Genomic DNA, 71672 nt, shown 5'->3' on the forward strand with positions numbered 1-71672 from the left:
AAATGTTGCATTCGGCGTTGAAGTATATTTATTCAGTTAATAATTTATTTAGTTAATTATTCGTATGTTTAATTATCCACCTATTCATTCGTTAGTGTATTTATGTATTGATAGCCTATATTTGATTAGGCTTTTATGTAAACCCGAATGACCACTGAGGCAAGCCGCAATTACAATGATGTTGAGCAACGGTGAATGGAAATGTCCTAGCCTACTTGAGGCAACTAGGCTACATTAGGCTATATTGTACATCATCATATATCCTCATATTGCCATATGATTGTCATGTAGTAGGCATGCGAGGAATTTGGGCCTAAAAATGCATGTCATCCCAATGCTCACATGCCACGTTGGTAGAATTAGCTGTGCGCAAAACAGCGCATGGAGGTGATGCGTCTCCAAATTGTAAGAACACAAGGGAGCAAGTTAGATTATTAATTTGCCGAATCGTCATGTGTGTAGCTATAATTAAGCTTTATAGAATCACATGAAACCTATCCATGGACCCCATATATTTACAAGACCTCGATACAGGCACTGATATAGCTGGATTATAGTAGGCCATGAAGCACGGTGCCTTGGATATGCCGGGACTTGGCACAGATGTTCTAATATGTGCTTGGCTATCCCGCAACATCCATTAGAACACGCAGCTTCTATAGGCCTACAGAATGTTTTGAGAAAGTATGAAATGCACGATATACACAAATTGGCTGCTGCAAAGAACCCTCAGATCTGTCGTACAGTTTAATTGGGGATAATTGACTTAAGTAGTCACTATAGGCCTACATGTTTGCATTGCTATGGATGTCATTCTAAATTGACCCATTTGTACGTTGATAAGTTAGGCCTTTTATTCATGGGCCACCCTGTGAAGCATTAGGCTACGTGCCATATAGATCCAAACCCCATTACCCATGCAACAACACTATAGGCATGATTATCAGTTTGGATATCAGCAGCCAACTAATCAGGCCTACCGCACTAAACGAATGCCAATATAGCCTGCATGATAGATAATTATTTATAATCTAATTGGGATCACTCAGTCGTGCACATGAGAAATCATCGTTCCGAAAAGAACCCTTTGGCGCGTCACTGCCTCATTGACCAATACCTCCACCTCGCACTCTAAAATTTCTCTTTCTCTTTCTGCCTTTTGCACTCGGCTCCATGACATCACTGACCATTTATAGGCAATTGTGGGCGTTAATTGGGGTGTGATCAGAACGCGCGTTCACGTGCGCCAAGTTAATTGTTGATTGTGATTTATAAAGGGCAGCTGGCGTTGGCGTGGCGTAAGTCAACATGGGCTGTGATACGCAGCGTTTTATAAATCAGATTTTTTGTGCGTATATTTTCGTACTTACTTAGCTAAGCAAACTTAATTACGTGGATTCTACGCAACGTTTATAAATGAGGCCCCTGGAGTACTGCATCTGTCAAATCCAGAACAGAACAGCTCCAACTTCCTCCTAACTAATCCTCTGCAGATCCAACACTGTCACTCAGTCCTATTAAAGAGGTAATGAAAACATCCTGAAGCAGCAGCAGGCTAAAAGAAGACAAGGGGACATGAGAGGGAGCACATTTCTGGAACAGAACGCAGCCCTGTCGACAGTGAGAGATGCCTGCTGGGCCCTGTAGTTACTCACACCTCTGTCATCACATAGAATAGAATACAACTTTATTGTTCAGCCAAGGCTGACAAATAGGCTAGTCTTGTAAATTCACACTCAGAGCTTCAAAAACACTTGCACCTCAAAAACATCTCCCGACTCCGGCCATCACTCTCCAACCTCGCCGCCGAGACCCTCGTCCATGCATTCATCACCAGCCGTCTGGACTACTGCAATGGAGTCCTGTTCGGGATACCCTGCAAAACCCTGGACAGACTCCAAGCCCTGACAGCACATCACCCCCACTCTCATCCACCTTCACTGGATCCCTGTGAAATCTCCTACAAACTCCTCCTCCTCACCTACAAATCCCTCCACTCCCCCGGCCCCTCAGTACCTATCGGACCTCCTCCACCAACACACATCCCGAAGCCTGCAGTCCCCAAACATGGGTCTGCTCTCCACCGGCCGACGCACCTTCGGGGACAGAGCCTTCAGTGTGGCTGCCCCCACCCTCTGGAACTCCCTCCCCTCCGAGATGCGTAACGCCCCAACCCTGGACTCATACAAATCAGCCCTCAAAACCCACCTGTTTGCCCAGGCCTTGGGCCCATAGTTAGCCAGTTAACTCCTCAGTTAGCCTACCCTGTGTTGTTAGTCCTGTCTGTTGTTTTGTCTGATTTGTCTTCTCTGTTCTTGTAAAGCGTCCTTGGGCGTCTAGAAAGGCGCTATATAAATCATATTTATTATTATTATTATCATTTATTATTATTATTATTACAGAGCTTGGCTCTACTAATTAGCACTACTATTACAAGCTACACATATACAGTATGGAGTATCAATCGACATAAAATATAAGGTATTGAGTAAAGCATATACATTGTGTGTGTGTGTGTGTGTGTGTGTGTGTGTGTGTGTGTGTGTATAAAGAAGCCGTCAGCTGTGGCATTGACAGCATAGACCAGACAGGAAGCAGATCAGGGATGATGAACAGAGGAGGAAGATTAAGAGCTTTTCCACTGTGGCTCCAGGTGCAGTACGGGTTCAGGTGCAGTACGGGTTCAGGTGCAGTACGGGTTCAGGTGCAGTACGGGTTCAGGTGCAGTAGGAGTTCAGGTGCAGTACAGGTTCAGGTGCAGTACGGGTTCAGGTGCAGTAGGAGTTCAGGTGCAGAAGAAGTTCAGGTGCAGTACGGGTTCAGGTGCAGTAGGAGTTCAGGTGCAGTACAGGTTCAGGTGCAGTTCAGGTGCAGTAGGGGTTCAGGTGCAGTACGGGTTCAGGTGCAGTAGGGGTTCAGGTGCAGTAGGGGTTCAGGTGCAGTAGGAGTTCGGGTGCAGTATGAGTTCGGGTGCAGTACGGGTTCAGGTGCAGTAGGAGTTCAGGTGCAGTACGGGTTCAGGTGCAGTAGGGGTTCAGGTGCAGTACGGGTTCAGGTGCAGTACGGGTTCAGGTGCAGTACGGGTTCAGGTGCAGTAGGGGTTCAGGTGCAGTAGGGGTTCAGGTGCAGTACGGGTTCAGGTGCAGTAGGAGTTCAGGTGCAGTAGGGGTTCAGGTGCAGTACGGGTTCAGGTGCAGTAGGAGTTCAGGAGGCTGGTTTCCCAACACAGAGGGTCAAAGGAGAAGAGTCACTGAAACAGTTGAAAAGGGCGAGAGAATTCATTTCCACTGTTTCCTGTTGCCGATAAATAGTGACTGAAGTTCTACTCTGTTATTTCTCTTCTCCTTGTTCTAAACAAGTGAAAAAGGGTGCTCTAAAAAGTCACTGGTTAAAGTAGAACGACCCTCTGAGAACAGATTCCAGATAGCTCTGCAAGGGGTTGCTGGAACCCTAAATTGATGGACAGGGAACGTTTTAAACCAGTTTGTTTATCGCTCCCGGCTAATGGTGTTCATGTGAAGATCACAGGACACTAGGGCTGCGTTCCGAATCGCATACTTCTACTTCTTACTACCAGTACCTACTACAGCTGCCCTTAGAAAGTACGTACTTTGCACGCAGTAGGCATCCAATTGGGACATACTACCTTATCATAACATTGCGCCTTGAAATTTGCCCACAGCCGTCGCTGTCCATAACGCGACATTCGTCTACAGCTGTCACGACTCGCACATGTGACGCACATTTCTGCTGCGCACAGGATTGTGGGTCAGAATAGCCAGAAAAGCCTGCTGGCTTGCATACTGCAAAATACAACCAGATGTAGTAGGACATCCTGGTATTTTTGCCATACTGCATGTGGCATACTATGTATTGGGACATACTACATCCTGTTTTGGTATATAGTAGGGTAGTATGCGATTCGGAATGCAGTCTAGATGCAGTGAAGGTTCTGTCTGAAGAGCACTCAGCACCTGACCCAGCCACATCCACTAACTGTGGAATAGAGAGAATGTGTTTTTAGATGCTTCAGAAACTCAGTGAAAGGTTGCAGTGTGTGTGTGTGTGAGAGAGAGAGAGAGAGAGAGAGAAAGAGAGAGAGAGAGTGTCATATCTCAGGTGACAGCGGGTGTTTGCCACATACCGAAAGGATGTGAGGCCTGGACTATGAAACACACTCAGGTTCAAACTCAGGCTCCTGTACTTTGTCAGTCTGACACCATGTTAAACACTTCGCAGAGTAGAACAGCAGTGGGGGCCTGGACTGCTGACCTCATGTACCCAACGCTCTCGTACAAAGACAAGCTGTCCCTCGGACCAAATAGGAACTACTTCGAATGGTGTCCTTCGGGTCAGCGGGTTCAAAAAATGTAATCAGTTAAAGTCCCTCATCCTCTCCCCCTGGCAATGCTGTGTATGAGCTGGATGCTGAACACAGAATACTATTTATCCCAATCTGTGCAACACTAATACTTTTATACTTCAGGAAGTCATTGTAATCCATCATCCATTCACATCCCCCTGAGTCACAGTGAAACGGAGCTTTCTGTCTGCAGATCCACACGCCTTGGCCCTGCTCATATTAACTCACACGTTAACACACTGGGCCTCCGCAAATCCGCTCTTGGGGAGAGAGAGAGAGAGAGAGAATTCCGGAACTTCGGAACAGAGTTCTGACAGAGTGAGACGAACGATCTCCCTCAACAGGAAATGTGGAAAAAGCGCCGTCTCATTCAGGAAGATGAATGTGTCTAGTCGAGGGTCTCACTATTAAAGCCCTTTAGCTGCTACAGAGACACTGACTGCAATCATATTAAGCCACAATCACCAAATGCAATTTTGCTGTCCAGCTCTATGTTCTTATTCAGACAGTAGGATCTGTGAGTCTCAGCAAGACCACAAACGAGTTATAGTGAATGGAGTTAGATTTACAGTATAATATACTGTTATGACAGTACTGAGGATGGGGGGGCGAGTTTCTGGCTGCTCTTCCTCCTGTTTCAATTCAACATACAGTATCTAAGTAAAACTAACTGACATTTCATTAATCACACAGCCATAAAACGGTGGTGATGCCTATGTTCCTCCTAAGTCTCACAGTGTGTGTATATAGTATTCTATTGTGCTGTGTGCTTCAATCCACATAATTAGAACCTGGTGTGAATCAGACTAAGAACCACTCTATCTGCGTGCTTCACACTTGGTACAGGCCGTCCTGGTGTAGCGATGTCACAGTGGAAAGTAAAGGGGAACTCCCTCTGAGAGGTTGAAGCGGAGGGAGAGGAGAGGACTTGGTTTGGTAGTGGGATGCTGGTCGGACGGGGCAGATAACCAGCTACACAGGGACAGAGAGAGAGGCCACAGGGACACAGACTTTTTTTGGACGGAGAATAGCCCCCAGCCCCCAGGACTGCAGTGTGCTCCAGGAGGAGCAGTCTTGGGATTAAAACATCAGAATTGAGACTGAGAGGGCGGAGAGAGGGAGCGAGTGAGCTGGAAGGGTAAGAGAGCGGGAGAGAGAGAAAGGGGGGGGGGGGGGGCAGGGAGTGAAGACGAGGCCCCTGGTTGGGAGTGACAGACGGCATCTCAGCCTGGTCCACTCACCGCGTTCCTGTCTCTTCACCCTGGTCAGCAGGTAAGTCCTGGAGCTGGTCACTACCGCAGTAGATGACATCACACATTCTGTTTGTTCGATCGCCTCCACGCTATGTAATAATGTAATGTTAGGTGTGATGTTTATGTTTTGATTAGCTATATCTCAGGAAGAGCTGATATAAATATCTCAATGGTTCCATACCGTGGGATCTTTCTCATGCTTTGCCACATCCTGCCTAAACCAATGAGACGTAACAGGACTCGCACAGAGCAGTTTATTTGTTCGGCACTGTCCGATGGGTTTCAGCCCCCACGGAGCGGCTCAAGAGCAGCATAATATAATATTATCACAGCCTCTGATGTACAAAGACCAACAGTGTTAGAACATCACAGGCTCTGATGTGAGCGAGAGATGTGGGTACAGATAATCATCTCACCCCAGAGACCTGATGAGATTAGACTGGTGATGATCATTCTTTAAGATCAAACGCCGGATCAAACCGCCTCGCTTTATGTCTGGGTAGAACTTTGGCAAAAACACACACACTAGCAGCACACAGTTCAGAGTCAGTGGCATGATGTAATCCTTCATCATATTCTTGTTTGTCAGTTTGATGTACTGTGTATTACATAAAGTGTACTGTAAGTGTGATATCTGTCCCTGTTGGAGTCACAGGAAGGTATAACCCCCAGTCTTCAAATTCTTCCCATTTTGTTTTGTGCTTTTTCATAATTCTCTTCTCCAGTAGCAACCATAAATCATGGTGTGTTAGTGTGTGTTCAGTTCATTCTCCTGTGTGTTTCTAGACGTACAGTAAACCACACTGTGAAGGAATCTGCAACAGTAGTTTATGAATGACTGGGCTGTAATGGACTGGGTAAAGAATCATTTATCTCTGTATCCTCAGACGCAAGTTGCAGTTAATATCAGATTCCCACTAAATTACATTTTCTTAACACATGCTCTCACTAATGGGGATTAACTTGGTCTGGTGGACTGAGTAATAGATGGAGATATGGAAGCCAATATGCCAATTTGTTCCCATTTACTTTCATTATGGAGATGTGTGCTGTGCTATGGCCTCCTGATTGCTTGTTACTTGTGATAAATCACATTATTCATATTATCCCCTCAGCTGAGCACGTTATATGCATTAACTTCATTGGTCTCCATTGTTAATCAACCGTGGTTCTATATGTAGGGTTGACTAGTGAAAGATGAATCCAATCAGCAGGCATTTAGACATTTTATTTTGCCGTCCACTTTTTAACATGCAATTGCATGGTGATAAGGTGCATCCTTGCTAAAGACTTAAAGAATGAGTATTATTTGTCTGAAAATTAAAAGCACTGTTTTGTTGATTCTGAGAGACCCATGTGTCAGTGCTAGTAAAAACTGAAAAAAGATAATTATTTTTTTAATTTTCAAATTCACACAAAACTTGCTCATTCTCGTATGTCAGTGATTGTGTTTTGTTTCATTCTTTATTTTGTTCTTTAACAATATGGATTAACAGTGGAATAATTATGAAAATAGATGAGTTGCATACTAGACACAGGGGCGTCGTAGGGGGCGGGGGGGGGGTTGGGATGGCACTGACAGTGGCCCTCATAAACTCTTCAATATAAAGTGAGTATAATCCTAACTTTCTTTCCAGGACCGCTTGGACACCACAATTTCTAAATTCACTAGTGAACATGTGCACACACACACACACACACACACACACATGCACACATACTGTACACACACGCACACACACACACGCATACATACACACACACGCACACATACACACACACACGCACACATACACACACACACACACACACACACACACTGTAACATCATTTTTTGATTCCCATGTCTGAGAAAAGTCATGAGTGCATATGAGGCAAATAAACACTAGAAATGAATGGAGCACCTAAGATGCCCCCCTCAGTGATGTTAATCGAGGCTCTGCCAACAGAAACAAACACGTTGATGACAGTAGACTGGGAGAAGACAGGAGGATATGCAGTGACCAGGCCTGTGTGACAGAGGATGAACTACCGTTCATAATAGATCATACCCATTCTCATGGCTCCAGGCCCTAGTATTAACCCTTAAAAAGGACTGAACGTGACACATTCCAGTTATCTTTAGGTAAAATTAACGTGAATATGTCCATAAGTGTTGTTATTCCGTCATTTAAGTACTATAAATCTCCTTTTTATATACCCAAATTTGCCCCTCTCCAAGCTCACCTTGTTTTGTGGGCGTGTCAAAGAGGGTGTGTCACTCAGAAATGATTGACTGGCCGCGGCCCCAACTTCCAATCATTTGTTGTTTGTAACCATAGTTACCTCGACACCAGGAAGTGTACAGGCATTTACAAAGTCCTTAATATAAGAAACATAAGATGTCACACTATGAGTTTGGAGAGACAGAGGTCCGTGCACCAAGACTCCGTGAGCACACAGTGTACAAGGGTTATAGCCTACTCCGGAGTCTGGAGACGTAACAGGTCATGCAGTCAATAGATCTCGTTTTGAATGTTATTGTAATGCTCTTTGTTTATAATAGAATATCGCTACTGGAGCTGTTTAATTCAAAAATGCGCCATGCTTCCTGCAGTTGGGTCGGATGGAGGTGCTGGATCAACATTCGGAGCAGATGCCACTGCAGTGATGATTAGGCTTAGGACCTACTGTACACAACTTACTGAATGTTTTGCAGAACTTAGAATTCTTTGGTGCTGTAAATTACGAAAGGAAAATAATAACTTGACTTAATATCTTCACCTCCACCCACCCCGAAATGTAGTCAGAATTTTATCACAATAGCCTCTATATGCACAGCACAACGCTGCAATACAAGACCTTAGGACAAACGATTCAGTACACAGCAGGTGTGTTTGATCAAGTGAAGATCTCATTGTGAGAATCGGCTATGCTTTCTAGAATAAATACATGACAAAAACTGCACGGGTACTGGAGGCCTACGTCTTTATTTTCCAAGGTAATTGTTGTGCATACAACATGACATGAAATGAAGAACGGCTACTTTCTCATAAAACCTGGGTGTTGTAACATATTTATAATAATATCATTAGGTGACATTGACTGCAACCTGCCCTCCAGGACCTGCACACCTCCAATTTGTATGCCAACCACAAAAAGCCTACAGTTACAAAACCTACAAAATATATTACAATTAGAGGTGGTCATCTTTGAGACTGCAATTAATCAATTATTCTCAAGATTAGGAGAAAAGGTTCAGAGCTGCCTTACCGTGTTGGATAGATGGTAAAATGGTGTAAATACAGCAGGTGCATGAGCCAGACAGATTTCTGTTGGGGGCGGGTGTAGGGGAGTGGGGGCGTGTTTTTCACACTTTAGTGTGACGTCAAGAAAGGGGAAAACGTCATGAACGGGGGCCAAATTGGACTAAATATTTTAAGCTTCCAGTTTCTCCAAAACTACAAAACGGATATATTTAATGTTTTTATTGTGTTTCTTCAATGTCCTCTCGTGCAAATCGCACATACAAACTCAAAAAAGCGAAAATGGCTGTTATACCTTTAATATGCACACATGCACACCGTCACATCATTTATCTGGAGCTACAGTATCAGTCTTGCAGACGTCTGGTACAGTATATTGCTGTAGTATAACTTTTCCCTCCCAGTATCCTGTCTTTTATTTTTATTTGGATCACATCGTGAAGGACTCCAATACTATTCAAATAGGGAATCATTCAGAGGACAATTTTAGTTTAAGAGCTTATTACTATCATCAATATAACCATAGTCATCACTGTTGTGATGTGAACTGCAGGTCTACAGTATACAGGTTTCAGTGGGGAGACACCTTGAAGTGGCTACTATACAAACAACAACAACACTGTGCCTTCAACGGAAAGGTCCTCACAGAATTATGTGTTTTGTTGTTAACAGAAATTCCTTTCCTGTTGCATAACTGATCTTACACCCTTGTTTATTGTTGCCATTTGTTTCAGAGTGAAGGTCACCCAGGGAGCACCATGGAGCCCAATGTTTCTGTGACATCACTATGCGTCAACACAACATGTCCCATGGTGCACCTGTTTGCCACCGCCGGCGGCAGCAACAGCTCGTCCGTGGACCGGGAGCTCTACCCCTACATGGCCAAGCTGGCCCATCTGGACGAGGGCCTCTACAATGACTTCTACGGCCTGTGGATCACCCTGACCGTGGTCAACACGCTCATCTTCCTGGTGGGCCTGGTCCTCAACACGCTGGCCCTGTACGTATTCTGCTGCCGCACCAAGCCCAAGAGCACGTCGGTCATCTACACCATCAACCTGGCGGTCACCGACCTGCTGGTCAACCTCTCGATGCCCACACGCATCCTGCTCTACTACAGCGGGGGGAAGTGCCTGAACTGCTCGTACGTGCACATCTTCAGCTACTTCGTCAACATGTACTGCAGCATCCTCTTCCTCACCAGCATCTGCGTGGACCGCTACCTGGCCGTGGTGCGGGGTGAGGCGTCACGCCGCTGGAGGAGCCCCATGGTCGCCAAGGGCGTGTGCGCCTCCATCTGGCTGTTCGCCGTCGTGGTCACCTACTCCTTCCTGATGTCCGCCTTCTGGCACACGGGCTGCTGCCTGCACCGGCTCCTCCTCCTCACCGTCTTGGAGTTCTTCCTGCCGCTGGTGGTCATCGTGGCGTTCACGGCGCGGGTCATGTGCGCCCTGGCCGACGGCCGGCTGATGCCACAGAGCCGCGAGCGACGCATGCGGGCGGTGCAGCTGCTCTGCACCGTGCTGGTGATCTTCACCGTATGCTTCACACCGTTCCACGTGCGGCAGGTGGCAGTGTACTTCTACCCGGACATGCCGCACCACGTCATCATCTACCACCTGACGGTCACTCTCAGCAGCCTCAACAGCTGCATGGACCCCATCGTCTACTGCTTCGTCACTAGCAACTTCCAGGCGGCGGTGCGGGGCTTCTGCGGGCGCGGCGGTGGTGGCGGCGGCGCCGAGGAGAGCAGCGCGGACGTCATCAGCATGCAGAAGAGCTCCAAGGCATCGGCGGGCACCGTGACCGCCATCGCCCACAGTGTGATAATGATCAACCTGGCGTCGCCGCAGCTGGCCAGGAGCCACGTGCCGTAGCGGGACGCCGTTCACCGACCGAGACCCTCAGGGGCCGACGGCGCCCGGTTTAGGCTTTAGCTCGGCGGGCCTGGTAGACTTGCTGCACACAGGGGGACCAGGGTGGGAACCGGACTATGTGAGAGAGATGACTGCCACACGCTGGACACACACACACATATGGTTTTCATTTGAATTCTAAAGCTGCAGCCCACTGAGAAAACATTTGAGTGGGATACTGACAGCAGCACATTGTTAAGTAGCATACTGTTTAGGCCAATGTTTCACATAGTCAAGAAAGACATGACTCCTAGTGTAATCCCAAATACCTTATTCTTAAATGCCTGCAAGTCAAGAAGAGCATACCTACTCTCAGTAGTATGAAGCCACTGTGGACTGACAGTTGATGAGCCCTATGTAGCCTGCTAGGCTACCCCTTTTAGCAACTACGAGTGCAGGTGCGATGACTATCACAGGACTGTGATGAGAACAATTTAATTTGAGAAAACTGTGATAAGAAACCTAATAGTTAAGGGGTCGTCTGGAATTTTGGACATAGGGCGTCATTTAGAATTTAGCCGTTATGTTGTTGACAGACCCATCGCTAGGGCTCAGTCTTAAAGGAGGCGTATGAACTGCATGAGGGGGCACAATTATTATTAAATATTTATGATAATACAATATGCTATTGTATTCGTGCAGCACTGACACTGAGCTCTCTCGTTCTCCTAGTAAAGTTGAAGGCGGCGTTTCTGAGTGTTGAATCTTCTTATCAAAATGTCCTTCCATTCATCATTGAACTTGTGAGTAAGATCATTTTCAAAGGCGTGCTTAATCAGCTGAGCCTTGTGTTTGTGCAACATACTATGCTGATGCTCAGAGAAAATGTTTGTAAGTGTTGAAAAGGAGCACGTTGCGGTGGATGTCCTCAAAGTTTGGGCAAGGGTAGGCCTATAAGCCGTGATGACAGTCGGTATGGCCTGGAGTGCACAGCTCAGCTCAACTCCCAGCTGAAGTCACATGTGACCGCTACAGTGGCGTGAGTTCCTCTTTCAGTACGACGGCCACCTCTGGCCAGAGATAGGCTGCTGCTCACATAACAGAATGCAATGGAGAGAGCTCATTGAAGCCTTATGTCCCATAGGGGATGAAGAGGAGAAAGTCACATGACAAAACCACATGACTGATTCTGTTAACAAAAACATACCATTGTTTCTCTATTTTAATGTCTTATTTTATAAGGCATATACAGTTAGTATTACATTGTAAAAATACTTTAATTAACAGTCTACAAAAATTAATACATTTTCAAACTATGGGTGCCAGTGAGGGGCCACTAGCACTTTTGGGGGTGGGGGAAGGCCCCCTAAGGCACATCCATACACAGTCATGTGGTTGTTGATTGATTGAGATAATTTTCAGCTGCTTCCATGCTGCCTCTCGTTTGGGCATTCATGTCTTGCTAATTCAATGCAACAGTACATCCACTACCAAACTCACTTAAACACTCCACAGTGCACCCAAAATTAAATCAAATATGAGGACAGTCTGGTACAGGTTAATTTGAGTGTTTTTCTTGACTTCATTTTTTAAGTGTGGTCAGTCTGGCCTTGTCTTTGGCTGTGGCGGTGGAGTACCAGGTGGTGATGGAGGAGGTGAGAATGGACTCGATGATGGAGGTGTAGAAGAGTACCATCGTTGTCTTTGGCAGGTTGAACATTTTTTCAGCTGCCTCAGGAAGTACATCCTCTGCTGTGCCTTCTAGGTGAGGGAGCTGATGTTTAGCTCCCACTTGAGGTCCCAGGAGATGGGGGCGCCCAGGAAGCGGAGGGAGTCCACAGAGTCGACTGGGGAGTCGTCCACAAACTTCAGGAGCTTGACATACTGGTGACTGGAGGTGCAGCTGTTCGTGTGCAGGCTGAAGAATAGAGGGGAAAGAACGCAGCCTTGGGGGGAACTGGTGCTGATGGCCCTGAAGTCAGAGATATGTTTTCCTAGCTTCACATTCTGCTTCCTGTCAGACAGGAAGTCGGTGATCCACCTGCGGGTGGCGTCAGGCACATGCAGCTGGGAGAGCTTGTCCTACAGCCGGGCTGGGAGGATGGTGTTGAAGGCAGAGCTGAAATCCACTAACAGGATCCTGGGGTAGGTACCTGCAGAGTCCAGGTGCTGAAGAAGGAAATGTAGGGCTATGTATCGTCCACAGACCTGTTGGGTCTGTAGGTGAACTGCAGGGGGTCCAAGGCACTCAAAAGCCTTCATTACTACAGTGGTCAGGGGGACAGGTCTGTACTAGTCATTCAGGCCAGTGATTCTGGGGACGGGGATGATGGATGATGGGGATGATGGTGGAGGTCTTGAAGCAGTGTTGGGCAAGTTACTTAATAAAGGTGATCAAGTAAAGTTACAGATTATCCATCCATCCATCCATCTTCATCCGCTTATCCGGGGTTGGGTCGCGGAGGCAGCAGTTCCAGCAGGGGGCCACAGACATCCCTTTCCCTAGCAGCATCAACCAGCTCTGCCTGGGGAATCTTCTCACTGGCTCACAGGCCAGTGCGGAGAGGTAGTCCCGCCACCTAGTCCTGGGTCTACCCCGCGGCCTCCTCCCAGCCGGACACGCCTGGAACACCTCCCTAGGGAGGCACCCAGGAGGCATCCTCACTAGTCTCCCCCGGATGACTGAACTTCTCACCCGATCTCTCAGGGAGACTCCAGCCACCCTCCGGAGAAAACTCATTCCGGCCGCTTGTATCCGTGATCTCGTTCTTTCTGTTATGACCCATTCTTCATGACCATAGGTGAGGGTGGGGACGAAGATAGACCGGTGGATCGAGAGCTTTGCCTTTTGGCTCAGCTCTCTTTTCGTCACAACAGTGCGATAACAGTGTAACAACAGTTACAGATTACTATCTCTAAATTGTAATTAGATAACTTTACTGATTTCTCTCTGAAAAGTAGTTGGATTACTAATTACTTTACTTTTGTTGAGTTACTTTTTAAAACCAGATCATTCCTTACCCGAATCATAGAAGTGCTGATCCAGGATCAGTTTTGCATCTTGGATCATAAGACACAAGAAAAAGCTGATCCTATACCAGCACTCTTGGCACATCTCGACCCTGATGAGTCTGTTCCGGCTGCTTTGCGTGGGTTCTGTCTCCTGAACAGCCCAGATGATGAGAGGCTGTGTTGCAGTGCGGGGGAGGGGGGACAGTTGTGGAGATGTCCGAGTGGAGAGAGTCCCATTGTCTTTCAAATCGACAGTATCACTCGTTCAGGTCTTAGGTAATGTGAAGTATCACTCCGCCTTCCACAGAGAAAACAGGTAAAGAGTTTTACCGTTTATCGTTTTACTTAAAAAATGATTGTAAGCACTCAAATTTACCCCAAATAGACTGCCCTCATATTTTATTTGCTTTGGGGGCACGTTGGAGTGTTTAAGTGAGTTTTGTAGTTGATGCTAGCCTGTAGGCCTATTATTGTATTGCGTTAGCATTACAAGACATGAATGCCCTAGGTCCTAACGAGGGGCAGCACGGAAGCAGCGGAAAATTATCTCAATCATTCAACAACGTTATGGCCATTGGCGATTTTATAGGGGGGGCAGGGGGGGCAAGTGCCCCCCCTGATTGGACAGCCCAACTCTGCTCAGATTCTTTTTTTTTTTTTTACTAATTAACACAATTATTAAATACATAATTGTGGTTTGTACCAGTTTGTGTTAGATCATCATTAATTTTAAAAGTGTATTTATTACTTAAACTAGGCTACCTTTAAAAATATATATTCATAATCCACTAATGGCACAACTCGTCCGTCGAAAAAAATGAGATCTAACTGTACTGCTCAGTGCTCAACAAGCTACAACTAGCCAACCTGCTCACAATGGCAAAAAGAGCTATAAAAACAATATACCACTTCTTCATAAAAAATGGCAATGCTAATGAAGAAGCTACCACTCGAAATGACAGCGCAGCAGGTGCAATCGAATGCAGAAGTGCTCCAGAGGCTATCGGAGCTAGCACTAACACTAGCACCAGCACCAGCACCAGCACCAGCACCAGCACCAGCACCAGCACCAGCACCAGCACTAGCACCAGCACCAGCACTAGCACTAGCACTAGCAACATCACCTTGGGCGAGGAAGCTAGCACCAGCAGGCAGTGTCAGTGTGATGTTGTGATGTTGGGTATGGCCTAGTGCTCGGTCATAAAGTCATATTGACATGCTCGTGGTGTCTAGATGAAGTTTGATGCGTTGTACATATTAAAGTGTCATACGGATTTCTCATTAGCATACTGTTCACAACTGGTATTCTTTGTAAATAGATGGGACGAGACGGCAGAACAGTTTTTTTTTTTTCTCACGTCAAAATGTTGCCCCCCCTTCTCTCAGAGGGTAAAATCGCCTATGGTTATGGCCAAATTGTAGCCTAAATTAGGCCCTATGTCCAAAATTCCAGACTAACCCTTTACTAGTGGTGTTGGCGTAGTGGACTGTCCTGTGAACGGAACCCTCTCACTCACTGAATATTAGCTTTATGCCTATTTGTTTAATGCCAGATCACATAGTCGGACTGCCTGAGACACATTTTTAGATAGGCCCCCAATTTTAGTTTAAAAAAGTCTGTAGAATGTAAAATCTGTAGCCTATGCGCCTTATGTTTTTTTTGTTTCTTTGTCATACTGTATTAATTTGTTTGCCTGAGACTGTTGAATAGGCTACTGATTTTACAATCGATGTGTTTTTTTTTTATTAAACCAACTGTCCAAATCATAGCAGCTAGAATAAAAAAAATATTTAAAACATTTCATTACTTTTTATGCTACAGATATAGCCTACAGATAAGGGGACGTATGCGTGTGTGTATCCCTTATATGCGTAGTTGATTGATAGGTCTAGCTTTAGCTGTACCAAACATTAAAATGTCACGATGTTATTGAACAGTCGCCCCTCCCTCGATAGGCTGGTGGTTTGATCGGATTGGTGAGTCATCTCTGGGTTTTGATGATGTCAGCTGGCTGGCCAGTTGCCCCATCGCTCTGTAGTTACTGGCAATGAGACTGAGACTGAGCCAAGAGCAGGGGGAGCAGGGGGCGCATCCATCCCACAACGAGGGGGAAGACTGATGAATGAGTGACCGGTCAGCCGTGTTCCCTTGACGCTTCACTACATCGGTGAAAAAACATCAGGTATGTAACGTTAGCTAGCTAGCATGATTTGATCTCGTTTACAACAAGTATCGTTAGGGTGATACCATCCGAGACCCCCCCGAACTGAGTCAACTGCTGGTTTGCCCAGCTTCTCAACCAGACAGCACTGGCTAGTTCGCTGCTAGATAGCATAGCTAGCATCAAGGTGTTCTAGATACTATAGTGAGCTGGCTAACGTTAGTCAGTATTGCAGTATTTACTTTAAATTACAGCCTAGCAAAGTAGTACAGTTCTAACATCTAAATTGCTGGATGTTTTATCTGACCAACTTGACTAGACAGTAGGCAGACACCTGTCAACCGCATCTAGACACCGCTGTCTGTACAGAGATGATTGAGTGGCCAAGGGTATTATTATTATGGTAATATTAGTTAGATATCTAGGCTATAGTCTGTAGCCTTGTGGTGGTAAAGACATTGTGGGCAGCAGTACCACGCACTGCTACGTTTTAAACGTGCCCCTACAGGCCCAGTCTGTCCCCCTTGCTCATCGTAGGGACATTCCTCTTCTGAGGAGGGAGAGGGTGGAGCTAGGGCAGGGGCTGCAGGGTACTTTTCCATCCTCAAAGAGAAATAGAAATATTTAGCCATGTCAAATGTGTTCTTGATGTCTGACATCTTCTAGACTGGGCTACATGTTACTACATACTAGTAAGTTAGTATGTAAGCTAACTATCTTTACCTGAATCAACTTTATCATCGGGGGTGCGTTTTTTTTTTCTTAAGTTGAGAAGAGCTGGTTGTTTCCTTAGATCTGTGGGCCACCCGGGGGTTGTTCTTAGTGGCTACTGCCTACCTGCCAGACGAGGTGAGTGCTTGACCAGACCTCCAGCTGCTTGTAGTCTCATTATCATATTTTTAATTGGTAGCCTACACTATATATATATATATATATATATATATATATATATATAAACCTTATATTGATAGTTAACTTGATGGCATGTTAATCATTCTTCAGGAGTACTGTACAGTTTAATTGGTAGCCTACACTATATATATATAAACCTTATATTGATAGTTAACTTGATGGCATGTTAATCATTCTTCAGGAGTACTCTGTCATCGTAAGGTAATTGCAGCTGATGCAACTTTATAGCACATTGACTATATGTCCGAATACGAAGGTTAGCACACACTGACAGGCATCCTTCAACTTGTGCCCACTATCAAACAAAGATGTAACCTGTCTTTTATTCCACTGTTCTGCTGACAAAGTCATACCATGTCAGATTAAAGTCAGCAATCAAGTTGAACTGCTGACCCAGAGAACGGTAAAGGTCGGGAATCATGATAAGGGAACAGACATGCAACACATAGCCTTTGGCAGTACTGTACTGTTTCCCCATGGACATCAGTTATGTACCGAATTAAATCTTTCTCTTTTTCTCTCAGGTTACTGATTGACTCCTTGGGGATGGACAGAGGTGGGTCGTCCACGTGCTCCGGCCTCCTCGCACTCCTCCACCTCTTCTCCATAGACGCTATGACTTTGAGTTTACTTCAAATGCACTTTACATGGATTGTAATTCAGCACAATAGACAGGAGAGAGAGTTCTCTCGCTGAGCCATATGTCAACATTTAATACCGTTTTAACGGAATACCAACCAAAGGAGACGTGTGGATTCCTGGGATTGGATGTGTAGTGGAGCTTTTGTGGGGGTCACTCGTCTGGAGGTCATCTAATTGAGAGCAAAGGGAAGTTTCGGGTGAATTAAAGCGGAAGTTTCCAGTGTCAGCGGTCTAGTCTGGCCTGGTGTAGTCCGGTTTCCCCTGCATGCTTGTTGTCCAGCTGGAGACCATGGTCCCTGAGCTGGAACCTCTGGGCGGGGGGCGGAAGGTGGCGAAGGCCCCCCCCATCTCAGGGAAGACCCCCAGCAACAACACCAAGCCCCCCGGGAGCGAGGGGGACGGGGACAGCTGCGACAAGGCCGGGACCGGGACCCGGGTCCCGCTGCGGCGTTGGGTCATGCACGGAGCCGTCATGTTCGGACGAGAGTTCTGCTACGCCATGGAGACGGCGCTGGTCACACCGGTCCTGCTGCAGATAGGTGGGTAACGAGCCGACGACACTAACAACCTGTGACTGGTGAGCGACGTGTTGACAACAGCAACAACCTGTTCCGCCACAGAACAACACAAACAAGCCGTTTTACTGTGATAAGAGTGTGACAAGTTATCAATATTACTGTGAATAAGTAGAGTACTGTTAATAACACACAACCTGTTCTGCTGCGGACAGGTAGCCACACACACCACCTGTTCCACTGCAGTTTAATAACGAGCAAATTCTGGAGGTACCAACTCAAGATCTGTTTTATTTGCCATGAATATGGTACACACATACTAGGAATTTGATTTGGGTTAAGGTTAACTCCCGAATTAACGAGTTCAGGAATGATATGTCAGATATGGGTTTATTAGCTGAATAATAGCAATAAGTTAATATCATTGGATACTTGTGTATCTTAAGATGACAGTAAGGTTGTTTGCCTGTCAGTTAAGACCTGGGATTGGATCGGAGGGAGAGTATGTTAACTATCTGCACAGGCAGCATGACGGGCAGTTGCCAAGTTTGCCACCAAAGCAGAAAAGAACAAAGGCTTGTACTACGTTTGGTAGGAATGGCTGGAATGTATGAGTCGGCACATTTCACTCAGCTATCTATCCTACTGGGAAGAATACTTCAGTAAAAACGATGCCCCAAACTTTCCATTCCATATTGTATTTGAGCGTTTATTAGATAAACAGTAGAACATGTATCAAGTTTATCTCTCAGTTCCACAATCTGAGTATCGCAGATACTGGAAACTCGGGATGACGGACAGAAGTATTCTCTTTCAGCAAAGGGAAACTGATCATTTTGAGGAAACCTGATCTTGTGCCTGTTGCAACAGAGTTTCACAGGCTACTTTTCAGCAGTGGAGAACAAGGTAGTAAAAGAAGTAATCCATCTCCATGCTCCAGTCACGCTTGGTCAAGTTTCCCATCATTCCCCAGAGCCATCGCTAGTCAGTTATAACATGAGCCCATTATGGATGTTTAACTCTCACACAAACCCACACACCACAAACACACACAACCTTGTCCTGACCTCTCTCTTGATGCCAGCCTGTTTGTCTCATGATTAATGTGAAACATAAAGAAGGCTATCTCTAATGCCAGACTGCGCTCTCTTACTTCTCTGGGGAATTAAACCAGATGCCATTGTGGCAGCCTTGCTCAGTGTGTTCCATTCCATAAATGTCTCTAGTTATCCATTTAGCCTTTTCTGCTTGACTTCACTCTGCGGCCTGTCACTCATTTTCAGGCAGAGGACCGAATTTGGAGAGGAGTGTGGAATTTTTTAACAGATCATTTCACAAGCCTCTGGGGCAAGACTCGTTTCCACGGCCCCGCTGTTGATTCTGTGAAGCTTTCCTGACATGGGCTACTCTCTGTGTCCCAATTTCCTCTCCCCGAGGGGGCACTCATCCATGCTATTTCACGGATGTCAAAGCAGATGATAGGTGTATGGCCCCATTCTTACACCACTAGTATTCCTTTAGATCTTTGTTTGGGTTGCATACCCACCTCAGCAAGATAGGGGTTGAGAAAGGGAGCACAGGTGTGGAAGAAAACTTAGTCTTCACTCTTTGTGGCTTCAAGTAGAAAACTGTCTTTATTTTACATACAGCTTGGAGACAGAGAACACATAGAGTCAATGCAAAATGTCTCTGAGATCTTCTCCGTCAGATTACATTTACACAGCAGCGCAGACTGTGTCACAGCTGTGCAGCAGTTATCAAAAGGCAGATACGGGTGCGTACAGTTCAAGGCCACACATTTCTCAGGACGTGATGTGAATGGTCACAGATAGAAAACGAATAAAAAGAACAAAAAGATGACGGATGAACTTGATTTCAGCGAGCATGATATACACGTTCAATCTTTCAACATCTCCACGGCTGTGTCAGGAGCAGCGGGCCAGATCTTGCATGTGAACTCCAGGCCCGTGTTTCTGGAGACCTGTAGAGACACGCTAACCAACAGTAGACCTCTTCCTCTGGGAAGAAGCTGCCACAGGGGAACCAGGCTAGAGGCACACCAAATAATGACTGTTTTGAACCCTCCGGCTGTGCTGATATATCGCACGGGTCACTGTGTGTGGCCAGAGATATGAGATTGAAACCATATCATGAATAATTGAATTAATGGTCTTAGAATTGTTTCTGTACACACAGACCTCCCATATTGACAGAGGGCGTTGTGGATTTTGGTTCTCCCAGCTCTTATCATGCCACACACACCATGTACACACACTCACTGTGTATACACTGACCGCACTTCACTTTGTAGGCCTATATTTTTTAAAATCTTTTTTGTACTAGTATTTTGTACTTGCTCCTTGCACTGTCCTGCCTTTGCATTCTTGTCTTGTCACTTCACCTCAATGTTATGCAACACGCCTGAAAGCAAATTCCTAGTATGTTGAAAAACCACAATGGCAATAAAACAAATTCTGATTCTTCTGCTATGGCTTAGTTTCATCAAATCCAGGTCACTGGAGGTCATAGATGAGGGGAAAGAGGGTCTTGCTGCTCCAATGAGATTTTATCACTTGCGCTATGACAGTATCACATCCGTTCCTGTATGTTAGGCCTTTTTATTAAGTAATTTATTAGAATCACACTAGCATTCTGCAGCAGCTTTGCTTCGCACAATCATCTGGGAACTATCCATTGGAAACTGCTTGGAAAAGGGCAGGCACTTTCAAAAACACTTGGCAGGTGATTGGATGAACCATCTGTCTATCAGCGTCTATCACACGCTAACTTCAACCGGTCCTCACTGTCGTCTCACCTAAATCCGCCCAGCGTGGCTGTTTGTATTTCCTCTTAGAACGCTGATGGTGTAGATCGTTTTCCAATCTGGCACAAATGGATCTCTATGGAGAGTATCCAGACTGATTTGCGAGATTTGTGAGCTTGCGAGATCAGGTCTCCCGAGGCTAAGCATTATGGCGTGTGTTTTATAATTATTGTGTGTGTGTGTGTGTGTGTGTGTGTGTGTGTGTGTGTGTCCTCCAGGTCTTCCTGAGCAGTACTACAGTCTGACGTGGTTCCTGAGCCCCATCCTCGGTCTGATCTTCACGCCTCTGATTGGCTCGTCCAGCGACCGCTGCACACTCAGCTGGGGGCGGAGACGACCCTTCATCCTGGCGCTCTGTGTGGGCGTGCTGCTGGGCGTGGCTCTCTTTCTGAACGGATCCCAGATAGGTCAGTCCGTGGCCCCTGGTGATCGAGAGATTTTTCAATCCATGGCAATAAATGTAATGAGTTGGGTAATGTCTGCTCTGAACTCGCAATTTAACTAGAAATGGTGCTCGGAGAGACTGTATGTTGAGATATGGCCGTTTCAGTTCCCCCTATTGACAATGAATGGGGAGAATTTTTTGTCCAAAATGACTGGAGGTCAAAACAAGTTTTGTTTTCATTCATGGATCCGTGTAATGGGTCCTAAGGTGGCCCATGATACACCCCTCCACCAAGTTTAATAAAAATCGGTTTGGTAGTTTTTGCGTAATCGTAGTCCAAATCGTAGCCCCGTAATTTGAATCTGCTCCAAAATTGAAGGGGTTCTTAGTTGACCCTGCTACACCCCTCCCTCATAGGTTTCATGAAAATCGGTCAGCTAGTTTTTGCGTAATCCTGGTTCAAAAGAATGAATGGAGGTGAATGGCCGGCCTTGTTTGGGGGGTCCGTGGACCCTCCCCCTGCTTCGGATCCGCTACACTGCTCACACTTTACAATAAGGGTCACAAAAAACATTAGTTAAAGGACAATGCTCGTTTTTGACAGCCTGGACCTTATTTACGACATATTATAAGACGTTTGACTCACCGAGATCACTTTGGTGTAGTTCGGAGGCCTGTAGAAGAAATGTAAAATCCAGCGCGAGCCAGTATATCCATGTAATGGCAGTGATCGGGGCAACGGGAATGCAGCTTCTAAAAATCTATTTTCTGCCGCGAAACGGTTGTTTTCATCAATCTGTCTTGATGAATCGCTAGTTGTGCTTTCATAGAGCATAACTGTTGTGGTTTTCACATGCCATGATCTTTAGAAACGTCTTTCAAAACGAAATAGCTTCCTCACTTGCTCCAGCACTAATGCGCACAGCGCGCAATCGTTGCTCCCGCACGCTGTGCGCATGCGTGCTGGAGCAAGTAAGGAAGCTATTTCGTGTCTAAAGACGTTTTCTAAAGATCATATTACAGAGGCATGGGAAATACCACAACAGGCCTATGCTCTCTATGTAACCACAACTAGCGATTCATCCAGACAGATTGATGAAAACAACCGTTTCGCGGCAGAAAATAGATTTTTAGAAGCTGCATTCCCGTTGCCCCGATCACCGCCATTACATGGATATATCTCGGTGAGTCAAACGTCTTATAATATGTCGTAAATAAGGTCCAGGTTGTCAAAAACGAGCATTGTCCCTTAACTGTTAACTAATGCTTATTTAGGGTTAGGTTAGGTTACTAATGTTAATTAATACCTTAGTTAAGGTTAGGGTTAGGTGAGTTAACCTTAGTTAACATAAATAACATTTGTAAATGGTTAATAGAGACATTAGTTAACTGTTACTTAATGCTTAATAATGCATTAACTAATGCTTATTAATGTACCCTTATTGTAAAGTGTTACCGCTACACTCTTCCACCGAGTTTCATGAAAATTGGTCCAGTAGTTTTGGCATAATACTGCTAACTAACAAAAAAACGCACGCACGCACACACACGGAAAACATTACCTCTCACCCTGCGCTGTCGCTGGGGCCGAGGTAAAAAGGCATGTATATGCTATAACATATAAGTTCGGAAACATTATTTCGGTCGATTATTTCTCCCCTTTAATAATACCAATTGGTATTGTATTTTTTATCTTTGGAAAGCCTGATTAGTCACCTTTAAGGTACAACTTATCGTTGTATTCCTGGCATGAGCAACACAGCTAAAGGTGTGGGTAGCGCCCCCAAAAAATTTGCCAAAATCCCCTGCAATATTCTTCTGTTGGTATTCACTCTTGTTTTGAGTTGCTTGGTGGATTGGATGACTGCACTCTCCCACAGTAATGAGGAAAAAACAACACATATTGGCCATTTTTACACTCAGCAGTGTGTGGAAGATCCATACACAGTCAACAGACGAATATTGCAGGGGATTTTGGCACATTTTTTTGGGTCACTAAGTTGTACGTCATTGTAAAGGTGACAAATCAGGCTTTCCAATGATATAACATACAATACCAATTGGTATTAAAGGGGAGAAACAATCGACCGAAATAACATTTCCGAACTATTTTGGAGGAATTTACATCTTGTATAAAATAAAAAACTATATTGACCTTTGTCCAGGATGGTGTGTCATTAGTCAGCAGGATTATATAAAAACTGGCAGACTTGGATCTGAATCACAGGGCGGATCAACAAATTATTTTTCACTTTCTTTACTATATATACATGGTATATTATGCACTACAGTGCCATCTGGTGCTTATTTTAGATATTGCGTCCTTATTGAAAGTAGAAAAGCCCTCTCCACTTACACATTCAGCTGTACATGCTGACGACATGCTTCATGGGAGGAGGTCTGCGCTCCCCGAGTGCCCTTCTAGTTTCACATCTCCACGGCAACACACCGTATGCAGTACATCTATTGGTTAACCTGCGTTGTTGTCCTGTCCCCTGTCTCTCATGGTGATGTCACAGGCCTAGCCATTGGAGACGTGCCAAACAGCCAGCCAATTGGGATCGTGCTGACGGTGCTGGGCGTGGTCGTGTTGGACTTCAGCGCGGACGCGTCCGAGGGACCAATCAGAGCTTACCTGCTGGACGTGGCGGACACAGAGGAGCAGGATATGGCCCTCAACATCCACGCCTTCTCCGCAGGTACACGGAAATACCAACTTTGTTGGGTCCATTGGGTCAAATCCTGTCAGATACCTGGGGTGCTGGATATGAGGGATGAGAGCATACAGCTGTTTGTGTTGTGTGAGTTGATCATGACTAGCAACAAAGGAAGGTTCAGTCTGCTAAGTTAAATTCAGTCTGCTAAATTAAATTCAGTCTGCTAAGTTAAATTCAGTCTGCTAAGTTAAATTCAGTCTGCTTCAATCTCACGGTTTGTGGGTTTGGGCACTCAAAGCTATAGAAGAACGCTCCATGTTGCTGATTGGCTCTCAGCACATGCGCTCGCTCTGAAGGAGGTGCGGCCACGCCTCCAAGGTTTCTTTTGTTTTTGTTTTTCAACGCTCTGCTGTCGACACCAAATAATAAGGATTATAACTGCTGTGGCAGAGCGGTTTTCACAGACGAGCTCAATCACATATTCCTCTCAGTTTATCATAGCAATATTAAAATGTTTGAAATCTTAAAATCTTAGATATGCAGCTTTAACAGAGTTATAGAGAACCATAATTCATGTAGTGCCGTGTTAACCGGTGTGGTCTTGTGGGTTGCCAGGTTTGGGCGGTGCGGTGGGCTACATGTTGGGGGGTCTGGACTGGACCAACACCGCCTTAGGCCGGGCCTTCCAATCCCAGGAGCAGGTGCTCTTCCTCTTCGCCGCTGTCATCTTCATCGTGTCGGTGGGGCTGCACATGTTCAGCATCAAGGAGGAGCGCTACAACCCCCGGCAGGACGCCCAGGGGGACAAATCAAACAGCCTCACCTCCCTCCCCCCCAACGGCCTGCCCCCTGGCCTCGGCCCCGACCTCAAGCTGGACATCATAGGGGAGGAGGATGTCTCCGCCCCCTCCGACGACAGCCAATCGGAGGAGCGGGAGGCGGAGATGGACTTCCTGAACGTGGAGCGCGTGCGGAGCAAGAGCGACTCGGTGCTGGCGATGCCGGACGCCACCATCGAGCTGGACGCCGACCTGGACCCCGACGCCCACTTCCTGTCCGAGATCGAGCCCTCCATCTTCCAGGACTTCCCGGCGTCGCGCCGGCGCTCTGGCACCCCCCCCGGAACCCTCCCGCCTCGCTGGGACAGCCAGGACTGGCAGGACGGGCGCCACCAGGACCAGACAGACGGCGCGCTGCCCCCCCTGCTGGACACAAGCAGAGAGGACACACCGCTACACACTCAGGTTAGTCACACGCACACACACACACACATTATAGCCTTTAACGGTCGCTTCTCGTCACGCTTCCTGCATTGTAACTGTCACGTCCCCCTGTAGGACCACCAGACCCAGAAGGGCGTCAACGGGGCGGTCGGGGGCGTGTCGGGCAGCGCCAGCCGCGTCAGCGCCCGCGGCGGCGACCCCGGCGCTACCCGCGTGGGCCCCGCCCGCCCCTCCAACACCGGCGCCGCCGCCCTCCGCCACCCGCACACCTTCTACCGCCAGCCCTCCTTCACCTTCTCCTACTACGGCCGCGTGGCCATCGGCCAGCGCTACCGCCAGCGCCAGCGCCACCCCCAGGGCTCCGCCTCCGGCGGCACCGCCGCCCCGGGGCCAATCACATCGTCGCGCAGCCTCAACGACCTGTGCCAGCTGCGCGGCGGCCAGGAGTGGCGGCGGTTGCAGCAGAGCGCCGCCAGCCTGTCGTCGGCCGGCTCGGGGACGGAGGGGGAGGAGGGGCGTGGCGGCGGCGCCACGGTGCGGCTGCTCTGGCTGTCCATGCTGAAGATGCCGCGCCAGCTGTGGCGTCTGTGCGTCTGCCACCTGCTCACCTGGTTCTCCATCATCGCCGAGGCCGTGTTCTACACCGACTTCATGGGGCAGGTCATCTACGGGGGGGACCCCACGGTGAGGAACCCCCGCACGCACGCCTGGCTGCGGTCACGGGCACCACTGTCACGTCGTGTAACAACAGTTCTGTTCTGTCCAACCTGATCTAAGGGGTGTGTGTGTGTGTGTGTGTGTGTGTGTGTGTGTGTGTGTGTGTGTGTGTGTGTGTGTGTGTGTGTGTGTGTGTGTGTGTATAGGCTGCAGCTAACTCCACAGATCTGCAGAACTATCATAAAGGAGTCCAGATGGGCTGCTGGGGGCTGGTGGTCTACGCTGCGACCGCCGCCGTCTGCTCTGGTAAGACCCCGCTGCCCTCCTACACACACACACACACACACACAGTCTCCACATACTAACACACTACATCTACACACACACCACATTCCACACTACCAGTTCCCTTACTGTATAACTCATACAATAGTCTACACACCACAGCACCTCAGGAGAGAGAGAGGGGGGAGGGAGGGAGAGAGAGAGGGAGAGAGAGAGAGAGAGGGAGAGAGAGAGGGAGAGAGAGAGAGTGAGAGAGAGAGACTCAGCCTAGCTCATCTCCATGTGTGCCGGTCTCTCCCCACAGCCCTGCTCCAGAAGATCCTGGACAACTACGACTTCAGCATCAGGATCATCTACACCCTGGGAACGCTGGCCTTCTCCATCGGCACCGCCGTCATGGCCGTATTCCCCAACGTCTACGTGGCCATGGTGATGATCAGCACCATGGGAGTGATCTCCATGTCCATCTCCTACTGCCCCTACGCCCTGCTGGGGCAGTACCACGAGAACAAAGAGGTAGGGGTCACTGCACGCTGCGCACTGCACCCTCACACACTTCTGAGGGCAGCACCCTGAGATATATCACGCACCACTACGCACTACACACTCCTGCGTATACTATGACTCTATCTAACACCGTATTTTATTTATTATAGCTAAAGCATGTACATAACTCACCCATGCCCCCCCCCCGTCATTATTATTTATTCATTTATTTATTCATATCCATACTGTATATATCATGTACATAATCCATTCAGACCTTGATCTATTCCATCCCAGCTTCATTTTATACTTATGTTTACTTACTAACACTAAGTGTTTTGTGTTCATTTTTAAAATTTTAATTTTTGTAAATTGTAAATTTGTAACTTGTAAATTTGGAAGTATTAGAGTTTATCTGTAGCATAATCGTGGACCCAGCAGCAACATACAACGTACACCGTACATTACATGTGACCAATAAAAGGAATCTTGAATCTTGAATCCTACTACACACTTCACCCTAACACCTTGCTTTCTCCCTGACCCCCCCCCCCTCCTCCTGACCCCCCAAGTACATCCACCACAGCCCCGAAAACTCTCGGCGGGGGTTCGGCATCGACTGCGCCATCCTGTCGTGCCAGGTGTACATCTCCCAGATCCTGGTGGCGTCGGCGCTGGGCGCCGTGGTGGAGGCAGTGGGCAGCGTGCGCGTCATACCCATGGTGGCCTCCGGGGGCTCCTTCCTCGGCTTCCTCACCGCCTTGTTCCTGGTCGTCTACCCCGCCCAGGAGGAGGAGGAGGAAGAGGAGGGCGGGGAGAAGGCCCAGCGATTGGTGGGCTCTGAGACCGGGGCGGGGCCTAGCGCTGGTGTTAAGCAGCCTGTAGGGGTGAATCTGATACACAGGAACAGCTCCGTTAAGACAGAGTACCACTCCACTGTCTAAAGCTACCGGAGGAGAGGCGGAGACTGGGATGAACACACACACACACACACACACACACGAACCAGCTATGGCTGGAATCCACTTCCGTTAAATGTGACTGACACTTCACCACTACTGTAGATAGAACTACAATAAAGACACACGTTAGATAGAACTACAATAAAGACACACACGTTAGATAGAACTACAATAAAGACACACACGTTAGATAGAACTACAATAAAGACACACACGTCAGATAAAGCTACATCAAAGACACACATGTGAATGTATACATTCCCACAGACAAGACTGTTGAGACTGAAACCAACTAAAGCCGTTTGGTTTATTATGTGCTCGTACAGGTTGGTTGAAGCGACAAATCATTTTGTTTACATTCAGAGCGTAGAGCTTCTCGGGGCGTACGCGCTTTGCATCCTGGGATATCTCGGGGCGTACGCGCTTTGCATCCTGGGATAGCTGGAGTTGGGGAGTCGCTCTGAGGAACGTCTCTCAGGGTTGACCCAGGTTGCAAAACGTTTGCTCTCTCTCTCTCAGCTGTGCCAGTGACCTCACTTATATACTGTATTCTATGCTGCCACTAAAGAGGATCCAGTACTATGTCCTTGTATAGGCCTTGACACACACACACACACACACACACACACACACACACACACACCGTCTCTGTACTACCTAGCTGTGGACATGCATGTCATGCCAACACTCAGGGTTGATCACGGTAATGCTGTTTCAGAGAACAGGATGATGATGCTGATGATGGTACGTGTGGCCAAGCCCTGTCCATCTGATCTACTGCATGCAGGGCACCCGGCCGTCCTCCGGGTGGCGCCGTCGACCCGCTCTGCAGGCAGTAACTCAGGACGCCCCCTCCCCCCCCCCCCCCCCCACCCCCACCAAGCCATGAGATGGGTTTGATGAAGCCACCGCAGTATTCGTGGGCCAGTGTGGACAGCGCTCCAAAAATGAGCGGCAATATTGTTTTATGATGTCACGTTCTGACAGCGCAACGCAAAGTTTATTTAAGGGCCCCAGAGGTTTGTGCATCACAAAAATGCTGGAACTACGGTTTGTTTGAGTGTGTGTGGCTTATTATTTATTTCTAATCCTATGGTTATACCCATGATCTATTGGAGATCTGTTAACTAGATGTTCTAGTAGTGCCTTGGAGAGTTGATCAGAATCCACCGTGTTCAGGTACCAGTACCACGCCTGGTGGTAAAGTCAAGTGTCTTTTTTTGGTTAAAAAAACAACAACAAAAACTGTTTTGCTTTGACAGTGTCTGACTAGACGTTTTGGTTTTTTTGGAAAATAGACATGATGTCTTGATTGTGAATCATTTTAGTTGGACACTGTATGCAGATATCTGAAGGTTTGTCCGTATATATATTATTATTGATATTAGAAATTTGGTTTTAAAGTCAATCAATGATTTTGTTACTGTTTTTTGATATTGCCTTTTTGCTGCTGAAGAAATGTACAGACGTTTTGTACCCTGTAAACAAGGTATTTTTGTACTCCAGTTACAAAGAAATGAATGCACCTTTGAAATGCTTTGACTACAGTCGTATATTACCTCATTGCACTTGGGGATCATAGTTTAGAATCCTTGCTATATAATGAGTATACCCAGAGTAATAGCCTACTGTATGTGCATATTATGACAGAGAAGTCTGTTGTGCGTGGTACCATATTATTTTCACTAGATGGCGCTATTACAAAAGATAATACAGCAGCCCTCATCGTCCGCTTCGTCTTCGAATGAGAAACCGGTCCATGCCATGCAGGGACAAAATGACATTAGCCTAGTCTAATCCAAGTTTGAATTCAAAATAAACCACATGATTTGTAGCCTACAGGTTGTTCACCTTCCGATGTCCTCACGTTTTTCCTTTTCTTTCACAGTTCTGTAGAGGTGTGAACACGGGCAAACTTGCATAGATTCATGCCAAATTGAATTTCTCTGTTCACGCGTAATTGCCCAATAAAATTATGTTTGTTGTGGAAAAGAAATACTTGATTTGCAGCAACTTTCCTTGGCTGTGCCCGTTTCTTCCCCAATGCGCATGTTTGCTGGTTGTTCTCTGCAAACAGGAACTGGTCTCTGTCAGTCACTTAACATTTCCATAGCACCAGGAAAGGATCTGACAAGGATGCGCAGACCGGCCGATGCGTGTGAGCCATGGATGTATTGGGTGTGAGCTCATAGCTGAGCTGATTGTTGGTTGGATCTGTGACTTGCCGCTGACGTCTTCTATTGGACTGCATTACGATCTACAGGTTGGTGAGAATGTCTCGAAAGAAGTTATAGTCATAGTCAAACTTATGTAGAAAAGATGCCTATCTTTATTCAGTATGGATGAGATAGGCTACGTTCGATTATTGTCCGCAGCCCATAATTATGCAGAAATTGGATTTCTGTGCCTATAGTGTCGGCAGAGGGTAGCGGTGCCACTTGTGATTGTCATGTCTTGGAGTTTGCTCCTTTAGTCTTGGAGTTTGCTCCTAAAGTGCCCCTTTAAATCCTTAAAGGGGCACTTTACTCAAAATCTATGTTTGAATGTTTTCCATCAATCCACTGTGCTGTAAATGAATCGACTATGACTTGTCTTGTCATGTCTACGTGGTTCAAACCCCTAGCCTGGTTTCAGCCCCTGAATCTGAATTTTCGAAATGCGATTTAGGAATAATGAAGTGAATCGAGTGTCAGGCTATCAAACCCCTGTATGGAAATGCAGTTTCTCATAGATCCGAATCCCTTATCAAAAAGTCCTATGATTCCAATTAAAAATCCTATAAGATTTTGGAGCCATTATCCAATTGGATCAATTCCTGTGGGATATAAATCCTATAGGAAAAATCATGTAGGGTATTTGACCAGCGCTAGGCTACTTATCTATGCAAATAGACCGTTCGTAGATTTTAACGACAACCTTTTATGCTGTCTTACTGTAGCTACTGTGCTGTCCAGCGGGTGATACGAAAATAATACAATTCTGTTCTATTATAATTCTTGTCATATAGGCTATCATCTCTTCAAGCTTGTAGGCTGTCAATGGTAGGGGACACATACCAAGCTATGAATGGGGGGGGGGGGGCTACTGACTATTGGCGTAGGTCTGCTGTTATAGAGCCTATGTAAGCCTGTGTCTTGGGGGGGGGGGGGGGGTAACTAACTGACACCTGTCAGTGAGGTGACTGTTGGTCCTCGGGAAAACTTCACAGGTCTCCAGTGAAGATGTCTCCTGAGGACAATATCTATACTCCTGAGGACAATATCTATACTCCTGCGGACAATATCTATACTTGTCCTGACTGGAACTTCGGATGATATATCTCTACATATGCTCTGTCATGGATGTCTGCTCTGTAATCATAACTGTCCCTGATCGGGATTTCATATCGTCCACGTGTCTTTCTGCTGCTATAATGAGGTGATGTATGTGGATCATGTGACCTGGGCCAGCTGACAGCCGCCTCTTCAACCAGCTGACTCGACTGGAAAACAACTATTTGACTTGTGAACGCAAAATAAACGCAGGTCAGGTGGATCCTCTCTGGTCAGTCAACATTTATAAATTCAGATTCCAGTAGGCTACACAACTCTGAAGATATCCCCTCCTTCCAACAACTCAACTCAGCAGCAGCGCTTTCTCTCACTCTGATCTATTGAAGAGTACTAACTGTCTTCTTCAGCACACATTAATCTAATTTTGCCCAGCCGAGCGACCCTCGAGCAAGGAAATTAGATTAAAGTTGAGATCCGTTTATGTTTTTCCTCCAGAGGTCAACGTCATGGTAGCAGCAGTAGTGTAGTCGACGGTATATGGAATATGCCAACTTTTTTTTTCAGTGGACCCAGAGTATACTCATTACTTAACCACAATTTATGAGTGTGCTCTTTGAGAACAGGGCAGTTCCCACTTTCTGTGTCCTGAGCGGTAGAGGAGGAGGAGAGGAGTGCGGATGTGACCCCTTCCCCACCCCTAACCCTAACCTCCTGGGGTTGGGGCTAAGAGAACTTGGCAACTGTCTGAAATAAAAGCACACACCCAAAGAATGCCAGATCCCAGAGGATAGCTGTTTATTGGCAAGAGAAGGAGAGTGATACAGGCTCAGTGAAGAGTCTCAGCTTTCTGTGACGGAATGTGATCGGAATGTGACATAGGTCATATGTCAATTAGGAAGACATGATTTTTTCAGGCCTCCCTGGGAAGATAAATATTATCTTTGCGTTGGTACCAGGTATCGCCAAACACAGAATGTCCTTGTTTGAGATCAATCATGGGTTCTGTTGGTGAGAAGCCAGATTACAGGGTTTCAGTCTCTGCAGGGTCAGGTGAAGTCATGACGTTGTTCTTTAACGGCTCTGTTATGATCTCGCTGGCAGAGGATGCATGTCTTTGATGTGGCTTCTATCCTGCTGGTCAGAGGAACTGTCAACCTGGCCTCCAGGCTTCTTAACTGTGTGTTTGTTTGGTTGTTGTTGTTGTTGTTGATGGTGTTTTGGACTAATTTAAGGTGAGATCATAGACATGCCCTATGGCTGGTCAGACATCTGCTGCCATTATGCTTAAAACAGAGAGACTAATGATCTTGACTTGGATGAACACAGTCTTGCTCATGGAAGCTCCGCCCTCTCTCTCTCTCTCTCTCTCTCTCTCTCTCTCTCTCTCTCTCTCTCCTCTCTCTCTCTCTCTTGCAGACGTGAATCCTTCCCTGTTATGCTACTGTACATTGTGTTCCTAAGGACCAGAGGAACATCCCATTACTGTGCTGCAGGTTCTCATGGTGGAACATCTCCCTCCGGTCTTGCTGGAAGCCTGTGTGGTGGTGGGGGCCTCTAGTGAGAAACTCAAAGAGGTTTACCAGGTTAGAAACATCAGCTCTCGCCAGACTAGAACTATATTTTAGTATTTATAGGGACAGCCTAGGGAAGAATTAGTGGTTCAGTGGTTCTCACACACACACACACACACACACACCAAATTCGACCAGGTACCGGCCCTGGTGTTATTAGGTTCCTGTACAACAAACATTCACACATACATTCACACACAATGTGCAGTACAATGAGATATACAGTAGGGTATGCAGGTTTTCGCCGTTTCAATTGCAATGAATAAGACACGAGCAAAGGTGGGAAAGGTTGTCTGTGTACAGTACTTTAAAACTGGCACATTAACACCAATGTTGCTCAGTGTGCTCGCCCCCCTGTAAATCAACGCTAAGTAAAGTAATCATCTTGTGTCGATGCGTTCAGCAGGGCAATGGGCTGGCGGACCTCCCTCTGTTAGACTCGGAGGTGCTTCACGTGCACGTGCCCCCCTTCGTGAGCAGAGCGCGCCCCGGGGAGTCCCAGGGTCATGGGCCCTTCGGCCCCATGCAGAGACGGCGCTCCTTCATCAAGAAGAAGAGGGAGAGGCCTGCCCCGCCCCCTGCTGACCCCGGAGGAGACGGAGAGGGAGGGGGAGGAGGAGAGGACGGGGCCAACGAGGACGTTAGTGTCCCAAAAGACATCGACCTCATGGCCCTGCCTCAGCTGTGTTTCCCAGGTAAGGGGCATGGGATAGGAGGGCTGGGGGGGAGGGGCTAGAGGCTGGGGGGGAGGGGCTAGAGGGTAGGGGCTAGAGGCTGGGGGGGGGAGGGGCTAGAGGGTAGGGGCTAGAGGCTGGGGGGGAGGGGCTAGAGGCTGGGGGGGAGGAGCTAGAGGGTAGGGGCTAGAGGCTGGGGGGGAGGGGCTAGAGGGTAGGGGCTAGAGGCTGGGGGGGAGGGGCTGGAGGGTAGGGGCTAGAGGCTGGGGGGTAGGGGCTAGAGGCTGGGGGGTAGGGGCTAAAGGCTGGAGGGTAGGGGCTAGAGGCTGGGGGGTAGGGGCTGGAGGGGAGGGGCTAGAGGCTGGGGGGTAGGGGCTGGAGGGGAGGGGCTAGAGGGTAGGGGCTAGAGGCTGGAGGGTAGGGGCTAGAGGCTGGGGGGTAGGGGCTAAAGGCTGGAGGGTAGGGGCTAGAGGCTGGAGGGTAGGGGCTGGAGGCTGGGAGGGAGGGGCTAGAGGCTGGGGGCTAGGGGTAGGGAACTTGGGGCTGGACTTTGAAGGCTGAGGGCTTGAGGTTGCAGGTTGGGGTTTGGAGGCTGGAGGCCAGGGCCTTAGAGAAGGGGCTGTGAGGCTGTAAATAGCCGAGACGTTTTGGAGACTTAGAGTTTTCTGCTCGTTTCTTTTATCAGGGGGGCTTCAACTGAGCAATGAGCAGAGAGAAGAGCGATTCCACTTCCTGGTCTTCACCGACGTGTTTGGCAACAAGACCCACGGTGTAGTGGCCCAGTTTTACAGATCCTTCCAGGTCTGTGTGTGTGCGTTTGTGGTGTGTGTGTGCATGTGAGTGTTTGCGTGTGCGTGTGTATGTGCGTGTGAATCGGATATTACAAAATGCAACACACCTTTACCTCTAGGATCTCTCTATCTGATGCTGTTATCTACCAAAGACTCCATCTCGTGACGTCCTGTCTGTTCTTGTAGGAAGGGACAGGCTTCTACCAGAACGGACACTGGTCATGGTATCCGAAGCCTCCGAAGATCTACGCGCCCTACGCCATCTGTGTGATCTCCAAACACCCGTACTACACCGCTCTGAGGGACTGCCTGTCATGGTGAGCCTCGGCTGAAGAGCATACTCTTCACCATCAGGTCTCTCCTGGCCTCTCGTACGCTGTCTAGTGAACGTTGAGATGTTCTCTCTGTCACACAGAGCCTCTTCGATACGTTCTCTCTATCTGTCCGTCGTACGACGTGCCAATGTGCCAAGACGCGGCATTGTGACAACTCTGGCTGTTTTCAACCAAATCGAATCAAATCAAACTTTATTTGTATAGTGCATTTCATACACAGAGGCAACACAATGCGCTTTATAGAGAGCAATGGGGGGGTGGGCATAGGTCCCACCCCTACATACTCCAGAGGGAAGCAAAAAAACAGTTTCACCCGGGGTCCAGAAAAGTGAGCTGTAAAAATTCTTCCCTGACCTCTCTCAACGAGACGATGGAGCTCCTGGGAAATGTTTGTCTGTTGTCTGTAAGAACATACAGAGCAGTGAACCAGCGTTTCTTGAGTCCAGGAAATGGGCGGATTCCTTCTCTACCCAAAGAGCGGCTCCGTCTAGCGTTAGAAACCAGCGCTCGGAAGGACCGCCTCCACAGCCCGTCCTCACGGCGTTCCCCTCACGGCGTTCCCCTCACGGCGTTCTCCTCACGGCGTTCCCCTCACGCCGTTCCCCTCACGGCGTTCTCCTCACGGCGTTCTCCTCACGGCGTTCCCCTCAAGCCGTTCCCCTCACGCCGTTCCCCTCACGCCGTTCCCCTCCCTGTGTGCCCCCCTGCAGTCTGCTGGTGCAGCTGAGGATCTGCAGGATGTCGGAGCTGGAGGAGCGGGCGAAGGAGTTCGCCGCCAAGCTGGCGCTGGTGCCCATCCCTCCACCGGGACAGCTGCAAGTGGTGAGGGACGTGCTCATTGGTTTAGACAGAATGGTGAGGGACGTGCTCATTGGTTTAGACAGAGTGATGAGGGACGTGCTCATTGGTCAAGACAGGGAAGAAAAAAAAACAATGTCGCAAATAAGAAAGTTGCACACTCAAATGTTCTCGAGCCTTTGCCCCAAAACAGTCTATTAAAATCACAGCGGAGAAAATTTGAATGTGCGACTTCCTTATATGTTGTTATTCCGTTAGTCTGCACCCCTGAAATTGTAGGGCGTGCTTCACTCTGTATATAAACCCAACAATGTCACCTACTTTTTGTAAAGTCCATTAGACTTTAATGAAAACATATTGTAGAAGTTACAAAAAGTGGTAGAAGGAACAAGCAGCTGCTGTCGACAATGGTGATTGATTACACATAAAATAGACCAGATTTCTGTAGCTGATGTTGATTGTGTGTTTTCTCTGTATCTTTAATCCGGATATGCAGCCTACTCTTCTACAGTTGAGTGGTGGTCCTGTATGTCCGGTCCCGTTTCCTGTCCTGTTTCCTGTCCTGTTTCCTGTCCTGTTTCCTGCCCACTTATTGCTGATGTTGATGATGCTGTGTTTCCTGGTGGCAGATGTTCAGTCTACACCCCCTGACCATCGTCCTGCCCTCCAGGGAGGACAAGGAGCACCCAGCTGTAGACCTGGACCTCCACCTCCCCTTCCTCTGCTTCAGGTCCGCTCAGCTGCTCCAGGTGAGGAGAACAGACCCGGCGGCGCCAGAGGAAACCAGTCATCTTTGGAGGCCGCAGGCTTGACCATCCTCACGGCGTGCGCGTAGGCTTGACCATCCTCACGGCGTGCGCGTAGGCTTGACCATCCTCACGGCGTGCGCGTAGGCTTGACCATCCTCACGGCGTGCGCGCAGGCTTGACCATCCTCACGGCGTGCGCGTAGGCTTGACCATCCTCACGGCGTGCGCGTAGGCTTGACCATCCTCACGGCGTGCGCGTAGGCTTGACCATCCTCACGGCGTGCGCGTAGGCTTGTGGAGATGACACGTGCACTAGTGGCCATGATGAGTACAGTACATTCAACCCCCTGAAGATCATCATGACTATAGCTAGGGTGATATAGAGTGTTTGTGTGTGTGTGTGTGTGTGTGTGTGTGTATGTGTACGTACATTCGCGAGCGCGTGCACATTCATGCATTTGTGTGTGTGTTTGTGTGTGTATGTGTGTGCATGTGTGTATGTGTGTGCATGTGTGTGTGTGTGTGTGTGTGCGTGTGTGTGTGTGTGTGTGTGCGTGTGCTCCTCCAGATCATCACCAGCATCCTCATGGAGCAGAAGGTGGTGTTCTTCTCCTCCGACTGGTCTCGGTTGACCCTGGTGGCCGAGTGTCTCATGCTCTACGTCCACCCCCTCAGCTGGCAGCACCCCTACGTCCCCGTCCTCTCCAGACAGATGTTGGACTTCGTCATGGCGCCCACTGCCTTCCTCATGGGCTGCCACCTCAGCCACTACGAGGAGGTGGCTTCCGTGAGTTGAACCCCAGGAGGATATACTGTACTTGGTACAGTAGGTAGCCTCGGTAGACATATGAAGTTAGTTCAGTTCAGCGTCGGTAGCTGTACAGTGGAAAATGAGAACTTAGTGGATGAGGCGGTGTTCAGATAAAGCGTAATCGTTTGGACGTTCATGGTACTTGTAGTTTTCTCTTTCCTGTGAGGCAGGCACAGACAGTGAGTGTATTCTACTGGCCCTCTGGACAAATAAAGTTGAAACTTGAACATTAATTTGAATCAAGTGAGATGATTGAGTAGTGTGACAGAGAGCTACTGTAACAGGAATGTTCTAGTCCTCTCTCTCTCTCGCTCGCTCGCTCATTTGCTCTGTCACTCTCTCTCACCTTCCCTCTCTCCCCTGTCCTCTATGATCATGTCCCAGGAGACAGCAGACCTGGTCCTGATCAACATAGACGATGGGACCGTGTCGTCCTCCTGCTCAGAGACAGTGGACCTGCCGGACGTCCCTCTGGCCGCGACAGAGTGTTTCACACAGAGGTAGGGCACTCCCAATAGCTCACCGAGCTAAAGCCTGGCAAGCCTTGCGTTGCTGTACCCCACCAGTCCTGTTTCATGTGCTCACCTGCTAGATTCTTGTGTAAGAAAGTGGCACTGAAAATAGTGTGGACAAAATAGTTTTGACATGTTTGAACATGGTTTGTATGATATTGTTCACTGTATGTGTCTCGTTTCACTTCACATCAGTCTGGCAGCTCTGATAGTAATCGGAGTCGACGGCATCTGTATCTAACTGGGGTTTGAAATGTTTTTTGGCTTGTCTTGCTTGATTGTAGATTGAGTCCAGGTGTGCTCAATCAAAGAAATACCAGGGTCAGTTTGGCAGGTTGTAGTCCTATAGGGTCGGACATTTTGGGCAGAGTTGCCAACACCGCTGTTACCATGGGCTGTGTCTCAAACAGCTAAAATACCGCCTATTAAGGCAGCATTCGGGGGCAGGGAGACATCAAGTCATGTCCCAATCAAATATTTACAAATATGCTGCCTGCTGAGGTGCCCCCAACTGGGCAGATTTTGAAGGCAGCACAGATGTAGCCTTCGTTTGTCAAGATATCCCACAATCCCATGCACCCTCTCCACTGCTTCGACCAAAAGAGCAATTTTGGAGAGCAATTTTCACTTTCTGAAGTTTGTGTATGTTTTCAGGCGAAAATGTAACCATGTAGATTCCCAAAATGTGGCCAGTTTATCAAAATAACTTGTTTATATATCTGATCTGACGCTTGTTTTCCTCTTCTGTAGACACATTAGCTAGGCTACGTTAGTCAGCTAGGCTACGTTAGTTAGCTACAGTAGGCTACATTAGTTACATAGATACCTGCAGGGTTTGACAGAAACGTCGGAACATGTTATTCATTAGCTGAGATCAGGCTGGTTTGCCAGATATGAAAAACCTTTTACCTGGGCTCTTCAAATAGACTACCCAAAGCAAAACACAGGAGTATCCATGTAGTCTGTGTGTCAGGTGACTGATTCCCCATAGTCAACCTATCAGATAAGATAGATAAGATACTTTAGTATAAGCTTACCTGGTTAAATAAAGGTCTAATAATCTTTTTTTTTTTAAGTAATCCCTGTGGGGGAAATTTGGTACTGTGCAATACAAATACAATACAGCTGTATTAGTCCATTTTGTTACAGAATTATTTTTCTTTTGCTGCCACATGTATTGATGTGTCTCCCCTTCCACATTGTTCTTTGTTTGTGTGTTGTTTATCGACTGTCATGACGTATGTGATGGTGAAACATCTATCAGTGAGTGTGTGTCCCCTCCTCCTCCTCCTCCTCCTCTGCAGGAGGAAGAGTCTCCAGCTGCACTACGACCTGCATGTGTGCCACCAGGCCAGCGGAGCAGACCTCAACGAGCTGCGTGCCCAGAGGAGACAGTGGCAGCGCCAGCTCAACCAGGAGGTCCAGAAGATCACCCTGGAGCTCATCGTCAACATCTTCAGGTCTGCTCACGGCCTGGCCAAGGCTGTACTGGGCTGTGTACACACAATGGCCTTTTCATCTTTTACTGTATATACCTAGTGTTTACTTTATCCAAAGTGCTAGTATTTGGTGTTATGTATTGTTGATGTAGTGTGATGAAACGGCGCAGGTGCTCATCCAGGCCCTGGTCATCTCCCGCCTGGACTACTGCAACTCCCTCCTCGCTGGGACACCGGCGTTAGTCATTAAACCCCTGGAACTTGTCCAGAAAGGTGCTGCTCGCCTGGTGTTCAACCATCCCAAGTTCTCCCACACAACTTCCCTTCTCCGTTCCCTACACTGGCTCCCTGTAGCGGCTCGCATCCAGTTTAAAACTCTGGCGCTAACCTACAGGGTAATGAAAGGAACAGCCCCCTCCTATCTCCAGGCCATGGTCAAACCCTACACCCCCTCCCGACCGCTACGCTCTGCTACCTTGGGGCGACTGGTTGCTCCGTCACTCCGAGGCCCCTGCGGTCAATCAACACGGTCACGGCTCTTCTCTGTCCTGGCCCTGCAGTGGTGGAACGAACTGCCCACTGCCCACAGCAGTCGCTGCCTATCTTTCGTCTCAGGCTCAAAACTCATCCCTTCAAGAAGTAGTACAACAATCCTCCCTCCTAAGCACTTATTGTATTTTATTGTATTGTATTGTATTTTAGATCACTATTCTTGCACTTTGACTTCAGCACAAGATTATGCTCTTAGTCACTTGTTTTAGAGAGAAGATGCACTTATGAGTTCTGGCAAGTAGTAGGCTAGTACCAGAGGGAAGGGAAGCTGTGTGGGAGAACTTGGGGTGGTTGAACACCAGGCGAACAGCAGCTTTCTGGACAAGTTCCAGGGGTTTAATGGCTGATGCCGCGGCCCCAGCAAGGAAGGAGTTGCAGTAGTCCAGGCGGGAGATAACAAGGGCCTGGATGAGCACCTGCACCGTTTCATCAGTGAGGAAAGGGCGAATCCTCCTGATGTTGTAGTGATATACAGTAATTGTTGGACAGACATAATTGTTTATATGAACATATATACAGTTAGGTCCATAAATATTTGGATATTGACATAATTTCCATCATTTTGGCCCTGTACACCGCCACAATGGATTTGAAATAAAACATTCAATATGTGCTTTAAGTGCAGACTTTCAACTTTAATTTGAGGGTATTTACATCAAAATCAAGTGAACAGTGTAGGAATTACAACATATGTGGTACCCCCCTTTTTAAGGGACCAAAAGTAACTGGATGAACTAACATAATCATAAACAAATTTTATTTTTAATATTTGGTTGCAAATTGTTTGCAGTCAATGACAGCCTGAAGTCTGGAACCCATAGACATCACCAGGCGCTGGGTTTCGTCCCTGGTGATGCTCTGCCAGGCCTCTACTGCAACTGTCTTCAGTTCCTGCTTGTTCTTTGGGCGGTTTCCCTTCAGTTTTGTTTTCAGCAAGTGAAATGCATGCTCAATTGGATTCAGGTCAGGTGATTGACTTGGCCATTGCAGAACATTCCACTTCTTTGCCTTGGAAAAACTCCTTGGTTGCTTTCGCAGTATGCTTCGGATCATTGTCCATCTGCACTGTGAAGCGCCATCCAGTGCGTTCTGAAGCATTTGGCTGAATATGAGCAGATAATATTGCCCAAAACATTTCAGAATTCATCCTGCTGCTTTTGTCAGCATTCACATCATCAATAAATACAAGGGAACCAGTTCCATTGGCAGCCATACATGCCGATGCCATAACACTAACACCATCATGCTTCACTGATGAGGTGGTGCTTTGGATCATGAGCAGTTCCTTCCCTTCTCCATACTCTTCTCTTCCCATCATTCTGGTACAAAGTTGATCTTTGTCTCATCTGTCCATAGGATGTTGTTCCAGAACTGTACTGGCTTTTAGATGTTTTGGCAAACTATAATCTGGTCTTCCTGTTTTTGAGGCTCACCAGTGGTTTACATCTTGTGGTGAACCCTCTGTATTTACTCTTGTGAAGTCTTCTGATTGTTGACTTTGACACAGATACTCCTTCCTCCTGGGGAGTGTTCTTGATCTGGCCAACTGTTGTGAAAGGGTCTTTCTTCACCAGGGAAATAATTCTTGTCATCCACCACAGTTGTTTTCTGTGGTCTTCCGGGTCTTTTGGTGTTGCTGAGCTCACCCGTGCATTCTTTCTTTTTAAGAATGTACCAAACAGCCACACCTAATGTTTTTGCTGTCTCTCTGAGGGGTTTGTTTTGATTTTTCAGGCTAATGTTGGCTTGCTTCACTGATAATGACAGCTCTTTGGATTTCATATTGAGAGTTGGCAACAGTTATTCAATTACATTTTTCATTTCAAATCCATTGTGGTGGTGTACTGAGCCAAAATGATGAAAATTGTGTCAATGTCAAAATATTTATGGACCTAACTGTACCTCATAGATCTGTGGTATGTCCGTGTGGTCTGTGACGTGAAGCCTGTGCATTGATGGCCCCTTGTCCTGCTGTCTGTCTGTCTGTCTGTCTGTCTGTCTGTCTGTCTGTCTGTCTGTCTGTCTGTCTCTGTCTCTCTGTCTGTCTCTCAGGGAGGTGAGTGGTCATCTCAACTATGAACACAGAGTCTTCAACAGTGAGGAGTTCCTCAAGACCAGAGAACCTGCAGACCAGCCCTTCTACAAGAAGGTACAGTCACCACTGAAGACATCTTCTCACAGATCCCTTCACCACTACTAGACCATCACTAAACTATACTATTAAGTAGCCACTAGCCAGTGTTTCTGTAATGTCCTTTTACTATGTGGTATTGTTTTTTAGGTTTTGGAGACATACATCTTTCACTCCTTCCTGAAAGACAGACTCAATAGGAAGATGGACGCTTTCACTCGCATGGAGCTAAACACACGATCAGAGACACAGAAGTAAGATCTCCCACCTTCTCTCTCTCTCTCTCTCTCTCTCTCTCTCTCTCTCTCTCGCTCTCTCTCTCTCTCTCTCCTCCCCCTCCCTTTATTTTTCTCCATCAGTACTGCAGCTACAGTTAACACACGTGAGCTTTTTCTGTTTTTGTACTCACACTTAAAATCTATGAAGCGTTTAAATGGGTTTGACTTCCTCCACTATAACTAGTGTGTTTAACACGAGTGCTATGCACACCCACCAAACCCTCCACATACACACACACACACACACACACACACACACACACACACACACACACATACACCCCCCCCCCCACACACACACACACACACACACACACAGGATGAAGGCGATGGTGGACAACCCACGGAGGCCTACCATGAAAGAGATCCAGGCCAGGAAGAACAGCTGTGAGCCGCCCCGACTCAACAAGCACCTGGGCATGAGTCTGCCCAACCTGGGGGAGGAGCGCTCCATCAGCTTCCTGAGACAGACCCCGCCCACCAAGATCATCATCCCGGAGAGCGGTGACAGCCTGACACACACACACGCACGCGCACACACACACACATACATACATGCGCGCACACACACACACACATACATGCGCGCACACACACACACACACACACATACACGCACACACACACACAAACACACACATACTGTACACACACACACACACACACAAACACACGAGCACAAACACACACACACACACCTACACCTAGACACACATACACAATCACACTCCTACTCTCTTCTTGACTCCCATCCGCCCCAGCCCTGAAGATCCAGGCCAAGCCCATCAAGACGTTCAAGCTGCCAGACTTCCCTCCCCCGCTGGCCTTCCAGTACGTGCAGACGTACTACAGCCAGCTGCTGCTGCTGCTGGGGAAGGCCATGTTCTGCGTTCCCCCGGAGAACTCCGCCCTTCTGGCGCGGTTCCTCTACCTGCGCGGCTTCATCAACACGCTGTGCTCCCGACGCCTCGACGCCCTCAGCGACTTCCAGAACCTCTACAAGGTGGGAGCAGGGGGGGTTGGTGTAGACTGGGGGGTGGAGAGGGGGTGGGGGGCGGGGGCTGGTGGTAGGCAGGAGGAGCGGGGGGGGGGATAGACTGGGGGGTGGAGAGGGGCTTTCGATAATTCTACTCTCCGCTCTACTCTACTCTGTTCTACTTTTCTCTACTCTACTCCGCCAGACGGATGTGGAGATCTTCCCCACCCAGCTGGTGAGGAGTCTGGTGGACTCCCTGCAGAAGAGCGAGCGCTGCCTGGCCGACCGCCGGCCCGAGCTCAAGCGTCTCATCTGCCAGGTGAAGAAGGACCGGGAGGTGGCTCCTGACCAGCCCGACGACGACCACGTCAAGAAGTTCAAGCTGCCCAAGAGCCACCTGCTGAGGGAGGAGTTTGTGAAGTGTGTCCAGGAGTCTGGGATAGTCCGAGACGTGGCGACCATACACCGCCTGTTCGACGCCCTCACTGTCGGTACGTCTACACTGGTGGTGCGGGAATGAAGAAATGCTGTGTGTGTGTGAGACATGCAGTAGCAGGGTTTGAACCCAGGTTTCATGCGTACCAGCCTGCTAAGCTAAAGGCTAGCCTGCCTTTGTAACAGTAGCTATGATGTGAATAATGCTACTGTATTGGTTGCAGTGGCTGTTTCTCATGAATTGTCCGATATGTGTCTCATAATAGTAGGGCGGCTGTGGCTCAGTGGTAGAGCGGGTCGTCCAATGATCGTAGGGTCGGCGGTTCGAATCCCGCCTCCTCCCCCACATGTCGAAGTGTCCTTGGGCAAGACACTGAACCCCAAATTGCTCCCAATGAGCAGGCTGGCACCTTGCATGACAGCTGCCGCCATTGGTGTGTGAATGTGTTTTTGAATGGGTGAATGAGAGGCCATTGTAAAGCGCTTTGGATAAAAGCGTAATATAATTGCAGTCCATTACCATATACATTACAGAAAACAAGATGTAAACAGTAGACATATTGTCCCCCACCCATATAATGTATATTCCTTTGTGGTAAATGATAATTGTACCTCGATACAAACTTATGAGAATCCAAAAAATTGGCACACTGTGTCATGGACTATTCAGTCAATGCAGTCTGTAGGGTACTCAATGCTGCAGGTAGAAGAAATGTGCTGGCTCTGATCCAGGAATGCCGCTGTGCCAACTAGATTTGGGCGATGAGATCTGAGCACATGTTGATGCTTGTCAAACAGTCCAGGATGGAATGGCAGATAGCTCAGGAGGTAGCGTTTCGAAGTGTCCTTGAGCAAGACACTGAAATCCCATGGACACAAGGTTTGTTTGGGAATAATTATAGACCACCAAGCCATTCAAGTGTTGTCTACAACGCCTTCCCTTAAGAGTGGAGACATTTTCTGCAGTCTACATGTAGTTGTTAACAGTGCAGGCTCACTACCACTCCCACACCAGGCTGTCAATCTTGTGTTCACTGCACTGAGAAGCCCGCATGAACAACCGGGGTACATTTAAATGTTATGCTGCCTCTTGAGGTAGCAAGTGGTGGTGCAGCTGTTTATGACGCGCACAGCGGCGGTAAATGCAACATATTTGAAGATTAACATCTGTAGGTAGTTAGGGGTAGATGCTGTATAGATCATAGAGTATAGCTAGATCATACCCAACCACCAGTTAGTCATGTGGTTTTGAACATCAAACACATTAGTGCTTGATTGGTTCTTGTGATTGATGCGTTAGTCTAGTCTATTCTGACGCAGGACTGTGGGCCCTTGTCCCGATTGCACACAGTCAGCGACAGCGTGTCATCTGATTATCCTGCAATTTACCCTCATAGAATCGGTTAGGAGCAAGTTGGGTTCAGACACCGCCTCCCGGTCGAAGTCTGTGTTTTACCTTGACTCCACAGGGGAAGGTAAGGAGAGACCATACCCTATAGCATGGCTGTACCGCTGTAGCATCCGCTGTTGGTGGTGACACCCATCATACACACATGCTACATTTCCACTTACGACGTAGCTCGGACCCTCTCTGCTTAGACCGAGCCACATCCCCATTACTGGACGAGACCTTAACACAGCACTGCTTAACACGGCATCGCTAATGTGAGCCATCCCCAGATGACAAAGACTGAACACTTGTAGTTCAGTCAGTAAACTCACTGTATCCGTTTCCCTGCTAGCTGGGCTGTTTGTAGTATGTAGTTTGAATGTGCATGGCTGTTACAGTAGAAAATACAAACTAGCATGCATGCGCGTGGTCGTTAAGTGTTGCATGCTCTGTGAAGAAGCGCGTGGACGGTCAGCATCATTGACTGCGTGATCAAATCAAACTAGATTTGATTTGACTGCATGATCAACACCACTATACCTAACAAAACCTTAATACTGGCTTGGAGGAACCCTAGAAGTGTTATGGGTGTGTAGGTGTGATAGAGCAGTGATTACGTGTGTGTGTGTGTGCGTGCGTGTGCGCGTGTGTGTCTGCAGGCCAGCAGGAGCAGGTGGACCCTGAGGTATTTCGGGTGTTCTACACCTTCTGGAAGGAGACCGAGCTGGAGGCACAAGATGTCCACCTGCCCGGCGAGGTCATCGAGCACCTGGACAACAACGAGTGCGTGTACAAGCTGTCGTCCTCCGTCAAGACCAGCCACGGCGTGGGCAAGATCGCCATGACGCAGAAGAGGCTCTTCCTGCTCACTGTGGGACGGCCTGGCTTCGTGGAGGTCACCAAGTTCAGAGACATCGAGGTGGGCGCCAGACGGACAACTCCTCACCTCAACGCCTTACCTCAACTCCTCACCTCAACTCCTTACCTAGTCGCATCACTTTAGACACGGCGTCTGCTAATTAGCTCAAGCGTACATGACGGAACGTGATGGAATATGTGTCACTAATGTCTCAGGACATGTAAACTGCCATGATGACCCATCTGCCATCTCTCTCTCTCTCTCCCTCCTCTCTCTCTCCTTCACTCTCTCTCTCTCTGTCCCCCTCTCGCCCTCCCTCCCTCAGGAGGTGAAGATCTCATCCGCTCCGTTCGTCCTGCTGAAGATCCCCTCGCTGAAGATCCGGAGCAGCCAGAGGAAGGAGGTGTTTGAGGCCAACCTGAAGGCGGAGTGCGACCTCTGGGACCTCATGATCAAGGAGATGTGGGCCGGCAGGAGAATGGCCGACGACCACAAGGTATGGATCGGAGAGGAGGGGTGGGTTGGGGTTGGGGGGGGGGGGGGGATTGTTTCCTTACATCCGTCAGGGGTGGCACACACGCTCAGAGGAAATGAGTGTGAGAGAAGGAATTCTGCTGATGAAGAACAGCGATGCTGCTTATCATGTGACCAGCGTTCAGAAGGGAAATCTCTTGTGCCAAAGCAAAGAAAGTTCATGCCACTATCCTGCTCCTAACCTGCCACTTCCTGTCGACTTCCTGTTAATTGTTATGACTTGTGTTCTTACTTTTCACCAGTACTCAAATTCTCTGTGTTATCATTGCAGTACGCACTTTGAACTGTTAATATTGAATATCCTCAACACTGTAAATGAGGGAAACCGCAATGCTTTACGGGTATAAATAAATGTTTGAAATGAAATGAATATTGCACAAAAAATATTAAGTATTACTTCGTTAAGACCACTTCTGGTAGCAACTACAGTATGCACAACAGGCAAAGCTACCACTGTATACAATGCACTCTACAGTAAGTGTAATGTTTTTCTACAGTAGCCTACTGTATATCCCAGAACCTGTTCCTCCAACTTCCCTAGGACCCCCAGTACATGCAGCAGGCCCTGACCAACGTTCTGCTGATGGACGTGGTGGTGGGCTGCCTGCAGAGTCAGAAGGCCATCTACGCCGCCTCCAAACTGGCATACTTTGACAGGGTCAAACATGAAGGTAGCGTTACCTGGTCATGCAGTGTGACCGAAAACATCTTTTGAAGAACATGCATTTAGCATTTTGTTTCCACGGGGGAAGTTGACCTAGCATGACATGACGTTAGTATGTTCAAATCAAATCAAATCCTTGATTTAACCAGATAGGCATCGAGATTCAATTATCCTTTTCAAGAGTGATCTGGCCAAGAAGGCAGCAGAAACAAAGTTACAGCATTAACACATAACAACAGACGATACAGAGACTTACTTTCACAGCAAGAATCAGTTGTAGGGAAAGTTATCAAACACAGTTGCGCTGACCAAGATAACTGGTTTCATAGTCTTTTAAAATTGATTTAAATTCACCCAGTGTTCATCATTTCTTGGTTCTCTCTCTGGTTCTTCTTGTGTGAGCAGTTCCAATGATGGTGCCGAGGATAACATCAGAGACGCTTAAACACAAGATCAACCCCTCCTCAGAACTGGCAGCTCCACAGACAGTGGACGTCCTTCTCTACACACCGGGTGAGACACGCTGTAGCTAGCGACACAGCTCACTACTGTAGCTAGCGACGCAGCTCACTACTGTAGCTAGCGACGCAGCTCACTACTGTAGCTAGCGACACAGCTCACTACTGTAGCTAGCGACACAGCTCACTACTGTAGCTAGCGACGCAGCTCACTACTGTAGCTAGCGACGCAGCTCACTACTGTAGCTAGCGACGCAGCTCACTACTGTAGCTAGAGACACAGCTCACTACTGTAGCTAGCGACGCAGCTCACTACTGTAGCTAGCGACGCAGCTCACTACTGTAGCTAGCGACGCAGCTCACTACTGTACGGTGTGTACTGCACTATACTGAGCTCCTGAGCTAATATTCTTCCAGTGCAATCTGTCAACCTGTGGTCAGTGTCTCCTAAGAGTCTAACAGGCACACAAAGGTCACCTACACTACACCTTATAACAGTACTGCTCCTTTATCACTCGATACCAGCTGTGTTTGGACCTCAGGAGCTACCCTGTTGTAATGAAAGATTCAGGGGATAGGCTCGTCTTAACTGAAGCAGTTAATCAGTACACTCTACTGTACCTGCCCTGTGCTATATTAAGTTCCCAGTGTATATGGGTTGCTCCTAGCATCCTTAAATAGCTGGGTAGCACTTACATGTGCATCTCTATACTACCTTGGAAACTGGCTCCTCTACCAGCAGATACACCACTCTGTTGTTGTTTTTTTGTAATGTAAACATGACCATATCAAACATGACCATATCAAACATGACCTTATCAGACATGAAATTATCAAACATGACCTTATCAGACATGACCTTATAGTAAGTAAGTAAGTAAACTTTATTTATATAGCGCCTTTCACAGCACGAATGCACAAAGCGCTTTACAATACAAATAACACATAACGAGTGATTTAGCACCAGGTTCCCCACGAACATGATTGTACATCAGGAGAGGGGCGACCATCATCCGGCCGCACCCCAGCCCCGTCACGAACGGCTGCTCACCGACCGGAGTCGGCTATCGCTGACCAACCGAGGATCCGCGGCGCTACGGTATCGTTACGTTTAGGGGGGATTCTGACTTAGAGGCGTTCAGTCATAATCCCAAACATGACCTTATCAAACATGACCTTATCAAACATGACCTTATCATACATGACCATATCAGACATGACCATATCAGACATGACCATATCAGACATGACCTTATCAAACATGACCATATCAGACATGACCTTATCAAACATGACCTTATCAAACATGACCTTATCAAACATGACCATATCAGACATGACCTTATCAAACATGACCTTATCAAACATGACCTTATCAAACATGACCATATCAGACATGACCTTATCAAACATGACCTTATCAAACATGACCTTATCAAACATGACCTTATCAGACATGACCTTATCAGACATGACCATATCAGACATGACCATATCACACATGACCATATCACACATGACCATATCAGACATGACCATATCAGACATGACCATATCAGACATGACCATATCACACATGACCTTATCAGACATGACCATATCACACATGACCTTATCAAACATGACCATATCAAATGTGTTCTGTGCGCCCCTCCTCCTCCATATCAGGCCTTGACTAGTCCATGCCTTCCTCCTGTTCAGTCGACTCAAGGCTGGCTGAAGTGCCAAGGCCAAACTCTTGCATCAGCTCACTCAGAGAGGGCTGCAGTGACGTTGTCGGTCTTTCCACCTCTGTGCTGATTGGCGGAGAAGGCACGGTCAATCCTTCAGCCCTCAGCTCAATGACTCACATTATCCCAACCCCTGGTCTGTGGACTACATTTACATTTGACATTTTGGTCATTTAGCAGACGGTTTTATCCAATGTGACTTACAATAAATACATTTGTCTAGAGTAAGTGAATCAACTGTACCTCCCAGTCATCACTGGGACTGATGCTGGTCCCAAGACAAAGACAGTTGAGAATGTTCTAATGTCTGAAAGGCCTCTCTGTGTCCCTCTGGCCAGCCACACTCCTGTAGACCCTCACTCTGTCCCTCTAGACCTGTAGGCCCTCACTCTGTCCCTCTAGTCCTGTAGACCCTCTCTCTGCCCCTCTAGTCCTGTAGGCCCTCTCTCTGTCCCTCTAGTCCTGTAGACCCTCTCTCTGCCCCTCTAGTCCTGTAGGCCCTCTCTCTGTCCCTCTAGTCCTGTAGGCCCTCTCTCTCTCTGTCCCTCTAGTCCTGTAGGCCCTCTCTCTCTCTGTCCCTCTAGTCCTGTAGACCCTCTCTCTGCCCCTCTAGTCCTGTAGGCCCTCTCTCTGTCCCTCTAGTCCTGTAGGCCCTCTCTATGTCCCTCTAGTCCTGTAGGCCCTCTCTATGTCCCTCTAGTCCTGTAGACTCTCTCTATGTCCCTCTAGTCCTGTAGACCCTCTCTCTGTCCCTCTAGTCCTGTAGACTCTCTATGTCCCTCTAGTCCTGTAGGACCTCTCTCTGTCCCTCTAGTCCTGTAGACCCTCTCTCTGTCCCTCTAGTCCTGTAGGCCCTCTCTATGTCCCTCTAGTCCTGTAGACCCTCTCATTGTCCCTCTTATCCTGTAGACCCTCACTCTGTCCCTCTAGTCCTGTAGACCCTCTCTCTGTCCCTCTAGTCCTGTAGACCCTCACTCTGTCCCTCTAGTCCTGTAGGCCCTCACTCTGTCCCTCTAGTCCTGTAGACCCTCTCATTGTCCCTCTAGTCCTGTAGGCCCTCTCTCTGTCCCTCTAGTCCTGTAGGCCCTCTCTCTCTCTGTCCCTCTAGTCCTGTAGACCCTCTCTATGTCCCTCTAGTCCTGTAGACTCTCTCTATGTCCCTCTAGTCCTGTAGGCCCTCTCTCTGTCCCTCTAGTCCTGTAGACCCTCTCTATGTCCCTCTAGTCCTGTAGGCCCTCTCTATGTCCCTCTAGTCCTGTAGACCCTCTCTCTGTCCCTCTAGTCCTGTAGACCCTCTCTCTGTCCCTCTAGTCCTGTAGACCCTCTCTCTGTCCCTCTAGTCCTGTAGACCCTCTATATGTCCCTCTAGTCCTGTAGGCCCTCTCTCTGTCCCTCTAGTCCTGTAGGCCCTCTCTATGTCCCTCTAGTCCTGTAGGCCCTCTCTCTGTCCCTCTAGTCCTGTAGGCCCTCACTCTGTCCCTCTAGTCCTGTAGGCCCTCTCTCTCTCTGTCCCTCTAGTCCTGTAGACCCTCTCTCTGTCCCTCTAGTCCTGTAGACCCTCTCTCTCTCTGTCCCTCTAGTCCTGTAGACCCTCTCTATGTCCCTCTAGTCCTGTAGACCCTCTCTCTGTCCCTCTAGTCCTGTAGACCCTCTCTCTGTCCCTCTAGTCCTGTAGACCCTCTCTCTGTCCCTCTAGTCCTGTAGACCCTCTCTCTCTCTGTCCCTCTAGTCCTGTAGACCCTCTCTCTGTCCCTCTAGTCCTGTAGACCCTCTCTATGTCCCTCTAGTCCTGTGGGCCCTCACTCTGTCCCTCTAGTCCTGTAGACCCTCTATGTCCCTCTAGTCCTGTAGACCCTCTCTCTGTCCCTCTAGTCCTGTAGGCCCTCTCTATGTCCCTCTAGTCCTGTAGACCCTCTCTCTGTCCCTCTAGTCCTGTAGACCCTCTCATTGTCCCTCTAGTCCTGTAGGCCCTCTCTCTGTCCCTCTAGTCCTGTAGGCCCTCTCTCTCTCTGTCCCTCTAGTCCTGTAGACCCTCTCTATGTCCCTCTAGTCCTGTAGACTCTCTCTATGTCCCTCTAGTCCTGTAGGCCCTCTCTCTGTCCCTCTAGTCCTGTAGACCCTCTCTATGTCCCTCTAGTCCTGTAGGCCCTCTCTATGTCCCTCTAGTCCTGTAGACCCTCTCTCTGTCCCTCTAGTCCTGTAGACCCTCTCTCTGTCCCTCTAGTCCTGTAGACCCTCTCTCTGTCCCTCTAGTCCTGTGGGCCCTCACTCTGTCCCTCTAGTCCTGTAGGCCCTCTCTCTCTCTGTCCCTCTAGTCCTGTAGACCCTCTCTCTGTCCCTCTAGTCCTGTAGACCCTCTCTCTCTCTGTCCCTCTAGTCCTGTAGACCCTCTCTCTGTCCCTCTAGTCCTGTAGGCCCTCTCTCTGTCCCTCTAGTCCTGTAGACCCTCTCTATGTCCCTCTAGTCCTGTAGGCCCTCTCTATGTCCCTCTAGTCCTGTAGGCCCTCTCTCTGTCCCTCTAGTCCTGTAGGCCCTCTCTCTGTCCCTCTAGTCCTGTAGGCCCTCTCTATGTGCCTCTAGTCCTGTAGACCCTCTCTATGTCCCTCTAGTCCTGTAGACCCTCTCTATGTCCCTCTAGTCCTGTAGACCCTCTCTATGTCCCTCTAGTCCTGTAGACCCTCTCTATGTCCCTCTAGTCCTGTAGACCCTCTCTGTCCCTCTAGTCCTGTAGACCCTCTCTCTGTCCCTCTCATTTACTCCTGTACTGTACGCCCTCTCTCTCTCTCTGTTACCCCTGTCAGCCTGGCCCTGTCTTCTCAGGCGGTCACAAGACCGCATGATGGTGTACAATGTTAAATTGACAAATTCTGCATTAGCAGCAGCGCCAAGCTGACAACAAAGGAGCTTTCAGGCCCAGGACCGCTGGCTGCAGACGGACCAATGGAAATGATCCAGATAAACTAATAGGGGCCTTGTGAGAGCTCCTTTAATGTGTTGAGGAGGAGAGGTTGACGTTGAGTGTTTTCAGTCATACCAAGAGCACGGGGGACAATGTGGGACCCGTCATGAACAGACAAATAACGTACGAGACAGGATTCTGCGTATGAGTTCATACGTAGTTCACGCATACAACAACTGGCCATTGAACACCGTGGCAAACGTAGAGGCCAGTTAGGGTCGACACGAGCCTGCGCTCTGTGGAACGGTTGCAACACCGAGGAGCTGATTTCGTATCATCTAACATCGTCATACGCGTCATGCGCTTCTTACCTGCTACTGAATGGTTTCCGTTTGGTTTAAGCTGGCCTCTCTTCGGACTCTATTGCGATCATTAGGATCTATCTATCTGATCTATCTAACTACCCTAACTCATGGATGACCCCCCCCCCCCTACAGGCCAGCTGAGTTACTGCGAGGCAGACGGGGATGGCAACCCCAAACTGTGGTGTGCCCTGAGCGGGGGCAGGGTGGTGCTGTACGACGCCGCCAGCTGGTCCATGGAGCAGGACTGCATCCAGGTCGGATCCTCACAGCTGGTAAGATGTCCGTCCGTCCGTCCGTCCGTCTGTCTGTCTGTCCGTCTGTCTGTCTGTCTGTCTGTCCATCCGTCTCTTTGTCTGTCCGTCCGTCCGTCCGTCCGTCCGTCCGTCCGTCCGTCCGTCCGTCCGTCCGTCCGTCCGTCCGTCCGTCCGTCCGTCCGTCCGTCCGTCTCTGTCTGTCTGTCTGTCTGTCTGTCTGTCTGTCTGTCTGTCTGTCTGTCTGTCCGTCCGTCCGTCCGTCTCTTTGTCTGTCTGTCTGTCCGTCCGTCCGTCTGTCTGTCTGTCTGTCTGTCTGTCTGTCCGTCCGTCTCTTTGTCTGTCTGTCCGTCCGTCCGTCTCTCTGTCTGTCTGTCTGTCTGTCCGTCTGTTTGTACGTCCTATCTGTCTGCTGTATAATAGCTGAAGATACAGTATGACATAAAGAGTGTCTTCATTTTTGTTTCTTCACAACAGCCTATGTGCAGATTGAATTACATAGGTACTGACCCACCCCTCAGGTCGTCTGGCACAGGTCTGCTTTCTGTCCCCAGAGTTAAAACAAAACATGGAGAAGCAGCGTTCAGTTTTTATGCCCCACATATCTGGAACAAACTTCCAGAAAACTGCAGGTCTGCTGCAACTCTTGGTTCTTTTAAAACAAGCCTGAAGACTTTTCTTTTTGCCACTGCTTTCTAAGAGGAGTTATGTTTATCTGTATACTGTAACTTTTATTCCTGTATTCTATTTGTCCTGCTTTTTGTTTTAAATGTCTATAATGTCTTGCTTTTTGTTTTAATGCTTTTAATTTGTCCTGCCTTTTGTTTTAAATGTCTATAATGTCTTGCATTTTGTTTTAATGCTTTTAATGTCTCATGTAAAGCACCTTGAATTGCCCTGTGGCTGAAATGTACTATACAAATAAACTTGCCTTGCCTTGACTCTGCCTCCTCTCTCTCTCTCTCTCTCTCTCTCTCTCTCTCTCTCTCTCTCTCTCTCTCTCTCCATTCCTCCCTCTCTCCACTGCCTCCTGGTGGTAATGGTAGACCCCCCCTCTGTCTCTCTGCTTTTAAAATAATTGTATTCTGTTGCTGATACTTTCTTATTGCCGTAGGCGTACTAAGCACTGTTTTATTTTATTGCTTGTTTTATTGTCTCGGCGAGGTGAAGGTACATGCGGCGGTATACTTGAAACCTTGCTCTCCTCCTCTCAGAACTGCATGCTGGGATTGGACCAGGATCAAGTGTGGATTGGCTCCCAGGACTCTGTCATCTACATCATCGACACGCGGAGCATGTCGTGTAACAAACAGCTGACCGAGCATCGCCACGAGGTCACCGCCTTCGCCCTGGACAGGACAGACAAGACAAGGTTCAGCACTACAAAGTAAAGACTCTACAGACTACAAATCATGTCCTAGCTACGTCAGTTTACCCTCCGCATATTCCCCCCAAAACAGAATACTGACGAGAGTATCATTCAAAGAATCAATCTTTCTTCAAATGACCTAAACACTTTGCCAGGGTCTGTACTGAGTTTGCGTCGGGGACATACAGTATTTTACTGACTATTTCCAACCAGCAGATGGCAGAGGTGTACTTGACGAGCCCGTCCTCGCTGAGTAGCCTGAGTTAAACCATAACACCGGCCTGTGTGAAACATGTCCACTCCCCCCACTCTCCTCTCAGCCAATCGCAGGCTTACTCTTGCAGCGCGGACGGGACGGTGATTCTGTGGGACGCCTCGACTCTGGAAGTGAAGAAGCAGTTTCACCTCAGCTGTGACAGGCTCACGTCCATACAGCTCTACAACGGAGCCCTGTGGTGCTGTATGTACGGTCTACACACACTCACACACACACACACACACACACACACACACACACAAACGCACAGTACACACACACACTCTCACCTTTCTTTGGTAGCGAACAGTGTCAAATCTCATCGGTGTGTTCATATTGCGTGTGTGGAATTGTTTGTCGGAGGCCAGCTTGAACCAATGGACGGAGAGCGTTGTGTTTTTTTCCTCCTCCTCCGTCCTGCGCGTCACCAGGTGCTACAGACGGCATCCTGGAGCTGAGGAAGAACGGAACGCCGCACCGTAAGATGTCGCTTGGCGAGGACCTCCGAGCTCCTCCCGCCGAGTTCAGCAGCTTCGTCCTCTTCCTGGAGGTCTGCTGCCGTTCGTCTTCCTCACCCTCCTCTTCCTCACTTATCCACCATAACGCCAGCCTGGCTAGCGTGCTGGTATAGTCTTCTAGCAATCGCGGTGATAGGATTAGATTACATTTTCAAAGATTCATTTCATTTCATTTCCGATTCAAAAAGGTGAATCGTTTATTTTGGGTAATAGGAAAGAGTAATTTGAACTTGTCAACGGGGGTTCAGCAGTAACCTGCAGCTCGCTTGTGTTTCCAGCTCAGTGGTCTTGTGGTTAGAGTGTCCGCCCTGAGATTCGGAAGTCAGGGGTTCGATCCTCGGCTAAGTCATACCAAAGACTATAAAAAATGGTACCCAATGCCTCACTGCTTGGCACTCAGTATCAAGGGCTGGATTGGGGGTAAATCCCTGAGACATACTAGCGTCATGTCCAGGGGGTGGACTTGTTCATCAAGCTGCCTCATGCTAAGGAATCAGGAGATAGGCTCCTGCCCTATGGGCCACTAGGCTCCAGAACCATTGGTTCTCAAGGCTAATGACTTACTTACGCCTGTGTTTCAGAGGGATGAGCTGTGGACCAGCAGTAGGGACTCAGGGGAGCTGTGTCTGTGGAGCTCCGGAGACCTGAGCAAGCCCTTCAAGAGGCTCCTTCTGCCGGACTGCGCTGGGGTCAACTGTATGATCAAGGTGAAGAATCAGGTGGGTACAAACGCCAACGGACCCGCAGGGGTGTAGTGGTACTGTAAACACAGAGGCGGGTAAACTCTGTCCGGTTCAGGGTCCGCCCACCGTACTTCCCCTCGTCGATTAACACGGTCGGTCAGAAAATAGACGAGTAAACGCTCAGCCTCGTTTTAAAGAGGTGGGTAAGCTTGAGTTGACTGGCGTTCACCCTCCACGCAACACCCCTGCAGAGATGCACGTACGTGTGCGTGAACGCACACCCACTCTCTCTCTCTCTCTCTCTCTGTATCTCTCTCTCTCTTTCTTACCCAGTCATTTACTCACTCGACCAATCACTTAGTCACACAGAGAACCATGTCAAGGTTGGATGATCACACTCATGTCATGTCAGAAACATAATGAGTACTTTGTCTTTCCTCCAGATCTGGGTGGGCTGCCGGGGCGCCGGGTTCAACGGTCTGGATCAGTCCCAGACCGAGTCCCAGATCCAGTACCTGTCCCTGCCCCAGTCCCAAACCCAGCCCCAGTCCCAAACCCAGCCCCAGTCCCAAACCCAGCCCCAGTCCCGCGGTCAGGGTCATGTCCGGGGGAAGATCTACGTTCTGGACGCGGAGCAGCACACGGTTGAGAAGGAGCTGCTGGCTCACACCGACAGCGTCCAGTCGCTGTGCTCGGCCGAGGACCGCTACGTCCTCAGCGGCTCCGCCCACCTCGACGGCAAGATCGCCATTTGGAAGGTGGAGTAGACAGGGCCCGCTCCGGGGTCTAAGATGGCAGGAGTTAAATCAAACGCACCTCAAGTCCTTCACATTTGGATGCAGGGCCTGTATGTAGGAGGGGAGTCATGTAGGATGGGTTGGGTTTGATGAGCTCTTACATGCCCAGAGACATCAGTGTCTATACATATCAGAGTGCAGTATGGGCCGGGTTTGAAATGGAACTGAGCCGAGCAGAGGACAGAGACCCAAAGTAACTCTTAAAGTCTCAGGGCATGTCTAGAGTTTAGTGAGTGTCAACAGTGAATGACCGTGAATATAAACATGTTTGCTCACACAGAGAGAGAGAGGTGTGTGTGTGTGTGTGTTTTTTGTTTAAACAAATGGGACTTCATCAGCATGTCATGTAATGCATTGTATACAGTATGAAAAAAATAGACTTTTGTCACATTAGATCATGTGAATGAACAGGTGCTTAAAGCGTTTCAGCCGACCCATGGGACGTTGCTAGCAGACTGGGAGGAAGGGAAAGGGGTTTACTCCCCAAGTCTACAGGGGCACCAGGAGGGAGGTCCCATGGGAGGTCCCAAGGTAAAACAAAGCATGGCAAGTGGAATGACATTAATCTGCTATGTGTGACAGAAAGAGAGAGAGAGAGAGAGAAATAAAGACTATACTTAGTTTTTATTTTTTAATTTCACACTTGCTTTGACTATGTAATTTTCCCATTTCCCATGCCTATAAAGTCATTTGAATTAACTGAATTGAGGGAGAGGGGAGAGAGATTATACACAGATAGAAAGTACCATGAACAGCCTTTGTTTCTCGCCTCCCTTCATACAGTGGATGTAGAACCAGGATGTTGGAAGACAAACAAATCAGTCCTGTCTCTGACTCCTCTCCTGCTTCTCACTGTTCAGTCAGGAGGGACTGTGTCCTAAAGAATGACATCGCCATCCATGTCCTTTCTAACAGGGACTGTTTCTTTGTAACTGGAGGTGTATTTGACTTTGTGGATAAACACCTAATATCTCCTTGTACCCATGCCTAAGATTTCATATACAGTAAATATACTTCTACATACACTGACTGTGTGGTTCATACTTATTAATGGTCAACTGTTAACAACAGTGAAATATTCTATACCTGAATTTAAAACACTCAAGTAAATCATCTTGTATTATGTTTACCTGACTGTATTTATCAGCTGTTTAGAGGTAAGCTGTCTTGACTGTCAACAGAGTAGTGTTTTGACGCGCCGCTGTTGTAGGTGTGGGCGCTGTGATCAGCCTAGTGCATTCCTCTGGCCAAGTAGTGGGATCATTCAGGCATCTAGCAAAAAATAGTGGGAGGATGCTGTGTGTGTGTGTGTGTGTGTGTGTGTGTGTGTGTGTGTGTGTGTGTGTGTGTGTGTGTGTGTGTGGAGAAAGAATGTTTTGGGATGTGTGTCAGACAATGGGAGCACACAGCATTGAACTCTGGCTGTGTGGGTGGGTGGGGGTGATTTATGTGACTATAACCACAGAATTGCTCTGTCCTCCTCATGTAGATACTGTAAAAGACAAAAAGGCGTCTGTCAAAGCATTTTGTTTGCATTGCAAATATCAAAAAATGTATACATTTGTATCACTCATGATTATGATGTTTTGATATCTGATGTGGTGCATTTCATAACCACACATTATCAAAAACAACTGTCCATTTTGCCTCAGATTTGATACAATATCAGTTTAATTTACGCCACTGACTCAATAAAAACTACTCCACAGTTCATGTTTGTGATGTTACCTGAAGTTAACTGACGCGTGCACCGGGCATTGCAATAGTACGGCTTCGTCGCTGCCAGGGCTTCAGGCTACACGTCAGCCATGTTGGAATGATTAGGATGCAGGACTGGAGCGTCACTGGGAACCGAGGAAAGAGCACGGTGTTGTGGACTAACGGAGAAAGGAACCCCCACTCGGATACTGCTAGAAACGGGACGCAAACACACTCGTAGGAAAGGGGCCGCCCGGTTAACGAAAATAGGTGCGGTTGAGCTCCGGTGTGAAATATTCGAGTGAGTATAAATATGCCCTTTATGAAAAATGTGGGGTTTATTGAATAACTTTACCGTTAGCCAGATTAGCATGGGAGTACATACCCAGACAATAAAGGGGTTACAGAGTGGGCTAGACCAGCTGCCTTCGAGATATAAGACATTATTTCCAAAATGGAGCAAATCTGTATTCTTAATTAAGACAACTATGTGTACAGAGCCGACGTGTTGTCTTTGCCCAGTGGTGCAGTGTGTTGGTCTGATCTCTCACGCCTAGGTGCAAGGTTCAGGGAATACTGGATTCCTTCCTCAAACAGAACAGTATCAATATTCTTTGTATCACTCTGATATTGTGCGGCGATCAGGGTAATTGAACTGTTTCTATGATTCACATCCGATAGAATCGTTGCAACCTGGAAGTCTCCATTGATCGTTTTGATTTTTCGCTCCATTGTATCAAACTACAGAGATGAATCTGTTTCTCCGCCTCTGACGTGTAGGCACACATATTGAATATTCAGTAGCGCTATGTAGTCTACATACTAGTCTATGTAGTTTGTGGTATCAGACGGCTTTGTGGTATGTTTGGTGAGAACTTCTTCACTTTGCTTTTGTGTCCCTCCCAGTTTTCAAACTCGGGTGATGGCATTATGTTGATAAACGAAACTGTCTGAAAGCTCCCCACTAAACCAAGCATCGAGACCAACCATTGGTGACTTTGTGAAATACATAAGTATCTTTTTAGTTTTAACAAGCTTGACTGGGACTCAGGTGTGCATGGGAGGGGGGGGGGGGGGGGGGGGCGGCAGGTGAGTGAATGGGAGGATGGGAGGAGCTTAAGAGGCAGCAGTCAGGTGGAGGAGGGGCCAGGTGTGTCTGGGAGAGAGGGTATGTGTATAGACAGACAGTACAGCAGTAGGAAGTGAACAGTTCTGGGACGACTAAACACGCTAATGTACAGGCTAACATGCAGTTCTGGGACTTTCTTGGCTGCGCTCATGGAGGTAGGTGTGTATTGTTAACATGTCTGGCTTTGTATGTGTGTGTGTGGATAGTGTTTTAACGCTGTGGGAGAGTATGGAAAGGAGTGAGCGTGGAAAGGAATTTCCTTCACTTCTCGCCATGACAGGCAAGCATTCTCTTTTGAGACACCCTACACAGGTAAAGCATTCTGAGATGAGGAACCAGAGCGCGCCATCAAAGATTCTAAGGAAAGCTTTGTCAACCTAGAGACCTGTAGGACTTGTAGCTCCGCGGCGGAGTGCGCTCTGAAGCCAGGGTGTGTTGTTCTGTTACCTGATGAATTCCAGGACGCTTACCTCAAACAGACATGTACTGTAGCCCCAGGCTGGGGTTTCTGGTATGAGTTCTATCATCTGATGGTTCGATAACCTGACACATCGACAGCGGGTTACAGGTGACAGTGAGTGTCACGAGGCTAATGACCCAAACGTGGCCTAAATCATTATTTTGACTTTCGCAAGGTTGTTCTTTTGTCGAACGCTCAACAGACAGACACACACACGCGCAAATCTGCGCACACGCACTTGCGCGCGCACACACAAACATACTCACACACACATACACACACAACCAGTCAAATAGTTGTTTAGAATAGGGGCCTCATCAGGTCTCCTCCAGACTCCCGAGTCAGCGGTCATTCCAGATGTTTAGAGTTGCGTTACTTTGTTTTCAGCAGATTCCTCTGTTTGACTCTGGAAATGAGACATCACAGGCATTGTTTCTGGAGACGCCACAGAGGACTGTTGATGTTTATACGTTTGTAGTCTCCATAGCGCCATGCCAGGCCTGACTTCCAACTCTGTCAGGCCAGTAAACCCCTCACACATTACGGATGGTTATCAGCTTGTATTGAGCATGTTTATAAACTTAAGAAACGGCCAACACATTTCACTTTTCACACGAAGACACCGACTGCTAAGATGTGAAGTTTGAATTCATTTTCCCATGTCAAACTTGGCCGGGTGCACCTCAAGCGAAACAGCTTAAGCTGCCCAATGGCGTGTCAAACGCTGTTGTATTGTAACATCAGTGTCAGACTCAATCAAACTGGAGTTCTGGGATGAGGGGGCGGAGAGTTGTGTGAGCTGTGCAGGGAATTTAGCGGCCTGGAACGGCCATCGACTGTGATGTACGATTACACCTAGAAGTTTCTCGTCCACTATGAGATACTGTACACGGTCGACTGAGCAGTACTGTACGTATCGGGATGTTGCGTGTGAAACATGAGACCCAAACAAGGCTCACACATCTGGAGGCTGGGACCGTCACAACTGGAGGCTGGGGCCGTCAGATCTGGAGGCTGGGACCGTCACATCTGGAGGCTGGGACCGTCACATCTGGAGGCTGGGACCGTCACATCTGGAGGCTGGGACCGTCACATCTGGAGGCTGGGACCGTCACGCTGTGCCTCATGTTCATCTGTACTGAGGAAATAAGACCGTCAATCAATACTGTGTCACTGAGAAACTAGGCTATTTACTTTACTTGGCTACTTATGAGATCATCGAACAGTGCCTGTCGGTCTGTTTGCGAAGAACTTTCGGTGTGGCTCAACTTCTTGAGTGGTCGACTCCTGCCTTGCTGGCTAAGTTTGTGTCAGCCCGTAGCCTGTAGACCAACAGTAGCAGTGCTCAGAATATGATATTGGATGGTAGTGGAACAAGCCCAGCCTGTCTCCTCTGAGAGGCAGAAAACTGTCAAGCACGCTGCTGCTCACAGACAGCAGATGGAGATACCAGCAGATGGAGATACCAGCAGATTGAGATACCAGCAGATGGAGATGCCAGCGAAGTGTATCAATCAGCAACCCTTCACTCTGATCGGCCCTTCAGATGATCAACAACCTCGGACTATCAACCGTGGTTCTTCTGTTCTTCTGTGGTTCTACGCAGCAACTGGAGAAGTTCCCAGATAGAACCTTTAGCGATATATCGTTGAGAGCAGATCTAACCTTTAAGACCATCTATATTGTTTAGCGTCGACACCGTTCTCTGAGCATAGGAAGCCGAGGCCTCCCTGGAATCCAGCGTTGAGACCACAGTATTCAGTCCCACCCAGCATTTATCATCTCGCTGCTGGGAGTACGTCAAGACCCAATTACCAGACCCCAGCCCTCCCAGGCAACACCTCCAGGGCGGTGAGGCCTTCCCATTCTCCTTCCTACTCATAATGCCAAGACAGTGCTGCTGCTGTTGTTGGTGTTTGGACCCGTAGGCCTATCAGCCTGAAGGAATGTTCTACTTCGGTGTGGCATGGATGAATGTTGGAGATTGTGAGCGTTTGAACCCTGAAGGATTTCAAGTCTTCAGGAAGTTTTTAGTACGAGTTTGTTGTGAGAGAAGAGAAAAAAGAAAGAAAAGAGTTTAGCTTTTTTTTTTTTTACACAGGTCGATGTTTGAACTACAGTATCAGCATCACATACCAACATTATGGAGAGACATGTATTACTGTAGCCTACAGTATTAAGACATTCAGCATTCCATGATTTCTTCTACCATGAAGACTGCTAGTTGTAGCTAACAAATCGTGACCCAAATGTATGCCAGTGGGGACAAATTGGATTATGTGATTAGAAGAAAAGATGTAAACTGCATGTGTACTCCATTGCCTTCTCCTCTTTTACTAAGTTGGGTATTTCTCCCAGGAAAACAACATAACTACAACTACAAAGTCTATCGCAGGAGGGCATGCATTTGTCCTGTAGGCCTAGTTATATGTAGTTTAGTATTTGATTTTTAGGCCTGATTCCCTTATTACTTATTAGGTAGCTGTGCACATTTGTGTCAGCAAGGTGAACGTGTGTGCGTGTGTGTGTGTGCGCTTTGTGTGTGTGTATATGTGCGTGCGCGTGTGTGTGTGCTCTTTTGGTGCAGTTGTTTCTATCATGCAGCCTCCTCTACAGATACTGTAACTCATGTCTTGGCCGTGGCGTTTAGATGAGTGAGCGCAGTGTGCGGAAGAGCTGTTTCACTTTGCTGAGTCAGAGCTCATTTTTGGCAGGTGTTCCTAAAGCCATCTATTTTACTGTGCGTGCGAGTGTGCGTGCGCGCGTGTGCGCGTGTGTGTGTGTGTGTGTGTGTCCCAGGTGTTTCGTCAGGTATCTGACTCAGAATATGCGGCCTCAGCAGAGCACCATTAGGCCATTCTGCTGTACTACAGCCTCACCGAATAATCACACCTGTCAATCATCAGGACAACTCCACATCATTGCAATGATTGGACAATTAGTCCCGTCAGTCACCAGAACCTCCCTGAATCGCTGCTGCAGTGGGTTTGGACGATCCGTCCTGTCAGTCAGCTGTTCTGGTCTACGGGAGGAGTCCGGATCGCCCTTTGGGAAAGGGCTCAGGGCTCAGCTGACTGCCCCCATCTGAGACACACAAACGCGCACACACACACACACACACACAAACACACGCACACACGGAATTAACCGTTTTTCAGCACTCTACACTTCAACACCAGCTTAACAGACAGTTCGAGGAGCAGGTGTTTGGTAGCCTGCCAGTTGGACTGACAGAGTACTTCAGACAGGCAGGCCAAGGAGAGAGGACCACAGCTCACTGTAATGACTGGAGTGACTTAGCACCTTTTAATGAGCATCTAGTGTGATCCTAATGAGCCTGTCCTATAGGCTATTTTGCAGAGAAAGTGCATATGTCAATTTAGTTTTTTTATGTGAACTTCTGATCTATAGATTATTCAGTCTGCTCCTCCATGTCTCTCTCTGTCTCTCTTTCCCGATCTCCCTCTCTCTCTCTCCCTCTCTCTCTTATCTGTCTCTCCCCCGAGCGGTGCACCAGATTAATTGATTGATTTTATTGGACAAATGTAAAAATCGAATACACAAGTGTACTACTGTACATACTGTACGGTACAAAAAAAATCATAGCGCAATATAAAGTCACGACTTATTTCGATTGCAGCCATAAAGTCTAAGAGGTGGGCAGGAAAAAGGGAGTGACGTACGATACTGATACAGTAAAACACCTACAGTACTTATACAATCATGAAAATAATAATGGTGGACAGCGGTGGTCAGGGAAGCCGTCCGACTGAAGAAGGAGGCCTTCCGAGATATGTTAGCCCGGGAGACCCCAGAAGCAGTTGCAGGGTATCGACTGGCCTGGAGGGCTGCGGCTTTGGCCGTGACCAAGGCAAAGCAGCGGGTGTGGGAGGAGTTCGGAGAAACCATGGAGAAGGACTTTCGGTCGGCACCAAAGTGTTTCTGGAAGACCATCAGACACCTCAGGAAGGGAAAGCGGAGGACCATCCAAGCTGTATACAGCAAGGAGGGGACACTGCTGACCTCAACTGAGGAGGTTGTTGAGCATTGGAAGGAGCACTTTGAGGAACTCCTGAACCCGACTAATCCACCCTCTACAATCGAGGCAGAGCCGGAAGATGCTGGGGGGTCGTCAATTTCCTTGGAGGAGGTCACTGAGGTAGTCAAACAACTCCACAGTGGCAAAGCCCCAGGGACTGATGAGATCCTTCCAGAAATGCTGAAGGCGCTGGGTGTTGAGGGGCTGTCTTGGTTGACACGCCTCTTTAACATTGCGTGGAAGTCCGGGTCAGTGCCAAAGGAGTGGCAGACTGGGGTGGTGGTCCCAATATTCAAAAAAAGGGGACCAGAGGGTGTGTACCAATTATAGAGGCATCACATTACTCCCAGGGAAAGTGTACTCCAAGGTGCTGGAAAGGAGGGTCCAGCCGATAGTTGAACCTCAGATCGAAGAGGAACAATGCAGATTTTGTGCTGGTCGTGGAACCACCGACCAGCTCTTCACTCTCGCGAGGATCTTGGAGGGGGCTTGGGAGTTTGCCCAACCTGTCGACATGTGTTTTGTGGACTTGGAGAAGGCTTACGACCGGGTCCCTCGAGAGGTCTTGTGGAGGGTTATGCGGGAGTATGGGGTGAGGGGGTCCCTACTTAGGGCCATCCAATCCCTGTACACCCAGAGCGAGAGCTGTGTCCGGGTCCTCGGCAGTAAGTCGTCTTCCTTTCCGGTGGGGGTTGGCCTCCGCCAGGGCTGCGCTTTGTCACCAATCCTGTTTGTGATTTTCATGGACAGGATATCGAGGTGTAGCCGTGGGGAGGTGGGTTTGCAGTTCGGTGAGCTGGAAATCGCGTCGCTGCTTTTTGCAGATGATGTGGTCCTGATGGCATCATCTGCCTGCGACCTCCAGTACTCTGGATAGGTTTGCAACTGAGTGTGAAGCGGCTGGGATGAGAATCAGCACTTCTAAATCTGAGGCCATGGTTCTCAGCAGGAAACCGGTGGCCTGTCCGCTCCGAGTAGGAAATGAGTCCTTACCCCAGGTGAAGGAGTTCAAGTATCTGGGGGTCTTGTTCACGAGTGAGGGAACCATAGAGAGGGAGTTTGGCCGGAGAATCGGAGCAGCTGGTGCGGTTCTGCAGTCGCTTTACCGCACTGTTGTGACGAAAAGAGAGCTGAGCCAAAAGGCAAAGCTCTCGATCTACCGGTCTATCTTCGTCCCCACCCTCACCTATGGTCATGAAGGATGGGTCATGACCGAAAGAACGAGATCACGGATACAAGCGGCCGAAATGAGTTTTCTCCGGAGGTTGGCTGGGGTCTCCCTGAGAGATCGGGTGAGAAGTTCAGTCATCCGGGAGAGACTCAGAGTAGAGCCGCTGCTCCTTTGCGTTGAAAGGAGCCAGTTGAGGTGGTTCGAGCATCTAGTGAGGATGCCTCCTGGGCGCCTCCCTAGGGAGGTATTCCAGGCGTGTCCGGCTGGGAGGAGGCCGCGGGGTAGACCCAGGACTAGGTGGCGGGACTACATCTCCGCACTGGCCTGTGAGCAGCTAAAGATTCCCCAGGCAGAGCTGGTTGATGCTGCTAGGGAAAGGGATGTCTGGGGCCCCCTGCTGGAACTGCTGCCTCCGCAACCCGACCCCGGATAAGCGGATGAAGATGGATGGATGGATGGAAAATAATAACCACAGTTCGGAAACCAGTCCCTTCTTAGGCCTAGACTGTCCTTGAAAGATGTTTCACTTTTATTCATTAACTCAGCATCCATTCGTTCAGTTGTTTTTTTTAAACTATTCAGAGAATGTGCAGATTTAATTTTGTTTAATTGGGACTTAATTCCCAGTTGAGTTTGACCTTCAACATGGAGCCAGTTCAACTCTTTAAAATGGTTCAGGTTAATGTGCATTCTTGGACTGACCCTGTACCACTGGACCAGGTTATGCAGGTGTAATCATAGTGACATTGAACTAATGATGTAGCCAATGTCCTCATGGTGTCCTTATCAAGGGACTTGGATATTCTTTCCACATACTTTGTCTTTGAATGGTCCTTCCCAATGACAGAGAGGCCATAGACTCACTCAAGGTGTCAAGGTTGTGTAGAGCCATTCCACAAATTTAATGAAGTCTGTACAGTAGTTACTTTGTTCAACCTTACTGCCTTTTTATATGAAGCAGTAACTCTGGCCTTTTTAAAATCCTGGAGGACTTTTGATTGGGAAATGTAAAAAATTGTAATCAATCAGTTTATTGCCATTGTAGTTTTTCAACATACTAGGAATTTGCTTTTGGATCTGGTGCATAACATTAAGACAACATTGGACAGGGTGCAGAGATGAGACAGGACAGTGCAAAGACAGGACAGTGCAAAGACAGGTCAGTGCAAAGACAGGTCAGTGCAAAGACAGGTCAGTGCAAAGACAGGACAGTGCAAAGACAGGTCAGTGCAAAGACAGGTCAGTGCAAAGACAGGTCAGTGCAAAGACAGGACAGTGCAAAGGGCGAGTACAAAATGCTAGTAATAAAGTACAAAAAGAGGGACAAGCTAAGAGAGAAGAACAAAATACAAAAGTAGTGCAGTCAGTGTGTATACAGTGAGTATGCAGACGGTAACGTGTAAGTGAATGTGTGTTTGTGTGTGCGGCACATCCTACACACACCTGTACAGTACATACAATCAGGTTACACACACAATAATGTGTGTGACATAAGAAACAAAGACCTCTGAACTGCAGCATCTCTCGGGAGTTTAGCTGGGATGCCGTCCAAGATGGCGGCTTTGTTAGCATCCAAGCTCCTGAGCCTGCAGGGACCGTTGTGATTGTTATCCGGCTAAATTAAGACTGCTCTTCCCCGCTCCCTTTAGACTTGTAATCAGTTTTCACCAGAGGTCCCCCATAGTCTTCTGTATTAACTGGACTTTTCTGCACAAAGTCACTTGCTATGGTTGTGGAAGAACTCGTTAAGGCTATCTGCCCTCACAGCTGGTGCATGGTTGGAGCATCAGAGAACACTATTGACCTCTACACTATCACATGATCCCCTCTGTTATTGACCCTCCAGTCAGGCTGAACACAGTCACAGTCGATGCACACGAGGAAATTGTATTTCCATTTACTTTTTATACATACTGTAGGAAACACGGCAGACGAATGCTCGCTTCTGGTCGTCAATGCTGTACATTAGCGTAGGTGCTGTAGTGTTTCCAATCCTAGTTATAGCCTCCCTCTCTCCCTCTCTCTCTCTCTCTCTCCCTCTCTCTTTTCTCTCTCTGCAGTTATTTTCAACGGAAGATGAATCCTGACCTTTAGTTTGCCTTCTCCTTTCATTTCTAAATAAAAAATGAATTGACTTATTTTCATGGGCGTTTAGTCCCATTATATTTGAAGCTCCTCTCTCCTTTATCACCCCTCCCTCAGATCATCCCTTTCATCCTCTCTCCTTTATCACCCCTCCCTCATCATCCCTTCATCCTCTCCTCCGCCAGCAGGCCTCCTGTTGTGACGCTTCGTAGCGATAATGAGCCGCTTCAGATGAAGAGCTTAGTGGAGCCTGGCTTCCCCCCTCATAGCAGGTTGCTGGGGCTTAGAGAGTGTCTGTCTGTCTGTCTGTCTGTCTGTCTGTCTGTCTGTCTGTCTGTCTGTCTGTGTCCGTGTCTGTCTGTCTGTCTGTCTGTCTGTCTGTCTGTCTGTCTGTCTGTCTGTCTGTCTGTCTGTGTCTGTCGGTCTGTCCAGGCCGTCCATCCTGCACTGTCTTCATAGTGGACAGAGCCCCGGACAGATGGCGGGTGAACATCCCACCCCAGAAGAAAGTCAAAGAGGCGGCGTAGCGAGGTTCTACTCGCGCTCAGTTGACCCTGTCGTGCGGCGCGCCCGCAAACAGCAGGTGGTGACGGGGCCAGGGGGCGACGGGGCCAGGGGGTGGCAGGGCCAGGGGGAGACGGGGCCAGGGGGTGGCAGGGCCAGGGGGTGGCAGGGCCAGGGGGCAACAGTGCCAGGGGGCGGCAGGGCCAGGGTGTGGCAGGGCCAGGGTGTGGCAGGGCCAGGGGGCGACGGGGCCAGGGGGTGGCAGGGCCAGGGGGTGACGGGGCCAGGGGGTGGCAGGGCCAGGGGGTGACGGGGCCAGGGGGTGACGGGGCCAGGGGGTGGCAGGGCCAGGGGGTGACGGGGCCAGGGGGTGGCAGGGCCAGGGGGAGACGGGGCCAGGGGGTGGCAGGGCCAGGGGGTGGCAGGGCCAGGGTGTGGCAGGGCCAGGGTGTGGCAGGGCCAGGGGGCGACGGGGCCAGGGGGTGGCAGGGCCAGGGGGAGACGGGGCCAGGGGGTGGCAGGGCCAGGGGGTGGCAGGGCCAGGGGGTGGCAGGGCCAGGGGGAAGCCAGTTGGCTCCCTGGCAGCCCTTCCTGCCAGCCTCTGGGTCAGGCTAAACACTTCCCCCGCTAGGGGGCGATAGAGCGCTCTGCCCATCTGTCCGTCTGTCCATCAGCCAGTTAGTGTAGCCTGGGGCTGGCCTGCTGCCAGCGCCACTCAACACACACAACAGGAACTCCCTGCTAAGCTATGAATGAATGGGACACAGTCTGTCTGTGTATATGTGTGGAATCCCCATAGTAACACCCTCGTAACTCTTTCTCTGTCTCTTTTTTTTGCAGATATTTCCAGGATATCGTCGTACTATGCTGGTAAGTTCCTCCCCCATGGAGGACGCCGTCTTGTAATTCAATGCAATTTTCCTTTAATCATGTCCAATGATAGGGCGGACTGCATCTTCTGTGCATGAGTGTACAGAGTACAGAGCTGCCTGTCTGGGTGGGTAGAGAGTACAGAGCTGCCTGTGTGGGTAGGTAGAGAGTACAGGGCTGCCTGTCTGGTATAGAGTACAGAGCTGCCTGTCTGGTAGAGGGTACAGAGCTGCCTGTGTGGGTAGGTAGAGAGTACAGGGCTGCCTGTTTGGTATAGAGTACAGAGCTGCCTGTCTGGTAGAGGGTACAGAGCTGCCTGTCTGGTAGAGAGTACAGAGCTGCCTGTCTGGTAGAGGGTACAGAGCTGCCTGTCTGGTAGAGAGCACAGAGCTGCCTGTCTGGTAGAGGGTACAAAGCTGCCTGTCTGGTAGAGAGTACAGAGCTGCCTGTCTGGTAGAGGGTACAGAGCTGCCTGTCTGGTAGAGAGCACAGAGCTGCCTGTCTGGTAGAGGGTACAGAGCTGCCTGTCTGGGTAGAGGGTACAGAGCTGCCTGTCTGATAGAGGGTACAGAGCTGCCTGTCTGGTAGAGAGCACAGAGCTGCCTGTCTGGTAGAGAGCACAGAGCTGCCTGTCTGGTAGAGGGTACAGAGCTGCCTGTCTGGTAGAGGGTACAGAGCTGCCTGTCTGGTAGAGGGCACAGAGCTGCCTCTCTGATTCACCGCCTCTGATTCTTGATTGAAAACTTCCCTTCGTGCTCCTTGGAAACCACTGATCTGACATGACTCGATCGCTTCGAGCTGCGGAGAGAAGCGACGCGCTTTCACCCATCCAGTCGCCCCTAGATCGGGCGCTTTTTAAAAAAGATTCAAACGGGGACCTTGATTCACACCAGGCTGTTAGCGTATCACATGCTAGTCCCACACTGAGCCCTGACAGTGGCGTAACACAGCCACACACTGAGCCTGTAATCCAGTTGCTCACACGCCACAAACAGCTTCTCTCTGCTGCCTCATGAATATTCCTTCAGAACAACACAGCAGATCGCCTGACAGTTAACACATTATATCAGTAAGGCGATGAAAACTCCCTGTTTTTTACTTCAGCGATTCTTAATTACCGTCAGCCCTTGAGGTAAAGAGACGGGGATACTGCTGTGGAATACTAAAGAGAGAGCGGTACTGTGGAACGGAGGGACCGTCTCAGCGCCGGGCTTTTGTTTCCCGTGGAGACGATCTCCGTCGGTGGGACATCCGTATCCGAGTATTAATTCCAAGCGTCTGAGAAGGACTATTATTAAAACACAATGGCTGCTGTGGGAGTCTGCTCCGATGACTCTCCAGAGGGAGTCTGGGGTGACAGAGAGAACGCTGCTCTGGTTACCCTGGTTTCCCTTCGTGGGGGGGGACAGATCCTCTAATAGTGTAACCTTCATTCCTTCCTTCCTTCCATCTTTCCTTCCTTCCTTCCATCCTTCCTCCCACACCTCCTCTGAGAAACCACTCCTCTAACGCGACCAGATTGGCGTGGGCCGTGTTGAGAAGCACGCTCAGACCCATCCGATCGTGTCAGATCAGGTATCGGCTCGACGGGGAGGGAAGGGCAGGGAGGAGGTAGGGAAGGTTGCGTTTTCTCAGAATCGAAAAGGGGGGCCTGTCTGGAGCCGGAGACACACGTCACAGCAGCCATCATGGCCGTATTGATTATCAGTCCAGCTGAGCAGTATTGCTGTGTCACGGCTGGACTAGTGCTAGTCTGGAGCCTGGGACCTGTCACAGCGGGACTGAGGGCCATTATGGAAATTCTGGTTAAGATAATGGGTCTGTGTTAAATGTGTTTATGCCTGTTTTCCAAACAATTAAAACGGGCCCCTCCCCGGCCCAGCCGACACGCTTAAATTACCTTCAGGAAGAATGAAGTATCTGTCTGTCTGTCTGTCTGTCTGTCTGTCTGTCTGTCTGTCTGTGCACTTGTGTAGGATCTGGTTGCGTGTGTTGAATGCAGTAATGTGACCGCCTGTGCAGCCATTGTGTACAGTTGTGTACCATCCTGGTACTGCGCTAGCACGCTATGACTCTGGAGGTTTCCTCCCGCGCCCCGCCTGACCTGGGGCATTCTGGGTATTCTGGTGTTCAGCCCCCAGGGAGATCTGAGATGATCTGCTCATAAATCACCGCTCAGGTGACGGGAAGGCACGCTGCCTCTGGCCCCGCCCACTGCTTCTGGCCCCGCCCACTGCCTCTGGCGCCGCCCACTGCCTCTGGCCCCGCCCACTGCCCGCTCCGGTTCAGCGGTGTGTGAGGCTCCACCCACTAGGGAGGGGTGACGTGGTGGAGACATACTGGGCTGCTAGGCCTAGAGAAACGTACGCACATATACATACACACACCACGGCCGGGAGTCTGGGACCGCACTGCTCAGTTTACCACACGCACACACACACACACACACACACACACACACACACACACACACCTAGACACACACACACACATACACCTAGACACATGCACACAAATGCACTCACACATATTTATACACGCATATGAATACACTCACATTACACATACACTCACAAATACACACATGTACACACACATAAGAATACCCTCACACACATTACACACACACACGTTTACACACACACCCACACACACAACTATAGAGGTAGAACTTAGAAGCGATCACTGAATGAAGTAGGACTGATGGAGTTTGATGCTCAAAGTGAGATCAGCCCTCGTCCTGAACTAGTCCTCAGTTGTTTTGTTAGTGTGGCCCTGGCGTAGTCATGGCAACCACCAAGGTTAGCATGGTTGTTTTGGCTAACTGGAGGAGTGCACTGATCTTGGCACTCACAGGCAAAAGGGATGGGAATCGGCCTACCGAGTAGCTTAGCCTGCTGTGTGGCTAACTAAGCTTGACCACCACGACCAGTTGACCAAGGAAGGTAAAACAACTACACGCACACACACACACACACACACACACGCACACACTGACTCCCCTCAAGGGTAGGGATAGACAGATGTTTCAAAGGTCCGTGTGTCGTAGCGGCAACAGTCGATCACATGTACATCAGAAAGTGCCACGGTGTGTAGAGCGCAGAATGGTTTTCGGACACGCCTTGGCTGGCGTGGTTGTTGGCGCGTGTGCGGTCTTGCGACGCCAGACTCGGCGCGGCGTCTAAAGAGCGATCCGTCAGTCCGTTGCGTGTTGTGTGGAGCCGAGGGGTGCATCTCTCTTCAGCTGCCAGACGTTCAGGGGGGGGGGGGGGGGCGCTCCGTCTCTGGGCTCAACGCCACGCAATTAGGATTCCTCACCTGCGCCCACCTCCGAGGAAAACCACCCCCGACGGAGCGGAGAGGAGGAAGAGGAAGAGGCAGAAGAGGAAGAGGAGGGGGTCTCTAGCCAGAGGGAGAGGACAGCCGTGGTAGGAGAAAAAAAAGAGAGAGAGGGAGAGGGAGAGTGGAGGTAGAGAGAGAGGGAGAGGGAGAGTGGAGGTAGAGAGAGAGGGAGAGTGGAGGTAGACAGAGAGGGAGGGAGAGTGGAGGTAAAGAGAGAGGGAGGGAGTGTGGAGGTAGAGAGAGGGAGGGGGGGTAGAGAGAGGGAGGTAGAGAGAGGGAGGTAGAGAGAGAGGGAGGGGGGGTAGAGAGAGAGAGAGGGAGGGAGGGGAGGTAGAGAGAGAGGGAGGGAGAGTGGAGGTAGAGAGAGAGGGAGGGGGGGTGGAGAGAGAGGGAGGGAGGGAGGGGAGTGGAGAGAGAGGGAGGGAGGGAGGGGAGGTAGAGAGAGAGGGAGGGAGAGTGGAGGTAGAGAGAGGGAGGGGGGTAGAGAGAGAGAGAGGGAGGGGAGGTAGAGAGGGAGAGGAAGCAGAGAGAGAGGGAGGGAGAGTGGAGGTAGAGAGAGAGGGAGGGAGAGTGGAGGTAGAGAGAGAGGGAGGGGGGGTAGAGAGAGAGGGAGGGGAGGTAGAGAGAGAAGGGAGAGAGGGGAGGTAGAGAGAGTGAGGAAGGGGAGGTAGGGAGAGAGGAAGGGGAGGTAGAGAGTGAGGAAGGGGAGGTAGGGAGGGAGGGAGAGAGGGAGGGGAGGTAGAGAGTGAGGAAGGGGAGGTAGGGAGGGAGAGAGGAAGGGGAGGTAGGGAGAGAGGGAGGTGAGGTAGGGAGGGAGAGAGGGAGGGGAGGTAGGGAGA

The 71672-nt window shown here is 48.8% G+C and overlaps 4 protein-coding genes across 4 annotated transcripts in view; all 4 read left to right on the forward strand.

The window, feature by feature from the left end:
• Positions 1-2214, forward strand: part of dgat1b (diacylglycerol O-acyltransferase 1b) — a 20810-nt gene extending 18596 nt beyond the window's left edge. The window contains exon 17 of the mRNA XM_084443771.1: positions 1-2214. This exon is cut by the window's left edge and continues 1620 nt beyond it. The gene's annotated coding sequence lies outside the window, so the exon portion shown is untranslated.
• A 7405-nt stretch (positions 2215-9619) lies between these two features.
• gpr20 (G protein-coupled receptor 20) lies at positions 9620-10738 on the forward strand (the record flags this gene model as incomplete). Its single annotated transcript, XM_084444643.1, has 1 exon — positions 9620-10738. One exon carries the CDS (start codon positions 9620-9622, stop codon positions 10736-10738), a length of 1119 nt encoding a protein of 372 aa, XP_084300769.1.
• Positions 10739-17863: 7125 nt separating this feature from the next.
• slc45a4b (solute carrier family 45 member 4b) lies at positions 17864-27421 on the forward strand (the record flags this gene model as incomplete). Its single annotated transcript, XM_084444644.1, has 8 exons — positions 17864-17984; positions 21003-21191; positions 23689-23868; positions 24442-25070; positions 25164-25733; positions 25913-26012; positions 26296-26507; positions 27050-27421. The coding sequence occupies exons 1-8, from the start codon at positions 17903-17905 to the stop codon at positions 27419-27421; spliced, it is 2334 nt and encodes a 777-aa protein (XP_084300770.1). The 5' UTR covers positions 17864-17902.
• Positions 27422-32210: 4789 nt separating this feature from the next.
• Positions 32211-55505, forward strand: LOC311314306 (DENN domain-containing protein 3-like; the record flags this gene model as incomplete). Its single annotated transcript, XM_084444645.1, has 25 exons — positions 32211-32294; positions 32689-32785; positions 32891-32977; positions 33642-33757; positions 33934-34064; positions 34793-34904; positions 35510-35629; positions 36197-36415; positions 36824-36939; positions 38256-38411; positions 40995-41091; positions 41224-41327; positions 41671-41855; positions 42113-42354; positions 42533-42818; positions 44812-45071; positions 45337-45507; positions 46087-46216; positions 46615-46722; positions 51794-51933; positions 53127-53284; positions 53602-53741; positions 53969-54087; positions 54637-54804; positions 55317-55505. 25 exons carry the CDS (start codon positions 32211-32213, stop codon positions 55503-55505), a joined length of 3735 nt encoding a protein of 1244 aa, XP_084300771.1.
• Positions 55506-71672: the final 16167 nt, after the last annotated feature.

The sequence above is a fragment of the Borostomias antarcticus genome (assembly GCF_949987555.1).
Source record: "Borostomias antarcticus genome assembly, chromosome: 10".
In the NCBI taxonomy this organism is placed as follows: domain Eukaryota; kingdom Metazoa; phylum Chordata; class Actinopteri; order Stomiiformes; family Stomiidae; genus Borostomias; species Borostomias antarcticus.